The 72,089-nt window shown below is 39.3% G+C and overlaps 3 protein-coding genes across 3 annotated transcripts; all 3 read left to right on the plus strand.

The window, feature by feature from the left end:
* Nucleotides 1-3,407: 3,407 nt before the first annotated feature.
* On the plus strand, nt 3,408-18,796 carry tmem222b (transmembrane protein 222b). The gene is made up of 6 exons (XM_038302689.1): nt 3,408-3,580; nt 7,660-7,744; nt 9,048-9,079; nt 9,150-9,246; nt 9,333-9,463; nt 17,232-18,796. The coding sequence occupies exons 1-6, from the start codon at nt 3,462-3,464 to the stop codon at nt 17,317-17,319; spliced, it is 552 nt and encodes a 183-aa protein (XP_038158617.1). The 5' UTR covers nt 3,408-3,461; the 3' UTR covers nt 17,320-18,796.
* A 6,781-nt stretch (nt 18,797-25,577) lies between these two features.
* On the plus strand, nt 25,578-28,891 carry tpbga (trophoblast glycoprotein a). Its single transcript, XM_038302681.1, has 2 exons — nt 25,578-26,066; nt 27,748-28,891. Exons 1-2 carry the CDS (start codon nt 25,813-25,815, stop codon nt 28,595-28,597), a joined length of 1,104 nt encoding a protein of 367 aa, XP_038158609.1. The 5' UTR covers nt 25,578-25,812; the 3' UTR covers nt 28,598-28,891.
* A 37,147-nt stretch (nt 28,892-66,038) lies between these two features.
* On the plus strand, nt 66,039-67,184 carry LOC119794909. The gene is made up of 3 exons (XM_038302673.1): nt 66,039-66,086; nt 66,157-66,212; nt 66,288-67,184. Exons 1-3 carry the CDS (start codon nt 66,064-66,066, stop codon nt 67,151-67,153), a joined length of 945 nt encoding a protein of 314 aa, XP_038158601.1. The 5' UTR covers nt 66,039-66,063; the 3' UTR covers nt 67,154-67,184.
* The last annotated feature ends 4,905 nt before the right edge of the window (nt 67,185-72,089 follow it).

Raw genomic sequence — 72,089 nt, forward strand, 5'->3', positions numbered from 1 at the left:
CAGAATAGAATAACATAGAATAAAATAGAATAGATTAAAATAAATAGAATAGAATAAAATAAAATAGAATAGAGCAGCATATGATAGAATAGACTAACATAGAATGGAATGAAATAGAACAGAATAGAATAAAATAAAATAGAATTGAATAGAAAAAACATTGTCTGCCATACACAATGATGGCATGAATTAAAACTGAATTATAAAAGAGTTCATTGCAGACACAGCAGCAGAAGCAGATTCACTTCATCAAGGGAAAGGAAGCAGAACAGACTGAGTGACATTTACAGCTTGTTCAGCTCCTTCATGGCAGAGGGCACAAAAGGATTTCTGCACACATTTTTCTTGGCACAAGGAAGTCTGTGTCTCTGCTGTGATGGAAGGAGCTCAACGTGACGGGAAAACTTTGCAGCATACTAGATGCAAACACATTAGCTAACTAAAGACCAAAAAAATTTTTAAGTATCCACTATCTATAGATACTATCAATGGGTGACACATGACTGCGTCCCCAGGTTCAGAGACAAAGACGACCAGAACTACAGAGAGGAGGTGGAGCAGCTGGTGCAGAGACAACAGCCTGATCCTGAACGTGGAGAAGACCAAGGAGATCATCTTGGACTTCAGGAACAACCGGCACCACCTCACTGGTCAAAAGGGCACAGAAGTGCATGTACTTCCTGCAGAGGATGAGGAGAGCCCACCTGCCCTCACCCATCCTCGCCACCTTCTAGAGAAGCACCATAGAGTGCGTTCTGACCAGCTGTCTCACTGTGTGGTGTGGAGGCTGCAGCGCCTCAGACTGGAAGAAGGTGAGAAGAGTGGTGAGAACAGCAGAGAGGATCATGGGGGCTCCTCTTCAATCCATTAAAGACATTTCATTCCAGTGTTGCGTGTCCCAAGCCCGAAACATCATCAATGACCCCTCAACCCCCACCATGGACTGTTCTCCCTGCTGCCCTCTGGGAAGAGGCTTTGTAGCATCCGATGCAGGTCCAGCAGATTCTGTAACAGCTTCTTCCCCACTGCCATTAGACTGCTGAACTGTTGAGAAAACTCTAAATCATGTCACAAACTCTGAATCACACTGACAACACCAAAATTACAGCATATTTTCACCATATATATTAATGCTCTTATTAAATCATTTTTTTTGCACCATGTTTTTTTTCTCCCACTCTGTTTACATTTGATCACTGCTGCACTTTAAGAAATGGAAATGTTCATTTACTGTCTCAAAAGCTGCCCTAAACAAAATGTCCTTTTCTGTACTCTCTGTGTATACAATATGACAATAAAATTTGTCAAAGAATGTATTTTATTTCACTTTCACATCTAAGACCCTTTTAGACAGACAGATTAACCTGACAGTCAGGATTTTAGACCCTGAGGAAGATGGAGTACCCACCCAGTGATGCATCCAGAGAATGGGAGAGGGATGCAGCCTCCATACAGAGAGACTCCAACCAGGACCTTTTTGTTGCAGTAAAGCTACAAACTGCATAAATGTACAACAGATGCAGAAAAGAGAAGTTGTTTAAAAGCACAAAAAGAAAGATAACTGTAGAAACTTGTGTAGATGAATTACCAGGGCCTCCTTTGGGACCCAAGCGGTATTTGATTTTCTTCCAATCATCAGTCAGATGATAACATTCACACAACTACAATAAACTAACTGCAGCTCTTGCAATTTTTTTTTACTGTATCCCATAAGTATATACCATCCATCCAGTCTTTCCAAAATAGAATAAAATAAACTGTCATGCTTGCAATGACTCAACCTGCTGGTAAAAATTTTACAGCTGGAATTTTATGCAATCTGAATTATTAACCCCACTTACCGGCGACCCGGTGGGTTTTAAAAGGTTAAAAGCTAAAATTTAAAGTAGAATAATTTGCTCTTTGAAACCTGTTAAATTTCTAAATAAATATATACAAAAGTTCTATTTAAAATATATTAAGTAATGCAATAGTGTGTAGTCCTGTTTCTCTGACTGGCTGGATGTGCTCTCTTCATCCTCTGACATGGGAGCTGGCTCGGAGCTCGTCTGCCTGGCTGTGTGTTTCCTGGACGGGGCCGCCTTTTACAGTTGCTTTTTGTATCTCTGCTTCTGTCTCCTTGAACCCCAGTCAGCCTCATCAGATGGCTGCTCACACTGAGCCTGTTTCTGCTGGAGGTTTCGTCCTGTTTAAAGGGAGTTTTTCCTCTCCACTGTCGCTACAAGCATGCTTATTGTGAGGGATTGCATTTGAGTCAATGAGTCGATGCAATCAACTGGTTTTCCTTAGATAGAAAACTTTGAATCAATTTGACTGGATGATCTGGTGAACTGTAAAGTGCCTTAAGATGACATGCGTTGTGAATTGGCACTATATAAATAAACTCAGTTTATCACCAAATTGGGTGTTTTTAATTCTATAATCAAACAAATTGTCACATAAAATAAAATCATTGAATAAAAATGACAATTTGGTCCTGAGTCCGCCTACCTGCCTTCATCATAAGAAGCTATTCACTTTGTTTATGCCTTGGGCTGGCCCTGCTAATGACATCACAAAGGGCATGATGATCAAACTAGGCAGCGTTCTACATTACTTCTTCTTGTATAAATGTTGTATTGCTGCTAAATGTTACAGAAACCCATGCATTGTTTTCAGTATGATTCTGGTGCAGCTCTTCAGAATCAATTTATTTTTTATTTTTTGGTCTTTTGGTTGTGAGTTTGAATGATTTAAACAAAGAAATATTTTACTTGATGGATTAGCTGTGAAAAAAGAAAAAATATATACATTGCTCTATTAGCTGACAGTATGAAGCATTACAATAACTCCTATATCTCCTACACTGGCAGTTACATGGCAATTGCCCACCTTTGTTTACACAGGGTTTCTCTTATGGTAGTGAGAGGATGGTCCATTTCCATCTACTGTAGTTTCAAGCTGAGGAGATGAATATCTTAAAAATAATATCTAATCAATAACAAAAATCAACCATTATACATTTTTTAGTCATATCTTATTTCACTTTTATTTTTATTTTATTTTTATATTACCTACATTTAAATGTAATTATTTTAACGTTGTTATTTTTCTTTTATTAGACTAGATCATATAAGGAAATTTGCAATGTTTAAGTGTGATTGTATACTGGAGTATTATCTGCATCAATTTACGTTCAGTAAGAAAATACACATGATTAATCCTTTCAAAATAAAATATTTTGAATTTAAAATCCCATAATCTTTACACTGTAGCGATTTCTTAAAATTATATTTAGCTAAGCTATATTTAAAATGAAATAAACTAACAATAAAAAAGATGAACAAAATATGCATAAATGTTTTTAGTTTGCCAAATTAGTCTACTGTTAACATTTATTTTGAAATGTTTCCGGTGAGTGACCTAGACTCGAGGTAACTTGACGCTAAGAAGCTAATGAAGCTCGTGCTCCACAGCTGGCTATGGCGGATGCTGTTGAGAATGACAGCATGAAGAATTATCACATAGCGTCAGAGAAAATGAACCCGGATTCCAGCCGCTTTCCCTACTGCATAGTGTGGACACCCATCCCGGTTTTATCGTGAGTTCGTCGGCGTTAAAGAGCAGTTTAAGTGAAGGAAAGCAGAGGGACTAGCTTAGCCTGCTAGCAGCACCATCCTGTTGCTGTTTGCTTTATTAAATATTGTCTATTCTCAGCGGATATTTCTGCTTTTAAAGCCAATATTATGAAAATAAACCTGGAAAACCGAACGAACTGAAATTAATTTCACCGAATTAATGACGAAACAGTAAATTGGAAAAACAATAAACAGGAAGTGAGGAATTTGGTAACCTAAAAACAATCAGCAGGTTTCATGTTTGTTAATGCTCGGAAATTTGATTTTGGCGTTCCATGAAAAAATAAAAAGTTAAAAAGTTAGTGTATACATAATATATTATTATTAATATTATTATCATTATTATTATTATTATTGTCCTTCTGGCAAAAAACAGTTTTTACTCCTCTGATAGTTTTTTTCTTCACAGCGTCTAAAAGGTGTAGATCAGGGTTAAACAATTAAAAATCATAAATAATATATAATATAAATTATAATTATGTTGCTTTAAACAGAATTTAACATGATGAGATTTTTATGCCTCCATGGTATACATGAACTTTTTACATAAAACAATATATAAAAAAAAAAAGAAAATTTTTCCATTTTAAAATCTTAAGTGTTTTTTGAAGTAGAGAAGAACAATCGTTCAGTTGGGTAAATAGACAATTTCCTGATTCACATCCTTTAACAAAGATCAGAGGTGTCAAGTAACGAAGTACAAATACTTCATTACTGTACTTAAGTACACTTTTTAGGCGTCTATACTTTACTCCATTACTTATTTTTCTTCCTAATTCTGACTTCTACTGATTACATTTTCACACAAGTATCTGTACTTTCTATTCCTTACATTTTTAAAACAAACATTACTTGTTACTCTTGGCCTCCATTTAATGTTTATAAATATTTATTTCACATCATGTGCTCCATCCAATGAAGATCATTGGCTCCATCCACATCTAGTGAAAACTAGTGTCATTGGTTAGCTAAAGGAAATCATCAGAAGCAAGCAGGTGTTCTTCAAACTGTAAACATGAATTGTCTATGCCATGCTGCAATGTCGGATTCAGAAAAAGATGGCGGAATGTCTGAAAGGTCGGACACAAGCGAGAGCGTATCGGGAGACAGAGACCAACAAGACCTCCCTCATCCTTGGCCCTATCTCAAAGAATTTTTCAAAATAGTCGTAAAATTGCGCTTTCAATTCATATAGTGGCATCTGGCTGTTTTTTTTTTTTTGTTTTTTTTTTAAAGGTTACTTTATACTTTAATTAGCTTTTGAGCACACAATTTTTCACTTTTACTTGAGTAAAGAGGTCAAGTTGATACTTCTGTAGAAGTTGATACTTTTGACAACACTGACAAAAACACCTGAACTATTGTTATGTTTTCTGACTTAATGTTCGCAGTGGGCTTTATGCTGCCCTGCAAGGCTTTAAACCTGGGTTTGAGTTAGGGATGGGACGATTTATGAAAACCGTCAGAATCGTTCGGTTCGACTGTCTCGGTTCGGTTCGCGTGTGTTTCGTTCGGTTCAAGCGCTGCTCCTTTTCCTCATAGAGGAAGCGTTTACACTCCAGAGCAGAAGGTGGCGGTACTGCGACCAAAGCCAACCGCCAGTATTAAACAAGAAGAAGAAGCGAAGCACCTTAGCCGGGTGTAGCAGGGAAAAAAATCAGTTGTTGTGGAGAATTGTGTCGGACTGGCGAGTGGGAAAGAACAGGCGTTGGAAGACGCGCCAGCAGCACTTTATAGGTCTGCTGTATGGGAGCGCTTTGCATTTAGAGTGACCTACGATGACGGCGGAAAGAAAGTTGTGGATAAAAGTGCAACAGTGTGCAAGCATTGTGCAACACGTTTTGTTTATGCTAACAGCAACATGTCATGCTAACCCCGAAATCCCTCATACTCCGTCAGCAACCCCCGCTGCGCTCCAGACCGGCTGCTCAAAGCAAAGCCTACAGCCCCCACTGTGGCTTCGTCTGCTCCCCTCTGATTCCCTTGGAGATGGTAGAGAGCATGTAACCTGACAACAGCCAGATGCATGTCTCGCTCCCATGCATCTGGCTGTTGTCAGGTTAGAGAGCATGCGCCAGATGATTAAATTCAAAGCAGCAAAACATACGGAAATGATCCAGGGTTTCCGTGGATCATTTAAAATAATTACAATCCATTATTTTTGGGGGGATTTTTTCATTAATTTCATAATTTTTTATGGAATTTCGGTGTAACAATCAACATGTATCGAATCGAACCGAAAACCGTGACCAGAAACCGTGAATCGAACCGAACCGTGGATTTTGTGAACCGTTCCACCCCTAGTTTGAGTGGAGACTAAGTCATTCTAAAGCACGTATGAAGGTGCTCATTTTGAGCCTGGATCTATATTTATTTTTGATTCTATTCATGGTGAAGAATCCTGCTTCACAGCAGCAGGTTGAGCCAAACATACTCAAAATGTGCAGGGTCATCTTTGAGCACGCCATTTCACTTTTCTCTTACCAGTTCACCGCAGTGCTTCCAGCAGTCCACTCTTTCTCTGCTCTCTTTTTCTCATCATCTTCTCCTTCTTTCCCATCGCCCGGCTTGCCACAGGTTTGCCTGCTGTGTCTAAAAGTAGCAGCAGCAGCAACCCAGACTGACATCAGCTCATTGGATAATTTGGATCACGTGCAGCCTGGTGCTGGACTATCTTGAGAGCTTTACCATTTTAACAGGAGAAGCAGCACAAGTGAAATTAGACACCGTCATCGGGCAACATGCGGTAATTTAGAAATGTTATAAATCAGGTTGGGTCCGGATCCAACCGCGGTCCGCTAATCTGTGACCTCTGGTGTACAAGATGGGTGGATCAGTCCTCAGTTCATCATCAGTTCTTCCATCCACCCATTTTTTAGCCCTCTTTCTGATTCTTTATACAATCAAGATCTTTAGTTACATGTTAAAAGCCTGATCATAAGGAAATATTTCATTTAACAAGCCTTTAAAAGTTACCTGTGGCTGTTCTCTTAGAAAAGGCGTCACAACAATCAACAAAGAGTCGATTGTTCTAAAGTTTCCCAAAAGTTGATTTGGATTTAAGGTTTTCAGGTCTGGATTATTATTGGATAAGTTTTTTATATTTCTATCCTTTATTAACCTCCCATATTTAAGAAGGTCACTCAAATTAGCCAGTGTTTAGAGATTCAAGCTTTTTACGTTTTTCCCTCCAGATTATTTATTCCCTCTTACTTGCAGGCTGTGTTTTATTATGGACTTTTTTTCAACTCACCTATTCTAAAAGCCAGATAACAGTACAAATGTCATCTGTAAGTGTTTATGTGAATAAAAAACCTTCTGCAGGACCTTTATTATTAAATCTCTTACAATTTCCACCGTTGATGGAGCGTTTCCTCATTAGATGTTTTGAACATGCTTCTAGGAATCATAAACTAGCTCTGTGATTTATTTCCAGTCTAGTTTAGTTGTGTGGACTAACTATTGGTAACATGCATCCATCCATCCATGGTGTCTATAGACCTCAGATTTAGCTGGTTCTATGTTTAAAGCAACCGTTACCATTAACTAACTAGCTATTAGCTAAAAAGGAAAAACTCCAAACTTGATCTTTTAACTATTTACAGGGTCTAATACAGATCAGATGTTTAATTGCTTCTGCTTTGACTCTTAAATAAGGATGATAACGTAAATTTTCCTCTAGATTCTAAACATTAAGCTGTTTAAAAGAACCTGTTTCACATTATTTTCTTTCACGTGTTACAAATGTTGCATGGAGGAAAAAAATGCACCTAATCTAAAAAGCCTAATCTAAATCTGCCTTTAGAAGCAGGCAGCAGGCTGACTTGTGGCTTTTTTTTGCAGCGTTGCATGTGTTACTGTGTGTTCATGCAGCTGTTCTGATGGTCAAACTCATTCAGGCTGATTGCTACATGGAGTCGGGGTTTATCGGTTAAATCCTCGCAGGCTGGCCTTGAATCCTGCCTGTAAAATATTCCCTCAGAAATATGGATCTCTGCTGTGAAACTTCCTACAGATGTTTGTTTTTCCGTCTTCTATCCAGATGGCTGTTCCCCTTCATTGGTCACATGGGAATCTGCACCTCGACTGGAGTCATCAGGGACTTTGCTGGACCCTACTTTGTTTCGGTGAGGGATGGATCGGAAAAAGATAAACAATATGTTTATGATAAGATTTTAATTTTGGTGGCTTTAGATGAAAAGCATCCTTGCTTTTAGTGTAGCCACGATGGATACGCTGTGCTGGAGCATAAGTTAAACTACTTTTTAAATGCTCCAAAGGGGAATTAAGATATTAAAATAAACCATGTACCGTATATATTTAGAACTGCATACTACTTGGATGTAAACTAATCACCATCATGGCTTTGTCAAGCTGCTGCCTGCCTTTGTGAAGCAGGAAAAAGACTTATACAAAGTGATTCCAGTAGAACTTTTTATTGCCTTCCTAGAATGGGTGACAATAGTTGAATAAACTTTTGGCTCTCTAAATGGTATCAGTGCCCTATTTGTTGGTACACGCCGATACCGATACCACCATTTTAGAGCTGGACCGGGGTCCCGCCCGATACTGGTATTGGTATCGGTGCAACACTAATCACATGACCCCCCTACATCCATGTGCTCTAATTTTTTGGTCTCATTTATTAGGAAATGTTTCTTTTTGTTTAAGTTTTGAATTATTAAAGTCGTATTAAATCATATTTAAATGTCAAATCATTCTGGCTTAAACACGTATATAAATGTGCTCTTTATATTATTTGATGTTCTCCCAAAATTTAGAACATTTCTATTAAAAAAAAAAAAAGTTGTCTTAAAATCTGTGTTTATTTTTTCCCCCTTTATTTTATGCAGGCCAGTTAGTTATACGTCAGCCTGAACACCTAAATTCGGCCAATCATATATCAACAGTCATCAGTCAATAAAATTTTTTCGGTCGTATCATCTTTATTAATATGTCGCATCTAATGTACGCAGCAGTTGAAATAAGAATAATTTCCTTTCCCATTGAGTTCGGTCCCAGTGTTCACGGGGATGGACGTCTGTGTCTTCAGCAGGCGTAGAGCTAACAGAACTGGCAGCGTTGCGAGACGAGGGCTCAAACATGTACGGCTGGAAGCCTTCTACACCAAACCAAGCTAGACCACTCCCAGTGGAATTTAACCCCTTAATTTATACAAATCTTTCCTAGTTTTATGCTAACAGCTCTCTAGAAGCAGAGATTATAGTTTGTATGTACTCTCCTATCTACCAGACAGCTTCTGGATCAGCTTCTCTGATTGGTTCACCCTCAACATCCAGCTGCAAAAGCTCAGATTTCCTCAATCCTAAATGACTCTCACCCAAAAGGGATGTTTACATCCTTCCATGAGTCAGATTTTGACAGAATATTGAGGTTTAGTGACTGATGGAGTTAATTTCTGTTTTACAGGAAGACAACATGGCTTTTGGGAGACCAACAAAGTAAGCAGGTTTATCAGGAACGTTTAATGCTTTCATAGACAGGATGAAATCCAAACGGTCGTCTCTGCAGGTACTGGATGCTCGACGTTAGCAAAGTCTACGCCAGTGGCTCCAACGCTTGGGATACAGCTGTGCGCGATGCCTCGGAGGAGTACAAGAACAGGATGGTAGCTCACTTCTGCCTCTATGCTTCTCGTTTGCTCTACAGAATATTGGCAGAAATTGAAATTTTTTTCCCCCCCCTGTCTTTAAGCACAACCTTTGCTGTGACAACTGTCACTCCCATGTTGCCATGGCTCTGAACCTGATGCGGTATGAGAACAGCACCTCGTGGAACATGGTCAACCTCTGCCTCCTCTCCTTTATCCGGGGGAAATATGTCAGGTGAGACGAGGCTATCGGTGCAAAGACAGAGGAATACTTGGACGCACTTATATTTCAAGTGCACTGGAAAAACAAACTAGAAATATGAAAAGCATCTTAAATTAAGTGTATTTATCCTATTTTTACTCTTAAAATAAGATAATTGGATAATATTCACTTGAAATAAGACAATGCTATTGTTTTTTTGTTAAAGTTGTCTTGTTCCGTTGACAAAATGTCTGTTTTACCTCCTCAATCCAAGAACAAACACTTATTTTATGAAAAAATTAATTCTCAAGATTTCGATTTTTTTCCAGTGTGTAATGCAAGAAAATTCCTCATGTCAGCCATTTTTTTGGACAGCCTGAATAATGAAAAAAAGTCAAATATTAGGATTAATCATCCCTGCACGTTTTGTTTCTTTCTGCTTTAGCTCTGGATCAAATTGTAAAGGTTCAAACAATTTCTGACTAAATTTTCCAAATGTTCTGAGAAAAGGAAGCTTGTTTTATGCAGCTGAAGGTCCAGGTGATCATCACACAGCTTTCAGAGCATCTCTGCACAGTGAGCAGGATGCTAAGATTAAAGCTGCTCATGTCTGTGTGTCGCAGTAATCCTGTCAGATCAAAGGTACAGCGCCTACAAAGTGGGTTTTACCCACAAACCCGATCCCATTTGGTCACAACTGCAAACTTCCACAGATTATAAGTGACAGCTGCACGAAGTAGAGGCTGATAGTAAAGGAGAAAAAGAAGATGCTGGTTTGGAAATATTCTCACAATAATGTAAAAGTCTTTGCACATGTAAAGAGAAATTAGCTCCCTTCATTTGTGCAGAATACCTGTTTTTTTAAAACCATATATTAGAGACAGGTTTGATTTTCCTTTTATTTTTTTAGTTAAACTACAGACCAGGCTTAGGGGAGCATCAACCAGAGGGTAGAATAGAGAACCTGGAGGGAAACAGTTGAGCAGACATGAGAAACATTCTGGTACAAAGAAAACTGCATCATAGGAAGAAGGAAGGAAAATAATGAAACCATGCTTAAAAATACTGGTTAGCAGAGCAGAGGTTCTTCTCCCAGGAGGACACTTAGCAAAAGGTTTAGATTATTTACAAGTGGAATAAGGAAACATATCTTTATCTTATTTCAGGTGCATCTTATTTTATACTGCTTCCTTTGGCGGATCATTTTATCAGCTGCTCAAATTAAGATCCGATTTTTGATCAGTGCATCCAGTCAGATGGAGCTGGAGCTATTTGGCCAAACAGAGTGATGGTTAAAATGTTGATGGTCAAATCTGTTAGACCTTCTTTAAACGTAGAAGATTTAAGCCTTGCCTAGTTCTGCATGTCAGCCTTTTTAGTTGGGCTTACAAAAAATATTTAAATATCAGTTTGCATGTAGTGTCTTACTACCAGTACCAGAGCAATACCTAGGACTATGGTCTCCCAGGTATTGCTTTTTTTTTCTTCTTTTTTTTTACAGATTATATATTTTTAATCCTTTTTTTTTCTTTTCATTATTTTTAGATTGAGTTTAATTAATTGCAACGTTGCCGACTTCTTTGCAGCAGAAACGTTGACGTGGTGACCTGGAAAACACAATTTGAAAAGAAGGCAATTTTTAAAACTTCATTAGAAAAATAAAAAAATAAACTGTAGAAAAAATAAATAGATAAATAAAAATTGAAGGAACAAAAATGTAAAATCAGGTGTTTGGCAGGGGTGGCAGCCAAACACTGCCACCCCTGCCAAACACAGCGGCTTGGAGCGTTCCTACCGACTGTCTCACCTTGAACACTGGGTCCATCTGTCCCTTTTTATGACAATGATAGTCTGACTCTGCTGCCACTAGAGTGCTTCATCAGATCTCGCATTTACTGCCGCATTTTGGGGGATGCTACAGGTTTTTTTTAGCTAATAGTTTATTTATATTCCCCCTTTTGTAGATTATATGTTTTGAATGATGTTATTGTTTACTAAACTGTATAGAATATTTAATAAAGTAACAAAGACTTGATGGAAAGAAGTTCACTGCTTCAGTGGCATCTGCCACTAAGTGTCACTGGCCACTTTTCACTAAAATATAGTTTTGAAACAATGACGTTATTGCTTATTAACATGTGTATAACATTTAATGAAGTGGCTGTATTTACTGTAGAAGCAATGGCCTAAATAGCGTATTCTGTGTGTATAAAAAATACTGTACATTGGCATTCTGAAAGCACCTGGTCATGTCAGATAACACTGGGGTGGACTAGGAAAACTTTTTTGTCATCAAGCCTATTAAAACTAATAACAAACCTATGTTATTAGTAATTGCTGTGTCTTATTCAGTTTTAGGGACTGAAGCTCACCTCAGGCAGAATGGCCTCTGTGATCATACAGGATGTTTTTAAACCACATGATGTGAACCTCTGTCTGTAACAACAAGGGAGGCAGTCATGATAAGTTGTTGTTAATTGAAATTGACGAGACGTTTAAATTTCAGCCATTTGTTAGATGCTTCTTGATGTTTTTCTGTAAGTAGAATGACAGCCTTCAGCATTTGAAATATATACACAAAAATATGCAACAAATAATTCAGAAAGAAAGAGAAAGCTATTCAATTTCAAACAGGACAGACTGAGTAGCATGATTCCCTGCAGCATACTTTGAGAATACAGCACTAATACCAGCTCCATTGTATAGCTCATCCAATTTTGTATTTCCACATTGTACTGAATTAAGTTAAATACTGAAAAGCAATGACAACGTACCATCATGTCATTAAAAGTGGTGACAAAGCTTATACATAACTCTGTTTTTAAAACATTTCCCTCAACTTCACAGGCACGGCCTCCTTGGTATTGCTCTGCCACAGGTTTTTTTGTGGCCAATCATCATTATTCAGAGTTTGTTTCCTTAAAGAAAGCGTGGGACCCTTTTTAGTTTTAATCTACAATGATTGACGGATCGCTTTTCATCATAAATCCTTTCATGTTACACTTAAATCTCTGACACTTTGAGTTTGATCCAGATTTTCCAACACAGATGATCCGTCACATAAAGATGCTGCAGATTCTACAACAAAATATATTAAAAAGTGCTAATTAGCAGATTGCTGCAGACCTGCGGTCTGTTTTTCAGTAGAAGAGTTCAGTGTTAAAACTGCTCAGTATAGTTTCAGTGCCTTTAAACATCTGAACCTTTTCTAAGAGGCCTATGGAGCTCTAACCCCATGATGTCCAGCTGCTACTTTAAAGGCAGCACAAGAAAACGGGGCCTTTGAACGAGGTTCTATGAGGGATCCAGAGGATGTGAGGAAAGGTCTGATTCTGAGGAAACATCAGGAGTTTATTTAAGGGGCTCGTCTGCGGGGCTTTTGATATTTCTACGTAACTATTACCAAGATTAATAAGGCCTCCTTTAACAGTAAATGTGGAAAAAAAAATTAGCAGCAAAGTTGTTTGTATGGAGTGAATTTTGTTCCATTATTGTTCCAAGTAACAAGCAATTTGTAAGTGTAGATAAAAATGAAAAATGCAATCCAGAAGTGAAACTTTTTTTAATCTTAAAAAGTTTTTTTTAAGACAATTTCCGTGGGTCATTAAAAATCATTAAAAGTCATTAAATAAATTTTTTTTTTTTAATTAAGGCCTAAATTGGCATTAAAATTCATTAAATGCGATGATTTTGGTATTTAAAATGCTTTATTCAGAAAAAAAAGTTAATAAAAACAATTTATTAAACGATATATTGCGATATATTCCGGTTCCAGTTGATCGTAAAGCCGTACGTTCGGAAAAGAAGCTCGCTGCGGAGAAAAGGCTAGAGAATGGGGAAAATGCTCATTTCAGTAAAAGTGGAAATTGAAGAATTGCAGCCTGCCAACAGAAAAGATGAAGGAATTTGCTGTGTATACATGAGACTCACGGGTATTTGTTGGTGGCATTAAAATTCTTTCTAAGAGCATTAAAAGATCATTAAAAATCATTAAATTAGAGTTAATCATTCCTGTATAAACCCTGATTTTGCTTTTTCTTAGATTTTAATTTTTTTTTTCATACTACATACATTTTATCCCTTTATATTTTCAATGGCTTTTTTTTTTTCAAAATTTCTCCTTTTCAGATGGAGTTCAATTGATTTCATTTAGGTTAATAGCGCCAATTCACAACACATGTCATCTCAAGGCACTTTACAGTTCACCAGATCATAAAGTCAAATTGATTCAAAGTTTTCTATCTAAGGAAAACAGGTATTTTTTGTTAAAACATTCTTTTTATTCAAATATTCTTTCCTGGATTGCACTTATTTAAGTTTCCATTTCTAAAACAGCTTCTTTGCAACATTAATGGAACAAAATTGCCTCCATATGTGTATTGAATCTAGATGGAAGTCTATATTAGTGTATCTGAGAAATCAGGTTGTGAATATATCTACGATTTTAAATCCATGATTCACACAAACCATAATCTAGAATTGAACCCATTTCACTATTGAAATTGAAGCTTTGCTTCTTTTAACCACAAAGTTTCATTCACACCGAGGCAAAGATGTTGGTCACACGGCCATCCGCATCTCTCTCCTCTATTTCACCCAGAGGCTGCGGTGAACCTCAGACCAGCTCGCTCTGCCTCATCATCAAATAGGAGAGTGTCGATCCGCTAACTGTTTCCTGTTTTACTGACCTCGGCCACCCTTGATTTTACTAAGAGTTATGAAAGCCGAACAACGGCGTCTGCACTGGGATCCCTGGCTCCCCAGTTCAACCAGTATATCACAGTCTGCTGTGGGGCTGGAGCTGGATGAAGCTCACTCTTTTCATCCTTCTGTCTGACCAGGACCCAGCATGTGAGTGATAGACCCTAGATCCAGCCCCTGATTGGTTAACAAAACATAAATTTGCAAAAAAGTAAACATCTTGAAATCCAGCAAAATTTCCTGATGCTATGTCACTTCACTCTGATCATCCATTAAGGACTTGAAAGCGCCTTAACATGAGGATAAGACTCGATCCAGTTCCAGTGTTCTGTCAGTTCAGCATACGCCGTCAGAGTGGCATACAAATAGTATAAATGTATGTGCAGAAGGAGCCGTCAGTTCACGGTAAGGTCAGCTGCTACGTCAGGGTGTGTAGTAGTGAAAGCAGTTTAGCTTTAAATTCTGTTTACCTCTGACTACAATTTTTTGTTTATTACATCACGCAATAATAAAGTAGCCTAGAGGTCTTGCTGTATGTTATTCTCTTAAATTTGTGCTAAGTGTTTGTTACCCTGATGGCGTATGCTGAACTGACACCGGCCAGAGGAAGGAACTAGAAGAAAGCTTCCAGATAAAAAATGTCTAAATCTCAAGTTACTGTGAGTTTGGTTAGGTTGGGAGTCGGTGAACCTGACAGCTGAAAGGAAACGCAAACTGCTGTGAAACCTTAGCAAAGCGCTGTGTGAACACACCGGTTTAAACGTTTGATCTTCTGTCAAAGTTTTAAATCGAGATCGACGATCAAGTTTTCTTTAAGGCCGATGTTGATTATTTTGACATCAGCCCAACCAATATTTCTGGGCCGATTCTTACAGCCAATATCACTTTTTCTTCCTCTATTTTAGGCCTGAAACAATTTATCGGATTAATCGTGGTTTATCAATTATTTAAATTACCATCAACTAAATAAGTAATCAATTAATCTTCAAAGTCGTAGGGAAGTCATTTAAATGTCAAATCATTCTGGCTTAAACGTGTGTATAAACGTACTCTTTATCAGACCATATTGTCCCAAAATTTGAAAAATCTTAAAATCTGTGGGGGGTTTTCGTTATCTTCTGCCGGCCAGTTAGTTCTACGTCAGCCTGAACACCTAAATTCGGCCAATCATATATCAAAGGTCATCTGTTAATCAAATTTTTTCGGTCATAGCATCTTGATTCATATGTCGCAGCTAATATACGCAACGGTTGAAATAAGAATAATTTCCTTTCCCATTGAGTTCCGTCCCAGTGTTCACGGGGATGGACGTCTGTGTCTTCAGCAGGCGTAGAGCTAACAGAACTGGCAGCGCTGTGAGGCAAGGGCTCAAACATGTACGGCTGGAAGCCTTCTACACCAAACCAATCTTCTGCTGCCCTGGCGTCCTCTTCCACTACATCTTCGTCCCCGCTTTCCTCCTCTAAATAAAAAAATGTATAATGGAGGAGACTCATCCACGACCTCCGACACTAAACTCTCCTCCTCCTCCTGCATGTTTCCGCTGTCCATAGCGTTCCTTGACAGCGTCGTTTCTAAGTCACCAATTTAGTGCTACTTGGTCCCAATTGAATTTCCCATTGGGAACCTACTAGCACTAAGTTGCTAACTGGTTAGCAAGATGCTTCTGACAAACTGGCCACAATGAAACTTGCTTGCGAACCTTCCGCCACAACAATCCCGCCCTCTTGATAATCGACCAATCACATTCACTTTATTCACTCGTGTAAAGTCGGGCTCCACTCGGGAGAATTCAGAAATGCAACGGTTGGAACATCCGATTCCCTACGACTAACTATATAATTAACGAGTATAGAGACGGCAAAATATGCTTTTAGCTGACAGAGCAACCCAACTGGAGCAGTAATTATGTCAAAATTGTAAACAAAATATATAAACATTTTGAATTTAAGATAAAAAAAAAAGTTTTCATCTGTCAATATGCTCTATCCAGAACTCCTCAAGTGGAAAAGTTTTAGCTTTAACTTGTTTAATTTTGTATAAAATCTTCTTTTAGGAACCTTTGGCTATCAGATTATTAATAGATTAATCAAAAAATAATCAAAAGATTAATCGATTTGTGAAATAATCGTTAGTTGCAGCCCTAATCTATTTACTTTATAAAATGACATAATGATAACAAATGTTACACAAATTGTTTTTTTTTTGTTGAACTGCAGACTTTATTTTCAAATACAAAAGAAAACATGAACAGTTTATAGCAAATGGAGGAAGCATCAATGTATCAACAGATACAATACAGCAGGGCTCTTCAATGTTTTCCAGGCCAAGGACCCCCAAACTGATGGCAAGATTGAGCAGGGACCTCCTAATTATATATATTGTATGAAATTGTGTTGCATCAAACTGGTCCTATAGTCACTCTATTACAGATGGAGTCATGCAACGAAAGTAATTTATCCCTGAGATTATTAAAGTATTTCTGATTCCTGGTTGATGGGACAGGTGTTGTGAATGAAACGGTGCCCAGCTTGAAAGAGCTCATGTGTGTCGCTGAATGTGTGCATTGATGACTGAAAGACGTCTTCTGCCTCCATTTATCTGTTTGCTACAGTGTGTTGAATTTATGTTAGGGCGTGCAGGTGGAGCAGCGTTTAGTGCGGAAGATCCCTATACGAAGGCCTTTGTCTCATACCCCCTTTCCTGTCAGCTTACTGTCAAAAAAACGAGCCACTAGTGCCACAAAAAAAAAAAAATCATGTTATTGTGTATTTAATGACAAAAACGTGGCTGGGGGAATATAAAAAAATAAAAAGTCCAATCAACTAAAATGTTCGTGACCCCATGCAGTACCTCTGTGGACCCCCTAGGGGTTGCGGACCCTCTGTTGGAACACCTCTGCAATACAGGAGAAATGCGAATATCAGCTAAAAACATCAGCCAGCGTTGTGGCCTTTGCTTCTTCAGGAGCCACATTACTCCTCCAGCTGTAACTAGAATATTTCTGCACTTCTGGGTCTTTTCATGCATTAAACCACAGACCTAATATAAAGATGCTATAATGATGCGTTCCTCACCTCATTCTCTGTTCTCCATCCAGTTGTGTGGGCTTCCTGAAGACCTGGCTGCCTTTCTTGATGCTCGTGGGCGTCGTCCTGACAGTGGCTCTCGCCATCAACCTCCGATGACCGGGCCAGGAGAACAACACCTCGTAGCATCCATCCCCCGCTCCTTCCTGTGACGCCACAGGATGTGAGCCACCTGGGGAATGTAGAGACTGCTGACCTGTGTGAGATGAATTTCCACACAGGAATGTTTTTTTAATCACTGGAAATGACTTCAGTGCAGAAACTGTATTACCTCAATGATTGATCCTCATTGGTAAACATCAGCTGGAATATAACTGCTCCACATTAATAGGGGGTTCTCCACTCATGCCTTGCTTTTAGATGGAAGGATATGTCATCAGCTGCCTTATAATGAGTTTCTAGCCTTTCATATTGATCTAATGTAGCCCTTCCTCAGCATCAGGAGTGATTTCTTTATTTTTCTATCTCTACTCGGTTTCCTCTCTGGGTTTACTGAACATTCTGCATCTTCTGACCTCCTTTCTAACCTCATGGTGCCGTTAGCTCATCGCTGAAATGATTGAAGTATCGTCAGTGAAGGTGGCGGTGGTGGATCCTTCCAACAGGCTGATCCAAACCAGATCGGATTTTTTCATTTTTTGTTCATTAGTGATTTACTCAAACTTTTATCGGTGCCTCTGATCACGGCCTCTCTGTCCGCTTGCAGTGATGCCTTTTTGAAAACGTTGAGTCCTTCTGATGGTTTGCACTCCAAACCCGTTGCCATGGCTGTGTGTGTGTTGGGGGGGGATGCTGAGCTCCTGTCAGTGTTTGCCAACGGAGACAAAAGGAGCATCAAGCCTCCTCTTTGTGCACGGTGCTTCCAGGAGCAGCAGGTAGCCAGGATCCTCAGGGTTTTTTTTAAATCGGTTCTGCACAGCGGCGGCGCTCCTGCTGCTGCGTTCCACCACTGTAGCTTAGATTTTAAAATCTATGTAACATTTCCTTTCTTTTTATTAAGTTTAAGTTGAATCCAACTGTGCTGAGATGGTTAACTCTAAGCGAAACATTCTTTTTGCTTTGGTAGATGTTGACCATCCATTTGAGGAGGCATCAGGTTCTCTTTGTATTTACACTAAAATTGTATTTTTTATTCCACGTTTGCATTTAATATCTGCTGAGTTTTGCCTAAAGCTGATCGTTGCTATTTGCAGAGAGCTTGTACTCGCATGGCTTCGTGTGTGTTGCATGCATGCATGCAGGAAAAGGATGGAAATGGAGAGTTCTTTATCTTTTGCTTTTGGCTTCGGATTGATCTCTATGCGGTGCCTTGTTTCCAAAAAAAAAAAAAAAATGTTCATACCTCTAGACCTCTTCACCTTCCAACTGAGAACTTAAGCTTTTCTTATCGGGTTTCAACGCGAGAGAAAACAAGTCTTTGCTTTCATGTAAAATCCTGCCACGGTGAGACACGGTGGTGGCAGCATTGGGCTGTGGGGAGGCGTCTCCCTACTTTGCTGCATTATATGACATCTTATTATATAATACTCTTGATATTTTTGATTGTAAAGTGAAAAAATTTAAAAAGTTAAAGGTTTACATGTTTTTTTTTTTTTTTGGCTCTTTTCTGGAACTTTTTATTTAGGGATGCACGATATAATCGGCCCCCTATCGGTATCGGCCTGTATCGGCCTTAAAACTGAATATCGGACATCGGCCACCCCACCGATATTCAACCCGATATTTGATCAGCTTCTGAGTTTCGAAAGTCTTAAAAAAAAAAATAATACTACTTCTTCTTCCTCAAAAACTTCTTTTTTGCAGACTTAAAAACTTCTAAAGACGAGGGAAAAAATATTGATACATTAAAATATCCGAATATCTTCATATGCTGATATATTGCCATTTAAAAACACCATAACAATCTCTTTTACCAATGAAATATTGCTATATGTCATCGTTATGCTACGAAATCCCCCGAAAATTCACAAAATTTTGCCATATTTTTATATGTTGATATATTGACAAGGTATCAATCTATTTTACTAACAAAATCTCACAAGAATTAGCAAAATATCACGAGAGTTTGTACCAGAACAATGAAATTTCATGAGATTTTGAAAGTAAAATAGATCGATACCGCGTTTTTTAAAATCAATTTGATATCAGCATATGAAAATATATTTGAGTATATTATTTTTCAAAGTGTCGGAAATGGATAACAAAACTGCTAATTTCAAGGACTACTTATTTTTGTCCAGCTTTAACATCAGTATCGGTATCGGTTATTGGCTACATGAGTTTTAAAATATCGGATATCGGCCAAAATCCCAATATCGTGCATCCCTACCTTTTATTTTTCCTTGCGTGTACCTAAACACTACTTTAATCAGAGTTAATGCTACGGTGAGACGGTGGTGGTGTTTTACCATCTGCAGATAGTCTCTGCAAAGCAGCAAAACGTCCGAGCTGAAAGCCAAACTGCTACCCTTTATGTTGGTTAGAAGATTGTAAGCAAAGCCAGTTTAAAAAAGTCGGGATACCTCGCTTTCATGCTCAGGGTCGGGATTATAATATCGGATTATTTTATTTCCATTTCAGTCAAAGTGTGCTTCCTTATAAACGATGCTATCAGAGGGAATAAACATCCATGGCCTTCTGATCACTGCCTGTCGTGCATCGAACAGAACAGAAGCAGGTTGTTTGTGAGAAGTTTCCTGCACAGGAATGCGATGCATGATGGAGATCATTGAAAGCGGTGTTAGGTGTTTCCTGCTGGGGTGCCTTTTTGTATCCAGGAGCCAAGTCCAGGAATGTGGAAACCTGCGGCCCCGCCGATTCAGTCTGCTGACAAAAGACAGTCAGGCTGGCGTTATTAGTGCCACTATCCACACACATGCTTCACATGAGTCTTTTATCCAGCTGCTTCTCCAGTTATCTTTCATGCTGCAGATCACGTGGCTGCTGGGAATTCTTCAAAATGTTGAAAGCGACTGTATGAACTCATGACTTACAACTAAAACACGGATAAAGATCTCTATTATTGTAGCCATGTGTGGGCCTTCTTTTTTTCTCCCCCTCTCCATCATTGAATTATGAGGACTGTGTTTCATCAGAGCTGTCCCCCTGGAGGATGACGACTCCTCTTCCTCCTCTTCAAGTTTCTATTTATACACTCGGGAGTGATTCCTGTCAAAATCATGGGGAAGTCTTCCCAGCTTTGACACGACACCGTTAAGTGGCTTAAAGTCCCACTCAGAAGAGATTATCCTACAGAGCATCATGGTTTTCAGGAGGGAACAAATCAAAGGTTTGGGCTCCCCCCTCCCACAGCTGTGTCATATACCACCTGGGGAGGTGCAAATGCAGGGGACGTCGCTAAATTCATCCATTTCACAGAGTTCCTCCTAAAAGTGCTGGAGATTTACAGTCAGGGACCGAGACGCCCACCCCACCCCTTTTATCTAACCCGGTTTAGGAAACATCTTTAAGCTACAAGCAGGAACGTTAAACACATTTTAGATTTCATTTGTTTAAACAGTCCTGTTTTCCTCCTGATATGTTTCCCTTTTTGGTTGTAAATGACTATTTTAGTCAAATTTCTCCTTCAAATGAGTTTTCTGTACAACTAAAATATTTCTGGAATATAACAACGGGTTTCACTGCAAGAAGAAACAACCTTTGTGAATGAAAGTTGAAAACAGGTGAATACATTGATCTGTTAATGGAACTAGGATTTTTTGGTTCTTAAGTTATTAAGCAGGATTTTTTATTTCTTTTAAAATGTAAATCATATTTCATTCATAAGTTTTCCGAACTACCTCCTTGAATAAAGGGGAAAAACATATAGGAGTTTTCTGATGGTTGGTTTAGATTTGTTTAACTAAAGGATTAGTTAAACAGGTTTTTATATATAGAATATGTCCTGGATGATGCTAATTATTTAACCCAGCTTGAGATTTATGATCTTTATGTTGGGGTTAGAATTACAAAATCAGCACTTTTGGCATTCTTTTATCAGATTATCCATTTAAAAAAGTGTAAAAAAGAAAATCCAGATTGATTGGATGTAGATTAATATAATGATAATAATAAGATGATGGAATTTTATTGACCTCTCATTGGTGAAATGAACTCTCTGCATTTAACCGACACTCTTGGGGAGCAGCGCGCTGCCATTTTTGCGGCGCCCGGGGAGCAGTGTTGGGTTAAGGGTCTTGCTCAGAGACCCAGAGGGGGAGTCTGTGGGAGTGGGGCTCAAACTCAGAACCTAAGGATTCTTAGCTCAGTGCGCTAACAACTAGGCCGCCACTCCCCCTAATCAATATAGTGTTTTACTGGTGCAGATAAAGAGAGAACTCGGGCAGATGGTTTTCCAGAGGAACAATGGCTAAAGCATTTTAGTGACTCAAAGACCAACACAAAACCCTGATCTTAATTTCACCCATTTTTTTTTTCATGTCTGAGCTGAAAGGTTTGTGCAAAGGGCGGCCTTCAAACGTGCCTCAGTTATACCAGTTATGTCTGGAGGAATGGACCAAAATTCCTGCATTTTTCTGGAAGGATATCAAACATTTGGACTAAAGTCTTAAGGAAGAAACTTTTAGCCAATAAACCATGATGCTTCCGATCAGATCAACCTTTGGGCCTTATGTGTTTGACCCAAATGAGACTTTAATTCAGTTCATCCCCTCCTCAGTTTTTTTTTTTTTTATCAAAACATCATTGTAAAACGACATGCTAACTAGAAAACATATGTTGAAGCACAACAGATATAGGAAACAAATTCAAAAAGAAGCTAAATAAAACATGACTAAAATAAACACTCAGATATAATGATAAATAGCTTAAAGTAGATTATTTTTGGTTCCTTTCCTGTTCTTTTTCTGTTTTTTAAAATGGTATTCTATTTTAAAATATGTTATTTTGAAGTTTTTTTGCCAAATTATTTTATGTAGATATTGCTTTGCTAAAATTGGAATCAAATATATGTATTTTAATTTGTTGTTAAATTTGAATTAATGACTTCTTCAAACTTGGAAACAAAATGCAGTGGATGGATTTTTATTTATTAATTTTTCATAACTGTTTTGGAATTAGTGACATTAAAAACTTGAAAATTTTCACACAAGTATATCTTTTTTTAAATATTTTTTATTTATTTTTTGGGTGGTATAGCTGTAAGTGGAGCCAGACAGTGGCGGTTCTAGACCAAATGTACCAGGGGGCCAGGAGGGGGCCAGCGTGTTTTCATGGGGCACAGAAAAGCAGGAAATTAAAACAGGGCAAGGGATTCAAATATATTAGGAGAGCTGCATGAAGTGGAATTTCTATTCAATTAGGTTAAATAAAAATTCTATGCCTTATTAGGTCAATAAGCATTCATAATTTAGGAAAATATTTTTGACATAATTTAAGTTAAAATTACCGTTTTCTATAAAATCTGAATTAGAACTGATAAATTCAGCAGTAAGGATTAGAGCAATTTATTTTGAAAAAAAAACAAAAATTTAGCAGATGAAAACTGGGATCCTGTCTCAATAGCACTGAAGCTAAAACCCTAGCCCTTATTGCTTTTAATTAAATAGAAAAAAAAAAAATAATTTTTAAAGAAAAAAATTAAATAGATCCAAAGCACCAATCAGTAACCATGTCTGTTCCAGCGCATATCATCATTAGAATTTCTTTGAGTATTATGTCTTCAGTACAGGGGCCATACCAGGATCTAACTGGCCCCCGTTGGCACCTGTCTAATAATAATAATAATAATACATTTTATTTAAAAAGGCGCCTTTCTGGACACTCAAGGTCACCGTACAAAACAAAAAGTGTCAGAAAAAATAAAAATTATAATTATAAAAACATTTAAAAATACAGAGGCTGTGACAGTGAAATTGATATTTTTAAAGAGAATAAGCAATCTTGAACAGATGGGTTTTGAGTTGTATTTTAAAATGGAGAATTGAGAATTGAGTCTAGAACTGCCCAAGAGCCAGAAAGGCGTGGCGTGGACACGATCATCATAAAAAGCTCCATGTTTCACCTTCAGATCCTCAAAAATTTACAATTGTTTCCAGTTTGCTATTTTTTTTAAGGTGTGTCTGACCTGCTGTAGATTCGGTGGAGTATTACTGCTAGAGATTTTTATTTCTTCTGTGTCGACAATAAAGTCGTAACATTACGAGAATAGAGTTGTAATATTATGAGAATGAAATCATCATTCAACAACCCATTTCAGAAAGAATGCTTTGAGCTCCGCCCAGCAGATGACGGCTGACCAGCTAGACCAATCAGCTTCAGCTGCTTGTAGGAATTGTCATAAAATACTTCTTTCTCGTCATTTTAGGACTTTATTCTATTATTATTATGACTTTATGCATGTAAGTTTATGACTATTCTCGTCGTGACTATATTCTTTAAATGTTACGACTTTATTCTTGTAAATTTGACTATTCTCGTTACGATTTTATAGGGCTCGGGATCCACGTTGCATTGTGGGACGTGGCGGTCATATTGACGGCTACGCAAACGTAAACATAGCTCTGATACGTTGTTGTGGAAAGAAGCGACGTAGAAGTAGAGAGAAAAAAGATGTTAAAATCCCGAAAAAGATCTGGAATTTACCAGGACACATTAAATAGAGAAACCACGGACCGGTATGTTGACAAAATCAGCATTATTAATAATTTGGATCCATATGAAGTTCCAAACAATGAGTGGAGCACCGATGAGTGAGCGCCTATACTTCAAAACAGTTCCGAAGCTACAAGTCCTTGGAGTCTCATGTGCAGTTCACGAATGGATGGGTTCAGGAGCTGCAGATTATAAAGCCAGCAAACAGTGGGAACACAGTAATCCGTACGAAGGTAAGCTGTGATCAGACGGGCTCTGGAACCTGCTAGTTTAGTAACTGCTAACCGCTAATGCTAACAACCACTCGCGCATGTAATGTACTTTTAACTAGCTGCTATGTGTTTCAAAGGTGTAGTTAGTAACGTTAACTGCCAACCCTCCGGGTTTCTCACGTATTTGAGCCTTTTCCCGCTGCCGTTTTTATTATTTTCCCGTAAAAGATCCCAACTTTGAAGGAAAGAAACAAAGTAGGCTATAAAATAAAACCTTGCATCTTTAACTTACCAGAACGAAAATGCAGGGAACACACTCTCAATGACTTTGGAATACTGTGGAAAGTTATGTTCGGTCGTCTTACAGCTGCGATCCAAGCTAGCCGACGACTCTTTATCTCTGACGTTTGGTCTGCATGGTTACGCCTCCAGGCAGGAAAGCGTTGGAAAGTTAACCCATTTTCTATGTTTTTCCCATGGCGATCATGTGTTGAGCTGTTACTGCCCACAATACAGCAACGGTTTACCATGGTTGAAATCAAGTTAAGGTGAAATTAATCAAAATAAAACACGGCTGAGAAGGAGTACAGTCTGCGGTAGTCATGGGCAGTAGTCTGAGCCGCGGTAAAAGAGGCCGTCAAGATGGTGGCGACGCAAAGTGCTTACTTCATGACGACCAAGCCCTATTCTCGTAACGTTAGGACTTCATCTTGTAAAGTTACGAGTTTATTATCGTAACGTTCCGAGTTTATTCTCATGATGTCATGACTTCATTCTCGTAATTTTGACTATTCTCTTTGCGACTTTTTTCTTGTTACGAGGTTATTCTCGTAATGTTACGAGTTTATTCTTATAATGTCATGACTTTATTCTTGTAATTTTATTACTATTCCCGTCGCGAATTTTTTCTCGTAATGTTACGACTATTCTTGCAATGTTACGACTTTATTCTCGTAACGTTAGGACTTTATTCTTGTACTGTCATGACTTTATTCTCGTAATTTTATGACTATTCTCATTGAGACATTTTTTCTTGTAATTTGCGACTTTATTCTAGCGATTTTATGACTATTCTCGTTGCGACTTTTTTCTTGTAGCTTTATGACTTTATTCTCATAATGTCATGACTTTATTCTCGTAATTTTATGACTATTCTAATTGCGACATTTTTTCTTGTAATTTTACGACTTTGTTCTTGTAATTTTATGACTTTATTCATGAAATATTACTTTATTCTCGAAATAAAAGGAAAAATTAAATCTCTATCCTGGTCCTTTTACGCCGTCATAGTGGATCCTCCTAATCCATCATGCACTTTTTTATTTTTAGTGCAAATGTCTTAAATTGAGAGAAACAAACCCCACATCAATATAATCCTAAATAGACCCCCCCCCCCCCATGCTGTGGATCCGGTCAGGCGGGAGAGAGAAGCCCCTCCCCGCAGATCATCATCGCACCAGTCGATGGTCCTTTTAACTGCATTGTTGGGGGAAGCAGCGACGCCCCGCTTTGAGGATCAAACAGCCCCCACCCCTGTGACCCCCACTTCTGTTCTCATGGAAATCAGAGCCAGCCTCCTGACCGCACTTTTCTGCACACAGCACAAGTTGAAGGCGCATTCCCAGCCGGGACAAGTCGCGATGTGGGCGTCAGAGGAAAAACTGATTGTTTCAATCTAACTCAAATCTTTTCCTTTCTTTTTTTCCCCCCCGTCTGATCTTTTATTTTTGTCTTTTTCGCTCCCTGCTTCGGTTTGATCCATAACAACATGCTGCATCTGATGAGCCGCCTGCTTCTCTGCGCGCTCCTCGGCTCCCTTTGCGCGTCCTGCCCTCTCAGCTGCCAGTGCTCGGAAGCGGCTCACACCGTGAAGTGCGTCTCCAAAGACCTGAGGAGGATCCCGGTGGGGATCCCCGGATACACCAGGAATCTGTTCATAACGGGGAACCACATCAGCCGAATCGGTCCGGAGTCTTTCCGAGCTCTAGATAATGTCACCAACCTCTCTTTAAGCAACAACAGGTAAGAATGTTTGACCCAACGCGAAGGGTTCCTTCTTTTCAAAGGAAAACTTCCAATTAGACTGATTTAGGATCAGGAACATTTCCTTCTAATCTAAAATAATGTAATATAATCAATGATTTGACTGTACAGTAAAATCCACAGTGTTTAATATGTTGTGTCAAAGTAAATTGACTTTCAGAGTCATTACAACTGGAGTAAGATGGGGGGGGGGGGGGGGGGGGGGGGGGTGAATTTACCATTGGGCAATACCAGGAAGTTGCCTAGGGTCCCAAGTTCTTTGGGGCCCCATAAAACTTACATGTATGGTTAATACAATTATTCCTTATTTGTTCACATTAATAATGTTTTTCATTAAAATGCCACCAGAACGTCTATAATAAGTTTTTCTCTGCCCCATCCCCCCCCTCCCCCCTTTAGTTTACGCCACACTGGATCAGTCCATTTGCTGCAAATGTTCAGAAAGGTCCAAACAGACAGCAGCAAAACATTTGAAAACAAACGGTGCGAAGAGCAGTGTTGCCAGCTAGCGCTTTGTCGTTATATTTAGCAACTTTTCACACCCCTCTAGAGCTTTTATTTAAAAAAGAGCCTAGTGCCAAATGTAGGGACTTTTTTTCTGCTACTGGAGACTTTGGCGACAACATATTAAAGCAGCGAACTCTGCTCTCCAGAGCGAGTAGATTGGTAACCCCGCCTCCTACTCACCTCTATCTTGTCTGCTGTCATGATTCATGCAGCTATTATTTCATCCAAATGAAAACTGGAGAACAGATCAGCAGATCATGGTTTGTCTGCAGTGAAAAGAAGGACTGGGTTATTTACTTTTGCCGTCGCCTTTTTGGAAAAACAGGAAGGAGCAATCAGCTAAGTGAGCTTAGTGCTTGGGAAAAAAAGAGGAAAACAGGAAAAGGGACAGGAAGAGAAGGACAAAACTTAGAATTAATAATGTATGTCTATTCTATTAACATTTCTTTATCTGTATAATGGATCTTTTTTTTTATGTTGTCTTCTTAATCCAGAGGGCCCCAAATTTCCTAAATCCGTCCCTGGATATACACTATGTAGAGAGTCAATTTAACACTAATTCAGAGTGGGACCAAATTGGTTTTATATTTAACTTTTAAAGTGTTATTTTAACACAGCAAAATTCATGAAGTTTGGTTTACATATTTCTGAATAACAAAAAAATCTGTTTTCTTGTGCTTCAAGATGACATTTGGCGGGAATTTTATTGTTAAAGAAAACATTTACTCACACTAAACAAAGTTTATATTTATTAATTAAAACACTTAAATCATGATAAAACCCCACAGCGAAGAAAAAAAACATACTTTAACACATACAGAGTTGAAAATAGCCCTGTTATTTGGTCCCATTCCATGAGTGTTAAATTGCAGATTTTCAGAGTTAATTTTACTCTGTGTTATTAGTGTCAAAATCCTGAAGAACTTTCAGAGACTGGGTGTTAATCAACATTATAAAGAAAAAAAGTTACACTGCATGTCTGTCAGATTTTACACTGATAATAACTCCAACACTTGAGCAGATTTCCGTATAGTAGTAAATACTCAGTTTAGAGTTAAATAGATTTATTCTGAATTTTTACCACCCGATTTTTCTTTCTTATTTTTGGTGCAGTATTTTCATTTTTGACCTACATGTCCTGTTTTTCTTCCAGAATTTCAGAGGTGGAGTCCCGCGCCTTTTCCGGACTCTTCCGCCTTCGCTCTCTGGATCTGAGCAACAACCAGCTGGCTGTCATTCACCCCGAAGCGTTCGGTACCCTCAGCCAGTCGCTGCGGGAGCTGAACCTCAGCAAAGCTCTCTACAACTTCTCATCGGTGATGGACCTATCCAGCTGCCTTCAGAGGAGCTCCATGAGGAACCTGCGGACCCTGGACCTGTCTGACAACAGCCTGGTCTACCTTCCCTCAGGTATCTTCTCCAACCTGAGCAGCCTGCAGCGACTCCAGCTCTCCAACAACTCCCTGGTGGCCATCCGCAACCTCACCCTCTCTGGTTTGGAGAGCCTGGAGGAGCTTGATCTCACACTTAATGCCTTCAAGACCTTTCCTAATGAGAGCTTGCAAGAGTTGGACTCGCTTCGCCAAGCCTCCCTGTTTCTGGGGCAGAACCCCTTCAAATGCACTTGCGGCATTGAACCCTTCTCACTGTGGCTCAACAGGTCCCAGGACCGTATCGTGGATGCCGACAGCCTCGTCTGCATGTTCCCTCCCAGCATGAGGAACACATCCATCCTTACGGCGGCCACACTGACTCTGGAATGCTACCAAAGGGACGCCGGGGCAGACCTTGCTTTACAAACCTCTTACGTCTTCTTGGGTATCGTCCTGGGTTTCATAGGCCTCATTTTCCTCCTTGTTCTTTACCTCAACCGCAAGGGAATCAAGAAGCGTGTGTATGACATGCGGGACGCCTGCAGGGAGGTCTGGGAGGGCTACCACTATCGTTTTGAGATAGACTCCGACCCAAGGTTATCGCAGGTCTCCGCCAGCGCTGACCCGTGAACAGACCTTTACTGCGTCACTTCCTTTAGGAACTCTTTGTCCTGTTTCATTTATCAGCAACATAATGTAAAGAAAAATGTACAGTTGTATCTTTAAATACATATAAAGGTTTAAAAAAAAGAAACTGATCAAAGCATGCACTCCTGTCAAATGGAGGTGTTTGACATTTCCAGAAAGCAAAAGTGAAGTGCCTGAAATAAGCGCAGTATTGTTTCTCAGTATGTGAATAAAACAAATCTGATAGAAAAGAAGAACCCCAGCACTGCAATAAAATTCTGACACTATGAAAACAAACCTTTGGGAATTTAAAGCACAATCACTCATTCATCTTTGATCCCTTTCAAGCCCTTTGGTCCCTCCGGCCTCCTGCCCCAGGGTGCCAGAGAGGAATAAAGCCACGAAAGCTTTTTCTCTCCCCCTAAAGCTCCTCTTAAAATCACTATTCTACCCCTCTTTGGCTGTTGGATTAGAAGGAGAGAAGACAATTCAGCACAGGCCAGCGGAAATCTCCCTACCTCTTCGGGGTTTTTTTCTTCTGCCTTTCTCTTTTTCGTGAAACTTTGCTTTGTTTCAACTCCTTCAGTTTTATTGTCAAAATGATGAGAACCAGCCCCAAGCTCAGGCTGCTGAAAGCAGCCCCCTCCTCCCTCGCTCCTTAAAAACAACAGCCCTCACTTTGGAGGCTCTTTGAAGAAAAAAAAAAGGGTTTGGCTCTCCACGTTTTTCTGTTTAGGGGGCTTTTCCTCCCTGCTATGATAAGATACAGATGATTCTGAAACACCAGCCACATTGTTCCATTCACAAGGTCTTCTCAAGCAGTTGGTGAAGAAAGAACGATATGTGCTTAAGGGTTAGTTTAGATAATCTGAAAGTGAGGTACTGTTGCTGTAACAGCTTTCCTGCTTTAGAAAGATGGCATATCTCAGTTTGTAGAGGAAATCTTTAGATTGTTGGAAAGTTATCAGTTATTCAGATGGTTGAACAGAATTATTGCTTCGTGCATCAATTTGGCTTCACAGCATATCCCGGTTTAGTTTGTTCTTTAGAGCTGAGGTTTAAGTAAGGAGCATGTTAGCAGCAGGTAACAGCACTCAGTGGTGACCTCATGGTTAAAGCAGGATACTGTTTTTTTGGGAAAAGCTGATAGTTCTCTGGTTTAAATCTAACGCTGCCCCGGGCAAACCCTGAGGCTAAGGTGCTGGTTATAGTCCCGCAGCAGTGTGCCGTGGTGAGGTTGTTGCAGGTATGATGCAGATATTTTTGATTGATGCGTGGCCTGTTGATCCACGGCAAAATACAAGAGGGAAAATCACGAACTAGCTAGAATTTTGGGTGTCCGTGTGTCGGTTTGACGAGCATGTTCACCGTGTACAACCCCTCATCCAACGCCGGACAACCAACAGTTCACCCGTGAGTGTTCCCCAAAGACTGGCCGTGGCGCTGTGTGTTTTGTCTTCTGGTGCAAACCAACAGACCGTCGCTCAAAGCTACAAACTAGCGCCCTGCACGGTGTCTGGGATAGTGTCTGAGGTGTGGAAGGCGTTATGGACGGCGCTACAGTCAGTTTCTGCCATTAGTTACCAAACAGGAAATACGCATAGGGTAGAGCGGATGTAGAAGCGACCAATAGGACGCCTCCTTTCTTAGCTTCCTTCCTTAGTCGCTATCTGATTACCTGGTTTCTGAGCATAAACCAGACCTGATAAATCTTCCCTGGTAATGCATTTAGTGCTTCCTAAGGAGATGGGTTAAATATGGACAAATTTCAAGGTAATGTACAAAGTTAGAATCACAAAAACAGGATATTTTAATGTTAAATTGGATTTTTATTAAGACAATCAAGGACAATTATAATAGGAAAGTGAAGCAAACTGTTAATGTTAAATAAAGCCATTAGAGAAACAAGAATTATTTATATCCTTTGCACAGTTAAAAGGATTAAACCCTAACCCTCATGTTATGATGTAAAGCTTTAGATTCCTCCAAAGATGAGCAGTTTCAAAATGGTAGTCTGGCTGGGCTGCTTAAAAAAAGCAATTTATTGCTTCAACACATAAGTAACATCTTGGTAAAGTTAAAAGACCTGTTTAAAAGTAAGTGCTGGGGGTGTTAACTTGCAAAAGTATAGAAACCAAAGCTCTAAGATGTGAGCAGTCCATTGGCTTAGCCAGTTATCTTACTGGCACACTGAAGCTAAATGCATATTGGTTTAAATATACTTGTGTCAAAGGTGCACATGTGTAAAAATACACACTCATGCGGTTTTATTTAAAACACATGTAAACTACTGTTCATTGGCATGTTGAAAATTCTATGCATTCAGATTCAACACATGAGGCTCCTAATATACCACATGCATGAGTGCTTCCTCTGAGCTCGTGGCTGCAGTACTGTTTTCTTTCTGATTGTGTTAATAACATTAGCAGACCATCTTCAGGCTAGTAGTTGTTCTCTTAAAGGTATAGAGAACAATCTTTTATTTCTGGGTGGATCATCTAAATAAGTGGTCCTCCTAACTGTCAATCATTATGGTGATATGTTTACCTTAAGTCCTACGTGCTTGTCCCCATTTAGCCATCTTTTTCTGCACATGCTAACTTTCAGGCGTACATGTGTGGTGAGCTACGGCTGTTGCATATAAAGTCAGAGAACAGCTATTAGCCTGAAGATGCTTTGCGAACATAACTCGCCATAACTAGGAAGAAAACAGTCTTGTCTCAAGAAGGGAGATTTCCTGAAATGTCGCCAATGACAGGCAGTTTAGTTTCTCAGCTTGGTTCCTTACTCAAAGTGACAAAAGGTGACTTGAGCCTACATAAAAAAAATACATAGAGAGGATTTATATGAGTGTAAAATGCAAGAGAGCACATGGAGGAGCACAAACTCATGGTTGTGATAGATATTAGGGACCTCATGGTATTAAATCTTAAAGCATTGAACATTTAAAATGGATGTAGAGTCGTTTATGTGCACGTGTTTTAAATTAAACTGCCCTTACCAGTATTTACGACTGTATACTTTTGGCAGAATTCTGACTTCATATAATAGCCTGCCAAAATCTGCATCCGAGTGGCTGTTTTTTTATTGCAGTACGGTGATTATGATTATGTAAATTAACATTATCATGTGGTTTTAATACTGACTGTGATTCTAAAGTTCTTTGGCCAAAATGTAGAAGCTTAAGATCAGCTAATCTAGCTTTGTCTACAGATACCTGACTAGCTGGTGTTAGCCTGGATCAATTAACATTTATACACACTTTCAATTTGACATCAGTTTACTACAGGTAACCACAGGAAACAAGGTAAAAAAAAAAGCATTTAAACAAAATCTAAAGCCCTCCCTGAAGTTCTCACTGCAACAATTTCCTTTTGCAACTTGAGTAATGTTAAGGGCTGGATGTGTGTAGCCAATTTTTCATAGAAGTCAGAAGTTTTTTTTTCTATTTCGAGAATAAAGTCGCAAAAATTCCGAGAATAAAGCTATAAAATTCCAAAAATAGTCGTAACGTTACGAGAATAAAGTTGTAACATTATGAGAAAAAAGTCACAACGAGGATAGTCAAAATGACGAGAATAAAGTTGTAATATTAAGAGATAAATGTCCTAAAATTACGAGAAACAAGTTGTATTTTATGACAACTACAAGAAGCATTTTCTTCCCTAAAATGAGGAATGTTGAGCATTATGTGAGGTTAAACTTTGGCTCTGGTTTAACGAATAAGGAAATCATTTAACACACCAGCATCAAACTGGGCAGCATGTGAAAGTGGACTCAGGTTTAGTTATTGGTGGCGCTGGTCGGCCGTCATATGCTAGTTGGTGCTCGAAGCTTTCTTTCTGAAACAGGTTGTGGTATGATGACTTCATTCTCGTAATATTACAACTTTATTCTCGTAATATTACAACTTTATTCCCGTAATGTTACAACTTTATTCTCGTAATATTACAACTTTATTCTCGTGATGGTACGACTTTTTCTCGTAATGTTACGACTTTATTCTCGTAATATAACAACTTTATTCTTGTAATGTTACAACTTTATTCTCGTAATGTTACAACTTTATTCTCGTAATGTTACAACTTTATTCTCGTAATGTTACAACTTTTTCTCAATGTTACGACTTTATTCTCGTAATGTTACAACTTTTCTCGTAATGTTACAACTTTTTCTTGTAATGTTACGACTTTTTCTCGTAATGTTACGACTTTATTTTCGTAATGTTACAACTTTATTCTCGCAATGTTACAACTTTATTCTCGTAATATTACAACTTTATTCTCGTAATGTTACGACTTTATTCTTAAAATAGAAGAAAAAAAATCTCTAGCCTGGCCCTCATTCTCCGCCGTTGCTATGGCTGCCAATCAAAAATGAAAGTAAAAATACTAGGAATAAACTTTTTGCATTTCTACAAGTGCCATACCTGTCTTCCTTAAAATGGACATGAAGTGGACTACATGGAAACCGAGTCCTATCATATCTTATTGCTACTTTAGATGCTCCCCTGGTTTGACTAGTATGTTTTTTCCAGGTTCAAAGGCGCAGATCTATATTGTCCAGTTGTAGAAGGGTGAGATACTTGGTCATTTTGTCAGATCTACTTAAATTTCTGAGCATCTAGTGTCCTAAAAAGAGGGAATCTTCATCAGTGCAGACAGAGCATTCGCATATAGTTTCAAGGGACCAAAGTATGTAAGTATTGGGTCTTATCTGCAACATGTAAATAGCATTTGTGTTACTGCTGGAGCAGTGGTGCATATGTGGGTGTGAGTAATGCAGGACTCATGGTAAGGATTTTCAAGTCCAAAAATTCAGCCAGATTAGCTGACGATTAAATGTAAACATTCAATCTTATAACATAGGAATGTGATGCGGAACTTTACTTAACAGAGGCAAGATATTTTCCCTTTCCTTCAGAATAAAAGAAAACATGGCGATGCATTCTGTACCTGGGTGTGACATTATATAAAGATCTGAGCTCCGCCTTCTGAGACAAATCAGACACAGAATAGGCAACCTGTGTGATTTAGGAGTTGTTTTCATCAACGCTGAAATCTAAAGTCCCAAATATGATGCACATGTTCAAACTGAAGCGGTGAATGAATTCCAGATGGTGTCATGCGTGTCATCCTTGTTTTTCCAAATGACAAAAACAATCCTCTGTGGCCTTTTGATGCTCCCAACTCAGACCAAAAGAAGAAATGGCAAGCTGCCATTCCTCAATGTGTTTATTGCCCAAATTGCTAGCTATCAAGGTATTTAGAATAGGCAGAGAGAGGAGGCCTGGAATTAAGTAAAACAGCCTCCTCTTGTTCAAAGCCAGAGCAGCATCTTCGTCCTGTCAATATATCCAAACCTCTCCGGCGGTGATCCCAAAATATTTATGCCACAGAGTCTTTTTAGTGCATGTGGAATGACATAAAGAAACATGAGGAACTCTTGATGTCTGTACTCTCATTTAGCCCAGATGTAATCTTGTTTGTTTTGAAGGCAACACAAATGAATGTAATCTCAATGTTTGGGTGGAGGTCGGGGTATCATTTCCCGAGCCGCAGCGCCACATTAAGCCGGACATTTAGTCGCTGAAGGAGAAAACAATTGAGCCTCGCAGGCTGACACAAAGGGGCACGCCTGATGGCAAGGCGCTTCAAATACGCTTTGTTTTGCAGCACAAACGAGAAAAAAAAGATGCCTTATGGTGGTCATTGTCTCCAAATCCACAGATGGCCATTGTGCCGGCGTGTAATGGGATTCATTCATGATGACAAAGTTAAGCGCTCTGATCCAGCTATTGTGAAACTCACATCATTCTTAATAATTGCATTCGGAAGGAAAATCCCAGGAGAAGCTTTCATTGGCCTGTTTCACCACAAGTCTCAGCCACAGCATTAAGCTGACCGTGGATCATTGGTGTCAGCTTGAGCTCCAGACAGAAGAGAAATGTTCCCTGCATGCCATTACTTCCCCTTTTTACTCATTAAAAGTGTGCATTTAAACCATGTCTTTTTGTTGTCTTTTTATGAGTGGGGCTGTTAGGAAATATATCCACGGCTTGTTTGCTGAAGGCTGTGCATGGCTGGCTCAGTCAGGACACAATGAAACACATGCAGACATTCTATTACTCCCTCTGCAAAAGATCTTGTTAAAACCCAAGAAATCCCTTAAATAATTCCAGCCGGGCTGCATGTTGCTCATATTCAATAAAAAGTTTGCGTCTTTATCTCAGTTTTCCTTTCCAAGATTTTGCTTCAAGCCATTTGTTTAGCTGAGGTTTATTCCCAGGAAGCAGTTTTAAAAACTCCTAACAGCTTGATGTCTCTGTATTGTGTTCAACATGTGGTTTCTGCAAAATACACACTGAAAAGCATCTTTTTTTCCCCCAGCTCGGCTCTGAAGCACAGCGGGCTTTTTATTTTACGTGCCCTGCCGTCTCTGGGAACATCTTGGCGCCATTACATGGGTTTAATGGCTAAGATAGGAAATATGACTTAAAAGTCAGCACCACATCTGCGAGGAATTGAACATGTTAAAAAGAAACCGCAACAGTCGGCGCGGCATGACGACAGAGACAAAGTGGCATCTAGGCCCCCTCCGCTGACATTCTATGACAAATACAGCTGTCTCTGCCTCCAGCTATGGACTCATCATCAGTCACATCTGCTATTGCTTCACGTAGCTCTTTCTCTAATTTAGTGATTGAAACCAAACTTTTTGCTTTTAACTTTCCTTATTTACAAAGTAATCCTATAGGCAGAGATGGACAATCCAGGTCCAGGAAGTAAAATGATGGTACTAAGATTAGTGCCAATCATTTTCATCTCTAGATGCACAACATAGAGACTAATCACCTTGATAAGTTAAAGGAAAAGTCCGGTCAGCAAGGAATAACCAACGGGTCATTATTTATACCTAAAACTAATATGTTTGCGGTGATTTAATGAATTTAGCATTAATCATTAAAAAAATGAAAAAAATAATCTTTGTTGTGATCACTGAGTCTGGGAGCGGCCATTTTGCCCAAATATAGTAACCCCTCCCTCCTGCCATCTTCCAGCAGTGACGTCACGGTGCGGTAAGCCTAGCGCCATTCTCCTCGCTTTACAAGCAAAATCAATGGGAACTACTAGACACATCTGCAATCAACAACAATTATTGAAGATTTCCAGAGGACTTCACCATTGAAATTCACCAGAGCTATAGTGAAACTGACAATACCTACGTGCATGGCAGCTGGATGTTGGAATATATCGGGTAAAGGTGGAAAAAAAGCGTTATTTCACCTTTCCAATTCAATACTTGCAGAGGGAGGATTTGCCATCAAACTTCTGGCCAGAGAAAAAAAACACGTAATATGTAGCCAAAATTTGGAAGAAGAATGTTTTCAAGATGACTTGGATAATAGCGCATTGTGACAAACACCAGATACAGCACTGGGACTTGATTAACAGCCGATACAGCACCGTGACGTCACAAACCAGTAGGTGGCAGTAGTGTTCTTTGACAAACATGGATGCCTCCAGGAAAGCAAATTCAAATGAAGATTACTCTTAATTAAAAACACGTATCATTAATTGAAAAGTATGTAATAATTTCATGATTAAAGTACTTTCAGAAGCTTGAATTCTGAATATGACCGGAATTCTCCTTTACCTTTTTGCACTGTGATTTCCACCTTTTCCTAGAGCTTCCAGAGCCTTAAAGAATCTATATGTCACTTTTACACATTTTCTTATTCAACCTCAACGTTACTTATCAAGATTTTATTCAATACACTAACACAGAGGTAGTGTACAACCAGTAGTATAAAGATAACAATAGATTTTATACACAAGTTTGAAAAATACATATTCACTTCCTTGAGTCAGTATTATGCAGGTTGACCTTTTGCTGCAATAACCAACCTAGTTCTTCTTAGAGAGGGATCTCTACCACTTTATGCATCTAAAGAAAACCATTCTTTGGCCTAGAAACTAGACATTTCTTCTGTTTTTACAAAGAAATCTGTCTGGTTTCCAGTTGTTTGCTTTTGAAAATCTCTTTTCTTTGTAATTCCAGCTGTGCCTATTTTAGCAGACTGTATTCTTTCATTGAAAGCCCTTCCATTTTTTTTATAAATGTTTCAGGCATTGTTGAGTACTCCAAAATTAATTTCCTGTAGAGCCTATATACAACACGTGATCTCAAGGCACTTTAAAGTAACAATTCAATCAGATCAACAGTCAGATTTGTTCAGTTTTGAGGAAATCCAGCTGGTTGCATTCAGTTATTGACTTTGCAGGATTTGCTTCTCCTGGATGAGCATGTAGAGAAGTCTGCTTATATAAGCCCCATTTAGGCTATGTTCACACAGCAGCCTGAAGTGACCCAAATTAATGTGGCCCAACTTTTTCCAATGCGACCCAGGCCACCTGGCTCTGTGGTCCTGAATCTGATACAAATCTGATCTTTTCAAATGTGACCTGTCTGAACGGCCAGCATTCATCCGACCTGAATACCCAACAAAGGTCACTATTCTGCGGCTTGCTACAAACAAGCGGCAAGAAAAACAACAACCGTGGCGGACAATAATGCGGAGAGCAGTATATATGTTTAACCATTTTGAAAAGGTTGAGTGTTTAAGGTTGGGAAAGATTGCTAGATGCGCTCCAGCAGTACCATGTTTTGCATCTGTAAACATACAGTAGAGCACGCTTGCTTGTGACATCATTGCGTCCTCTACTGAACATGCGTGACACTTACGTTGTATGAATGCAGTTCACACAGGAGATCAGATACAAGTTGCATATATTTGGAAATGTTAACAGCAACGCAAAAAAAAATAATCAGATTTCGCAAAAAAATATGAAAATCGTAAGCCTTACACTACTCTTTTGAAACCGTGCCAAGAGTGGAGTGTGTATGACGTCATCCGCGCTTGCCGGCTACCATTCATTCATCCTGTCCGCTGAACTGCTGCTAGTTTTACTCACATGCCTGGAAGATGTCTAGTGCTGCTACCACAGATGATCTCGCTCTCTAAATGGAATTGAACGATTCAGATTAGCTAGCCGAATGAATAGAAGGCGTAGCCGCCTGTGGCCCTAGCTGCCCGTCACAACTCCAGTCCGGCGCGTAGATGACGTCATACACACTCCGCTTTGTTTTAAAAAAATATTAATATTAAAAAATATAACCACAGATGTCTAGGGGACAGTGATTGGCCTACATGTTATGAATGCTGGCGTACCATAAAGAATAAATGATGAACAGTTTAGTTTGTGCCTTCAACTCGTTGCCCATAGGAAGACGTTACTTGGATATAACCTAACGGAATATCTTCAGAACAGCTCCAAATATGGTTGAGTAGAACATGATGTAGTAACATAAAATCAAGGGCCCAATTTAAAACAAAACTGTGTTCCCCATTAAACATCAAATTGTTGATATGGTAGGGTGACCAGACGTCCTCTTTTTCCCAGACATGTCCTTCTTTTCATTGCTAAAAAAAATGTCCCGAGGGAATTTCAAAATTGTCCGGGATTTTAGTCGACTACAGTGCAGCAGTTCAGGAACCCCGGTGGATGGGGGCAGGAGCTACGGGCGGACGGAGCAACCAAACCCATCCTCGTGAAAGTAGCCTTGGCACCGGCGGCCCCGTGCTTTCCTCCACCTGCCCGGTATGGAAGGCGGGGGGAGGCATACCGTCACCGGGTCGGGAGATAGTATGAAAGTGTCCTCCTTTTCAGAAACCCAAATCTGGTCACCATAGATATGTGGCACAGACACTAAATGAATATTTTGTTGATTCTGTTGAGACCATAGTCAAACGTTTTCCTGTGAAATATAACAACATACCTGCCATTAGTTCAAAATTGTTAATTGAGCCCCCACTATATCCACCATCTGTATCCATATCCGATGGGGAAAAGGCAATTAAACAGCTTAAGTATTCAAGAGCAAAAGACGTGTATGGGATGGACACACATGTTAAAACGAATAGGTCAGTCAATTATGGGTCCACTAACACATATCATTAATATGTCACTAGACCAAGGGAAATTTCCTGAGCCATGGAAATTTGCTAGCGTCATTCCCACATTTGAAGGTGGTAACTCTCTTCTGACATCTAATTATCAACCTATTAGCATTTTGCCAACAGTATCTAAAGTTTTTGAAAAACTGGTTGCTAAACAAATCATTATTCATCCTAATTGCAGCTCCTTTCCTTTACACTCAATGCAGTTTGGATTTAGGGTTAATCATTCTACAGAGACGGCAACAAGTTATTTTCTGGAAAAGGTTAAATCCAATATGGACAAAGGAAGGATAGTGGGAGCAATCTTTTTAGACCTTCGTAAAGCTATTGATACAGTTAATCATTCCGTTTTACTGTACAAACTCAGTACATTTAATTTTTCCCCCAAATTCATTAGCCTCATTAGTTCATACCTTTCATCTCGTTCTCAAAGTGTAAGAATTGACCACCCCCTTACTATTATCAACTGGTTTTCCACAGGGATCAATTGTGGGTCCAATTCTTTTCAGTCTATACATTAATGATTTACCATCTGTGTGTAAGAACTGTGACACTTTGATGTATGCAGACGACACAGCTATCTTGGCTTATGGAAAATCCACAGAGGAAGTTGCCGCAAAACTAACTGAGGCCATGTCACTGATCTCAACCTGGCTTGAGCAATCCTGTCTGCAACTGGACATATCTAAAACAGTTACCATGTTTTTTTTCAAAAAACAACCTCATAAATATAGAACCGGAAATTTTTATATCTGGAGAAAGATAACAGGTCGTCACTGAATATAAATATTTAGGTTTACATATAGATTCGCATCTCAATTTCAAAACTCATATCCAAAAGGTTCGTAATAGGATTAAGTTTAGTTTAGCAAACTTCAGATTCATTAGAGATTTTCTTTCAACTGAAGCTGCTAAATCATATTATTTTTCCATGATTTTATCCCATATAGCATATTGTATAATAAGTTGGTCCAATACTCACTCTACTACAATAAAACCATTAGAAACATTATATAAACAAGCATTAAAAATACTGAATAAAAAACCATACCACTACCACCATTGTAGTATTCTGAGGAAATATCAGTTACTTACCTGGAACAATCTTATCAAATTCAAAAACATCTGTTTAATTTATAAAATCAGACATGGTTTAGCACCACCTCCACTATGTGACTTTGTACAGTTCAGATCCAGTGAGGTCAGGGTAACCAGAGGGGCAGTGAGGGAAGACTGCATCATCCCCCGGAGAAAAACAGCCTTTGGTCAGGCTGTTTTCTCCGTAAGAGCATCTCAGCAATGGAACACAGTGCAAGAAACCATCAGAGACTCTTTGTCATTCTCTTCATTCAAAAAGAATGCAAAAAAAATGGCTTGTAGAGAGCCAAATTTGTGGGCACTAAGGTTTTTAGTGTGTATTTAAATAATTTTACAATAAATTTTTTACAATTTTACATACATTTTACTTCTTAACCATAATGTTTTTATGTAATTGGTATTGTAATTTAATCTTGTGATTTTATACTTGTGTTTATTTTTAAGGTTGCCTTTTTAATATCTGGCTGGGGGACTACCGATGAAAATTAGCACTCCTTAGCTAACTCCGGTATATTTACATTGTTTTAATGTTTATTAATGTACACTGTCCCCTTTCAAATAAACAATAAATGAAAAAAACAAATGAAATAGATATGCTAGCATTGCTATCAAGAGCTGAGCAACAGAATCATCCTTGCAGCTTGTGAACAGCCACTTTTTCAGTAAAAGAAATTTAGCAAATCCTGCTTTGAACTGTCCAAGATTTTGTCTTCAGTAAAATGGTTAGAGCAAATGAACAGCTGAGCATCAAACTTACAGGGATCTTCTGATAGACTAAAATAATCTATGCCTGTCGAGTCTTAGGACCCTTGGGAAGACTATGAAAAATGTCCCCTTTTTTTAAAGAAGAAGTTAGCCCAACTGTAGGCTAAACAGCTAAACTGGTGACATACATCTACCTCTATTTGTGTTCTTGAGCCGTGAACCAGTGGCCTGGTCTGTATGTCAATTTCGGGGCGTGAAAAAAGTCCAGGCCAGAACCAAATAAGGCAACATCCCCGAATTGACGTCAACTCAGGGCTTCGTTTGGATTCGCCCGTTTTATGGTGGAAGTTTAGAATTATGAGGTTTTTAGAGAAAGGTGGGTACAGTGTGATCATCAGTTTTCAAAGTGAGTTCATTCCCGGCTTTGAGCCATTAAAACATGAATATTCTTTAATGTAAACCAGAGTTGTCCAAATCATTTTTCTATTGTGCCTCTTCAACATGATCAGGTCATTAAAATGGCCGGCTGCATAATGTTTGATTTCATATTTACAGAAAGCACACTGCTCTGGTGTCATAACTTCATTCACATTTATTTAAAGGTTTTTGTCACTTTGTAAACTTTAAAGGAATAAAGGCTAAGATTAACTTTGAAATGATAGTTCTATTAATTTAGATGGAAAGGCCTACTTTTTGAAAAAATATGCCTTTTGGCTCTTAAAGGGCTGTGAGGGGCCGGATTCTGATATTTAACTTAGATCTGAGCAACTCCATTATAGCTCAGCGTATAGTTTTTCGTTGCTGCTCCATTCAGAAGATCTCCAAAGACAATTGGTTGCATTAAAGGGGTCAGAGTAAAGGGGAATCAATATATCGATTCCATTTTATGCACGTTAAGCTTTATTAGCTTTTCATTTTGAGGGATTTTAAAAACAATTTGTCATCATTCTTGCACTCTTTAATTAGGGAAACAAACTCTTAAAATCCTTAGTTTGGTTTTGTTGTATTGATAAAAGAAAAAGGTATATGGTATGACTAGTTTCACGTGGCAGAGTGGTTCAATAGCTCCTCTTTCCTTGTCTCTTATCAATCATCTCTAACAAGTCTGGCCTGTGAAGGGGGAGGTTTAACAACAGAAGTGTCCCCAGTGGGGTAGTAGCCATTGTTCTGCTGCTCACTTGATCAATGTGGCCAATTGTGTTTGCTACTGGATGCAAGTGAGGAGGAGTTGGTCCAGCTGGTCCAGCCGCCCATTAAAGCCAGCAGGCCTCTCATTTATCACTTCCAGAACGATGGGAGCCAAACTGAACACCTAAACACACATCCAGCCTGCAGCACATGGACTCACACAGTGATCATTAGCACTATGCTATGCAGTACAGGTGTTCTTTCTCTGTTCTGATAAATAAAAACATACAGAGGGTTTTATTCTATTTTCAAAGAAACTAGGAGAAATGAGGAGAGTCAAGAATATTCCGTTCAGAAAATGTTTAATAAATTGTTGGCTTCTCTTCCTGACTTCACCTGAACACATGATGCAGAGACACAAAGCGAACAGGTAACACATCATTGAGCACAAAGAGGCTCCTGAGGAGAAGGCAGATAACACAGCCTCATTGCTGAATATGGAGACAAAAACAGGGAGCACAAAATAAAGATGCAATATGGAGGGGTGTGGGTAAGAATCTGCAAACCTCTAAGCAGGATTCAGGAATAAATATATAAAAAAAACTACAATATTGATTGAACTACTAATTATTAAATACTTTCAATTTCATATTTAGAGCTTTCTGCAAGTGGGGTGATGGGGGACACAAATTAATAGTGAATAATTTTGAATTTTCCAGGAAAGGTACTGTTGTTCATATGTGAGGAAAACTAGCTCATTGCATTTGACTTTGCAGTATCTGCTCCTCCTGTGTGAGCATGCAAGAACAAAAGACCTTCGCCCGCGCTCTACAACAATCCCTCACACCAAGCATGCAGCAACAGTGAAGGAAAAAAAAATCCTTTTTTTCTTTTTTGAGTTACTAGTGGCTCGTATTTTTCGACAGTAGGCTGACAGGAAAGGGGGTATGAGAGAGGGGGGAGACGTGTGGCAAAGGGCCACAGGTCAGATTCAAACCCAGGTCAGCCGCATCAAGGACTAAGGCCTCCGTATGACTGGGGTTCAAGGAGACAGAAGCAGACATAAAAGAGGAACATACAAGCACTGATCCATAAATAATTTTGATGTTAGAAAAACAGCTTCACAGGTGGCTCCGTCTAAGACAGAAACAGGTAAGCAGATGAGCTCTGAACTAGTTTTAATGTCAAAGGGGTGAAAGAGAGCTTGTGGATTTAGTTACCAGAACCATTGATCCCACAGCTATGCCTAGGGGAGAAACGTGAACAAACACTGAAAAACATAATAAGTTAACTTTATTGATGTCACATTGGAGAAATTTACCTCTGCATTTAAACCATCCCCTTTGGAAGCAACGGGCTGCCATTGTGGGACACCTGGGGAGCAATCAGGGGTTAAGGGTCTTGCTTAGAGACCCAGGGGCTCGAACTCAGAACCTCAGGATTCCAAGCTCTATGCCTTAACAAGTTCTGGTCTAGTGGTTAGATTAGTTGTTAACCAAGTGGTTAGGGGTTAACACCTAATCAGAGGTGTTGATACTGTAGCTGGGGTCCAGCTGATATTTCCATTTAGGATGGTGTCACAGCCAAAAAGAATCAGCTAGTATGATGAGAAAAAGCAGAGCAGAGAGAGCATAAGTAAGGGATTGAACTAACAAATACTGCAGAGTATAAATAGAATGAGGCAGAATGAGGAAAATGGGTTCCTATGTCCTCCAGCAGTTTAATCCTATAGCAGCATAAGTATAGGTATAGTTTTATATAACTTGAGGTCAATCTAAAAGTCTCTTTCCACTTAAATTAGCGGTCTAATGTGTTTTCAAACACTTGACCGGCTTCCATAGGCATTTGGCTCCCTTCCTATTTGGCTGAGGCTGTGACACTGCATGTCCTCTATCTCTACTTGCTACATGTCTGGTGACGCCATCATGCTGGGTTAGCATTGATGGTGTACCTAGTGTGAAAGAAATCAGGAAAGTAAACAATAGAGAGCAACATGGAAGGGAGGCAGGACATAGTCAGTGTACTTTATAGTTTGCTGCACCATGTTAATCAATGCAAGTAGAGTTGTGACCTATGCTCATTCCCTCAAGGTCGGGTCGGCTTGGGTTTGCTGTTCTTATTGCATGCTGCATTGCAAGCCAAGCCGTTTCAAGGCTTTTTTAACCTATATCACTTGCCAAGTCATTTGACGCGGATCAGTGAGCCATTTTTTTTGGCCACTGGGAAACAGTGGCGGAGCCAGAGGGTTAGTTGGGGTGGCAATTGACACCACAGAAGAAATGATTGCCACACTTGTTGCCACACCGTTTTACTCAACACTGAGTATGCCCATTACCTGGGCAATCTCAGTGTTGAGTAAAGGAGGGAAAATTCCCTAAATATGGAAGACATTGTTAAACATTTTCCTTCATCTCACCAGAACTGCAGAATTTTGCTGTTCTGATTTTTTTTGTGAACTCGGTATTGTCATATCACCAGGCAGTGGTCGACTATAGTCAGTTTTAAAGGTTTGTATGTTTTTTTTTGTTTTCTTGTTCTATTCTTCTTCTTCTTGTGGTAGATATTTAAATGTCCACCGCTGCTTGTCCCGCCTTGTTTTGACAGGTCCAAATTTACCTCAAGTTTCTGTTTACTATTGGACTTGATAAGTCCATGGAGCACATTGAGTACTTGTTTGTTTCTATTTTGGCTGTATACTTCATTTATAATACATTATACAGTACATAATTGTAAACATTTTGGAAACAGTTTTAATGTAAGTAATATACATTTTGCGCAAAATGAGTATCATGTGTAGTGTAATTGAACCCTTTATATATCGACCCCCCTCAAATAATACCTTGCCACCCCTGTTTTAAAAGTTTTGCTCCGTCACTTCTCGAAAATGAGTATAACTATGAGCTTTATAAATAAGGAACATTTTTAGTCTAGACTTAAAAATGGACATGGTGTCTGTCTAAGGGAATACAATTTTTAGTTAGGTTCCAGGAGAAGAGGAGCCTTTTTACTAAAAGACCTGCCTCCCATTCTACTTTTAGAAGTTGTAGAAACCACTATTAAACCTGCATAGTGAGAGCAGAGTGCTTGGTTATTTAGAATATAAAACTGTTGTTAATAGATAGCCATACATGTCTAGCTTGTATCTTTCTACAAGCCATGTGGGAGACAGCTATTGAACCGATGAACATGCTTATTAGATAGATGTTAAATGTTCTATGTTGTGGTGAATAATTGAAATTTCACAGCAAATGAAACACACCATAGTGGTGATAGAATCATGCTGTGGGCTTGCATTTATTCAGCAGGAACAGTGAATCCTCTCAAGGTTGCATGAGAATGATGGAACTATTACAAGGTTATCTTACGTGAAAACTTGTTAGCAAACGACTTGAGACTGAGATGGTTTATGAAATATGTTAAAGTCTGTGACTGCATTATAACAAGATGGAAAAGTTTAAAGGGTGTGAATACTATGGAAAGGCATCGTGGAGTCTAAATGTTAGTTTATCATTTACAACAATCACCACAGAATTGTATCTGATTTTCATTTTTGTATAATCCAGACTAAGTGTTCCAAACACTCTCCCACCAAGGAATGTCCCTAACATGTTGGCCAATCAGTCTAAATGTCTTTATGAGATTTTTTTTTAAGGTTTAAAATTTACGCAAAACCCTTTTGGTGACTCAACCGCAGCGAGTCAACAGATTTGTGGAAAAACGAGAAACAAATGCCTTTAAACAAAGCTTCATCTTCTATGACAAAAAGGCTTTTGTGAAACAAAACGCCACAACAACACAAATTGGCCCTGGAGTCTTCATGGCCGTTTCATTGTGGATCTCTGAACTGATGCCAACTTGGAACGCAGTAACAGCGGGGCAATGCCAGGCCTTACACCCACTGCTCCGTCCCTCATACTCCCTCCTTCACCCCGCTAAGCTGAGAGGCAGGGAATCCTACAAGCCTTGTTGTGGGATCCGTTGTCTTCCAGCTGGCAACAAATCCGTCTCTCCATCCTTGTGGGCGTTTAGAAGTTTTGTTTTGTTGTTGCTGTGGTTGTTGTAGGAGGATGAGGTCAGGGGCTTTTCAATTAAATAGATGTATTTCCCTCTGTGTCTCATCCAGCCTCGTTATCCCAAAGTCTGAATGATCTTCTGCAGCTGAGGCTTATTTCATGAGCCCAAGTTTGAAGAAAAACCCCAGAGTGCTCTCTAGTGTAGAAAGATCCTCCAGGATCCTCAACAAACAACATAGTATGAAGATGAATTGTCTCGTTGGAGCCCATTTTCAATCAATTCATTCAATTGATTAGCCATAGCGTCACTATGATTCATGAAAGCTCTGTTCTTCTGTGAGAAACCAAATTGAGCCTGTGTTACTGCTTGATTATAAATGGCCTTGACCCATTTCATGGAAAGGACGAGATACTCACCACTCCGGTGCTACTTCATCATTTATTTCACGCACTAGTGAACTCGATGAGAGCTTGGACTGTGCAGAGAGCGGGGTGGATTGAAGCTAAAGACGGTGGAAGATACAGAAAATCTCCCAGCATGTTGCTTGCAAATGGTTAAACCACATTTTTATATATGCTGCAAAGAAAGGCAATCTTTTTCTACACCTTCTGATTGTAGAACAAACGGTTCCCATTTTAAGTCACTTGATATTTCAAAATGATTCCTTTCCTAAATACCAGAAACAGTATTTATGGCAAAAATTTGCTTCATTCTTCAAATCCAATAGTTTGCACATATTAAGATTACAAAGCCTTAATGGTGTAGCTCTTAAAGGTATGGTGGAGGATTTTCTCGAATAAAAAAAAAATAAATTGTACGTGCAAGAGCATGCACGAGTCCATTTCTCCTCGTGCACACCCTATTTAAAAGTTGCTGTTCTCATAGCTCTTGCAAGCTTACTCTGTCCGAACGTCCGCCCTAACCGCTAAAACCCTCATCATTTAATAGAGCGGGGACTTAATAGTGAACTCAGTCAACTTACCGTTCAGACAGATGATCACTTCTCTGTTGGTCCACCGAGCAGTGCCTGCGCCATCTTGTTATTAGTCGCCACTTTTGTATAGCAGCAGCCTATGGCAACACCGGACCACTGTGACAGCCAATTCAATAACGCTTTGTGAGGAGAGCTCTCTGCGCAAAGCATTCTGGGATATATCTGCCCCTTCTGAGGCATTTCTTTTCTTCTCATACCCTTTGTAGACACTTTTTGTCCTACGACCCTCGTCCATTTTAAAAGAACCACGGTAAGAAAGGTGAGCTTTAATGACTGTCTGAAACCGTAGCTCACCAAAGCTGGAACCATGCTCACCTGAAAGTGCGCATGTGCAGAAAAAGATGCCTAACAGTGCGAGCACGGAGGACGGCCTTATGTAAACATATCACCAGAATGATTGACAATTTCAGAGAACCAGTTATTGAGATGATCCACCCGGAAATATATAAGATCGTCCTCTTTACCTTTAATAGGTTCATTCACAGCCTGAGCTAAATAAAAGCACAGCTCTAGTGTCACGATAGCGGTTCCTAATATCATTATGGAAACATCAAACATTTTGAAAGTTTCTGTAAAAGGATAATGTTTTGAAAGTTTCCACATGTACCTGATCAGCATGGCAGTAGTTTCAGTACAGGAACCAACAGAGATTTATTCATTATTAGCTAAACATATAAAGCTAGGTGCCTGTGTACAGTAAATACCGAATGATTTAGGTCACTAGTGTTTTCACTCTGTTTGCCACCTGGCTTGATGCACAAGCTAACGCTACCTAATATAAGTTAACATATTGAGGTCATTAAGAAAATGTTAAGTTATCAGTTTTTCCTGGACAAGAATTTTCACATTACAGCAAACTTTTCTGCATTTCTAATGTTGACCTTTCTACTGTCTTTCTGCATATAACACATTTAGCCATGTGGTTTTAAAATCGCACACATTTTTTTTTACAACGACTGTTGTTAGTTAAGGAAAAACAAAATTTTTTGTTGTTTATAGAAGGTGGAGTTAAAGCAAAGACTTTAATAATGGGTATTAAATAAGGAAAATTAATTGCATCACAACCCTGATTGTTTAATAACTTTGAGTTTTTTATTAATATGGATCTTTCAGATTAAGAAAGACTTAGACAGTTTCTGTAAACACAGATTATATACAAAACAAAATTTCATTTTGTACAGCTTTCAGAGCATTTCCATTCCTTAAAGTGGAAGGGATGATCAAATGTGAACATTATAGGAGAAATAACATGGTGCAAAAAATGCATTGATATGGAAGTTCAGAGCATTACATATATATGTTGCAAATATGCAGGTCACACAAAGTGATGCAGAGTCTGTGACATGATGAAGAGTTTTTTCAACAGTTCAGCAGTCTGATGGCGGTTGGGAAGAAGCTGTTGTGAAATCTGCCAGACCTCCAACGAATGCTTCGAAGCCTCTTCCCAGAAGGCAGTACAAAGAACTACTGATCATGCCAAAGTAAAAAAAAAAAAAGACTATCATCGCAACCGCAACCCCCTTTACAGGAGAGCAGAAGACCTCACCTATTCAGCCAGGCCAACAATTCCCTTTAACAACACCCTTTTCAGAGACACAGACAGGTAACAGCCATTGCAGACTAACAAAAGACAAAAGAAGCCAAATGACCCCCATTCCAAAAGGGGTGGACTCGTTCGTTTCAATTTGCATGTTTTACAAACAAAAATATATGTATATATAAAATATATACCGTATTTTCACGACCATAAGGCACACCGTACTAAAAGGCGCAGTCTCAGTTATGTGTGCCATTTCTGTATTTAACACACACATAAGGCGCACCGGACTATAGGGCGCAGGTTTTATATACAGGTACATGTCCTCTACTACCTTTAAATACCTCTACTGCGTATTTAAAAATAGAGCGGGAGCAAAACTGAGTATGATTGTGCTTTATTCATGTATTTATTACAAAGTATTAATCAAACCCATCAAAGTCATCATCCTCTGTTTCTGAATTAAACAGCTGCACTAAATCAGACATGCCAATTTCTGCTTCTTCACTGTCAGAGTCACTTTCTGTGCTGTGCGGCTCCTCGGAAATGATGCCGGGTTTTGCGAAAGCTGGAACAACAGTGCCAGCAGACACGTTAGTCCAAGCATCTACAATCCATCCGCTAACGGTGGCGTAACTTGCCCGGCGCTGCCTTCCACTTTTAGTGAAACTGTGGTCTCCGTCGGTCATCCATCGCTCCCATGCCGCTCGCAGCCTTACTTTGAACGGCCGCTTCACACCGATGTCGAGCGGTTGAAGTTCCTTTGTCAGACCTCCCGGGATAACGGCGAGCACAGCGTTCATTTGTTTCACCATGTTTTTCACATCGGCTGTGAGATGGGCACGCATGAAGTCACAGATTAACAGCAAGGGTTATGTGTGGAAAAAACCCACCTGGTCTCCTTACATACGCCCTTTTCATTTGCCTTAATAACGACTCCAGCTGGAAAAGTCTCTTTAGGCAAAGTCTTTCTCTTAAAAATAACCATAGGCGGCAGTTTCTGTCCATTTGCATGGCAGCCAAGCACAACAGTAAACGACGCCTTTTCATACCCCGTTGTGTGTATCGCTACCGTGCTGGTCCCCTTCTTCTCCACAGTGTGATTCACCGGGATGTCGAAAGTGAGCGGCACCTCGTCCATGTTGGTGATGTGGCTTGGCTGGATGCGTTTGTCGGCGATGTGTTTGCTGCAGAAGGAGTGGAAGCTCGCCAGCTTTTCATTATAATCCACCGGACGTTGCTGAGCTACTGTAGTCCTGGTCCGGATGGAAAAATGTCACCGTTTCATAAAACAAAAGCACCACGACGGACCTCCTTGAAAATGTTCAATTTTCATTTCTTCCACTAGCTTTACTGCTTTTAGTCGAACAGTGACCGTCGAAATGCTCACCCCACTCGTTCTTTGCTCGATGATCCACCCCTCGAGTCTTTCCTTCAACTCGGGCCACCTCGCCTTATGTCCGCGGAAACTCAGTGTCTTCTTCAACTGTCGGAGTTCGTTTTCCATCTTCCTCCACTTGCGAACCATCGATTCATTAGTGTTGAATTCTCTCGCGGCTGCTCGATTTCCATGTTCCTCTGCGTAGCTGATAGCCTTCAGTTTAAACTGTGCTTCATAGGCGTGTCTCTTTGCCATTTTTAGGGTATGTTCTGCATAAAGCTCATACCTGTTCTTTTATACACAATCCACGCCCACACTTCCCCCTTTAACGTTCTCATGTTCTCATGGTGGTCTCAACAACGTCCGCAGTAACACATAGGGCGCGCCGCACATTTTGAGGGAAAAAAAAGATGTTTATATCCGCCTTATAGTCACGAAAATACGGTATGTATAAAACCTTGAACTCAACGCTATTCCTGACATTTGGAATTGAAAAAGCTTTCTGGATGGGAAGCAAAATGTCCTCAAACTTGGAAACAAAGTCCAGTGGATTGTTTTTTTTTATTTTTTACTTTTTGCAATGAATATGACCTGGATGACTGAGAATCTTCGGCAGCACTTTTGATCATAACTTATGGTGACATGAAGTGTGGGCCGTTGCTCCTGGTCTTGGCTTTGGTAGACTTGACTATACCACTGCAGGCACAGCTGTCTGGGGGTGTAGCGACAGACAGAGGGAGAATTACCTCACAACCAGTGCAACAGACCCTCTGATCACCAGGACCAGGGAAAGTAGGAGAGCAGTCTCGCTCAAGGACACACAAGTAAGACAGAACTGGCAATGTACAGATTACAAGAGAAACGTCCTCCTCCTGAGCCCCCGTTGCCCCAGGATAGAAGGGAATAGAGATAATAACAGCATTTAGATCCAGACAAGACTGTAAAGTATGAAAAATAATACTGATCAAAAATAGCCTGTGCTGCAAAAGAAAAAAAACACATCCCAGAAAAAAAACAAAAAAATACTCAGGGAGTTATTAAAAATGGCATATTCAGCTTAAATGAGCAACAGTAGAGATTTACAGATAAACTGCAGAACATCTACAGAGAATATTAACCAAAACTGCTTGAAGAGCAGCAAAGGTGTAGAAAAAGTATGTGTGGAAGGTACAAATAGTGTAAATAGTAAATAAAACAGTATAAATGAGCTCTTTAGCTCGGTAGCAGCATGTCATGCATGAGTTGGGAGACATTGTTATACATTGATGTCATTGTGGTTAAAATCCCTCCATCTCACACCATCTGCATTGTGTACAGGGAGCGGATGCTCCAACAAACTACATCATTAAAATGGCTGATGGCACCAGTCCAGTAGTAACTTTTCTTTCATGTAGAACAGTGTCAGAGAAGCATTGTAATTAATTTCCAAGGAGCCAAAAAAATTGGGAAACATTTAGACAAAACAAAGCAAAAGAAAAACCTTGAAAGGAAAGCTTATGACCAACAGACTCGGTTCAGTGTTTTTACTGTGTAATAATCCTTCTGCAAAACATCTGCAGACCATCGCACCAACGCAGAGGCCTCCACTCCTGCTGTGCCCGTGCTTCTCATCCTTGGGGTTAAGATTTCCTTCCGGTTCAGCTCAAAAACAACAGTTTTTTTTTTTGTTTTTTTTTTTAAGGAGATTAATCAAAATGTCCACACATAATATAGAGGCATAATCATCATAATTTTACTAAATAAACCCACAGCAGCAGAATTTTTTTTTGTGTGCTTTTAGGTCTTAAAAAGATGTCAAGAAAAAAATGTTGTTTGCGAATGTTAATCCCACTTTTTACCTTGGAGGGTTTCCTACATAAAACCTATAACTTCTTTAGACTTGCAGCCTTTTAAATTATACCACAAAAACCTACTTAATAAATATATTGAACTGTTGTGGTCAGAAAACACTGTATATAAATTGCTTCCTTAACCTTCCTTGAGTTTCAGTATTGGTAATGATATTTTTCCTTGATTAATTTCGGGGTTTCTGTGCTACTATGCTTGTTGGATTAGTCCAAACTTCAGGGTTTGTGCATCATCTGAATCCACAGAACCATAAACAGGAGAACACTTTCTGTATTTCTCCACGCTGCTGGAGGAATGTGTTGGGTGTAAACGCTCAGCAGGCCCTTTGACCTCTCACCCTCCCTAAAGGAGGGAAGACTTAAGCTCATTATTATTACCTTCAGTTTTTTTCTCATTTCGGAGCAGATGCTGGAGCTGGGGGGGGGGGCATAACGAACTCGATGGGGATGAGAGCCGTGCGATTGGTTGGTGAGAGAGGGAGAGTTCAGAGGCCAAAGGGAAGATTCTTCCTGAGATCAGAGGAGATGCCATCTGCTGTTTCTTTGTGTCTGATTACAACATTTTAACATTGTTAAGGACTTTAAGGAGGCTAATTTCAATTGTGATATTTGAACCCCTCAAACACAAATTATGAATTTATCATAGCCAACAAAAAGAAAAGAAAACAAAGACAGGAAGTTCGTATTCAACATAATTCAGTGGCTTTCATTTTTTAACAGACGTTTGGCTTCAAATCTCTGTTTACTGAGGAAGTTTGGTTTACTGGACCGGCCGCCTGTAGAGCTGGTTGACAAGTTCCTTTGTATCTCTGCTTCTTTCTGTATCTCTATCAAGTATCTACCTTCAAGTCAATGAGTCGATGCAATCAACCGGTTTTCCTTAGATAGAAAACTTGACTTTATAATCTGGTTGAATTGTCTCTGTAAAGTGCCTTGAGATAAAATGTGTTGTGAATAAACTGAATTGAATTTAATTACTTTTTTTTTCCTCTATTCAGATCTGTAGCAGTGTTCCAGTTCCAACTATAACTAGCACATTGCAACACCTTCATTCCTCTCTTTTTCTAGGTTGTTATGACTTTCTGACGTCCTGCTATGTGATCTAATGGGTTTTTGATGGTTTGCTGATCTGACCTTTCTAATAAAAATGAGCCACTTAACAGATTATTTCAGTTACAGTTTTATCTCAAGCAAATTTTTGACAGAGTCTAATCCTTTTTCAAACAATATTTTTTTGAGGTCTTTATATCAGTGGTCATCAGTATATAATAGCGTTTAGGTGATCTGTGTATAATCGTGCAACTTCTAGACGCTATTGTTTGACTTAAACATTCCAGATGTGCACCTAATTTACTGGTCAGAACAGCCTCTCAGCACAGGAAGCAGTTCTGTTCTCACAACTTAATTGTTTATTTCTATTGCGCCAATTCACAACACAAGTCATCTCAAGGCACTTTACAGTTCACCAGATCATACAGTCAAATTGATTCAAGGTTTTCTATCTAAGGAAAACCAGTGGATTGCATCGACTCATTGACAGGAAGGAAATCCCTCACACTAAGCATGCTTGTAGCAACAGTGGAGAGGAAATACTCCCTTTTAACAGGAAGAAACCTCCAGCAGAACCAGGCTCAGTGTGAGCTGCCATCTGCTGAGGCTGACTGGGGTTCAAGGAGACAGAAGCAGAGATACAAAAAGCAGCTGTAAAAGGCGGCCCCATGCAGGGAACACACAGCCAGGCAGACGAGCTCCGAGCCAGCTCCCATGTCAGGGGATGAAGAGAGCACATCCAGCCAGTCACAGTCAGAGAAACAGGTCTACACTGAAAAACAGGCAGATCTCCAACATCTATAAACAAAGGTGTTGATGGCAGCAGTACAGCTGATATTTCTCTCCAGGATGGAGTCACAGCCAAACAGGAACAGACCAGATGAAGCTACTATGAGAAAAAGCAGAGAGAGCAGAACGTTAGAGATTGAACTAACAGATTCTGCAAAGTGGGAGAATAGGATTTGAGTTTATTTTTTCAAAGTAACCATAAAAGGAAAATAAACATAAAAATCCAGACCTGTTTAGGTAAACATCAGCAGGGTTCAGTTACTGGATTAAGATTTTATCCCCAAATATTGTTAAAATGTTTGTTTCCCGTCTCTGTCTGCATTTGTCGTTGAGTCATTGGGCAAGACACTTCCCCTGTCCTGCCTGCCGTTAGTGGTCAGAGAGCCTGGTGGTGCTGACTGCAGGCCCGCTTTACTTCTGTAAGCATGCCCCAGAGCTGCTGTGGCAACGGTGAGGCTTGCTACCACCAGCGTGTGGAAGACTGAGCTTTAGCATCCTCTAACTTAAAAAGAAGGTTTTATTAAAGTAGAAGCTATTTGCCAAGATGTTGATTGCAAACAATAACACAGACCTCAGTTGCAAAAAGTGATTATTTAGGTCAAACTGATCCATTTATATTTAGAAAAAGTAATTTCCTGGAAAGTAACCAGGTGTCTCCATGAAAGTAAACGGTAAGCATCATGAAAGTTGGAGATAAGCTGTGTGGCTTCATCTAAGTTCAATGAAGGATCTTGCTAGTTCTGAAAAATGCCTTCTTATTCAATCTGTTAAATTATTAAAAAAGTAAACAACAAGCTCCATTAAGTTACAGGGAATGCACATTAGACTGCATAAAATGTAAAAACACATTAGAATTTCTGAATTTAAATCAATAATAAATACAGGGTTTTATTTTTTGCCTTCTCAATCTGGTAATTTAATTCTTTGTGGACCTTTAAAAGGGTCTCTTGGCCTTTGGAAATCTTTCAGCCACAGGAAAAGGAAAAAAAGAAGCAAGTCAGTTGTGCAATAAACAATAAAACATCGATCTGTACAGCTCATTTCAAGGTTTTTACTTAAAGCTTTACTTGTTGTTATCCCTTAATTGTTTGCTTTGATTTCTTTCTAATTAAATATTTAACCTCTTACTCAGTTATAGTTTTATCAATGTTATATCTTTAACAAACCACCTTTTAATGTGTTTCAATACAAGTGATGGAGGTGTCTGTACACTAAACATACCTGGAATTAACCCTCTCTCAGCAGGTCAAAGGTTGGGTCTCTAAATACAGGCTTACAAACTAACGCTGAGGGATTGCTGTAAAGTCAGTGACACAGTGAATCCAGGGTCAATGAGTCGGTGCACTCTTCTGGGTTTCTTTATAGAAATACTGTATACCCGTATATATATTTTTTTTACCAGCTTGAAAACTAAACTAAACTTAACTGCTTTTTTTGAAAAACCAGATCACGTAGGATCACATGTAAATGATGCAAAATCTATCGGTATATTTCATTTGAATTGAATTTATTATGTGAAATTAAAGTCGTATGGAAATCATATTTAAATATCGGGCTTAATATAAATGTACTCTTTATCAGATGATATCATCCCAAAATTTAGGAAGTTTCTAAAAAAAAAAAAAAAAATCCTGTCTTAAAATCTGTGTTTTTTTTCATTTTCTCATGCAGGCCAGTTAGTTGTCAGCTTAAACACCTAAATTCGGCCAATCATATATCAACTGTCATCTGTCAATCTAATTTTTTCATAGATAGATTTCATAGTCATAGCATCTTGATTCATATGTCACAGCTAATTTGCGCAAAGGTTGAAATAAGAATCATTTCCTTTCCCATTGAGTTCCATCCCAGTGTTCACGGGGATGGACGTCTGTGTCTTCAGCAGGCGTAGATCTAACAGAACTGGCAGCGTTGCGAGGCAAGGGCTCAAACATGTACGGCTGGAAGCCTTCTACACCAAACCAAGCTTCTGCCGCCCTGGCGTCCTCTTCCACAACATCTTGGTCCCCGCTTTCCTCCTCTAAATAAAACATGGATGACGGAGGAGACTCATCCACGACCTCCGACACAAAACTCTCGTCCTCTTGCATGTTTCCTCTGTCCATAGCGTTCCTTGACAGTGTCGTTTCTAAGTCACCAATTTAGTGCTACTTAGTCCCAATGGAATTTCCCATTGGGAACCTACTAGCTCTAAGATGCTAAACTGGTTAGCAAGATGCTTCTGAGACACCAGTCACAACCAAACTGCCATAACAATCCCGCCCCCTTAATCAACGACCAATCACATTCACTTTATTCACTCTTGTAAAGTCGTGCACCACTCGGGAGAATTTGGAAATGCAGCGGTTAGAACGGCCGATTCCCTACGACTTTAAACAATGTGTTTAAAAATGGCTATTACAATTTTACAATTGTTTTTATAAACAATGATTGGAAGAAATGGAAATAATTCAAAGAGGTGGGTAAATGCTGTAAGGGGGAACGTCACCTGTTTACATAACACAAAATAAATAAAACTTTGATTGATCTCGCAATGGAGAAATTCACTCTCTGCATTTAACCCAAACCCTATGGGGAGCAGTGGAGCGCCCAGGGAGCAATCAGGGGTCAAGGGTCTTCCTCAGAGACCCAGAGTGGCAGTCTGTGGGAATGGGTTTCAAACTCACAACCTCAGGATTTCAAGCTCTATGCCCTAACAAGTAGCTGGCCACTCCCCCAAACCAGTCTTTTAGTATTTCCTTTGACGTGAAATAGTGCTTTTTTGCGTTAAACCCCTAAATCCACCTGTTTTTTTGTGCGAGAGTTGGCACTCTTTCCTTTTTAAAAGAGAGAATATCTTCTGTTATCACTTAAAGAAAAGCTTCTGAGAAAGATATCATCTGGGATAAGAATAAACCTGAGTTAAAGAAGCACGCAGTGGCGATACATACTTGGTGAAGGAGAACAAAGCGACACATTGATTTGGTCGTCACATGTCGGGCATCGTGCCTCCTCCGGCAGCATGACTTTCATTAGAGAACACGGCTGACCAAGCACAGTCAGCCACCAGGATTCACACCTGTCAGACAACCAGGGAGTGTGTTCTCTTAGCGCAGGTGTGCTCCTCACACTGGGAGTGGACAAGTTAATTTGCCTGTGGAGAGTCCCACATGGCCACTGATCAGATAAGCCAGCACAGGAAGCTGATGTCACGCTCACAAGCTGCACTGGAATCACGTCAGGTTTATGTCGTTACCAACATTTGTCAGGACATCCAAACTATTATGTATAACAGCTTTGTTTGATGCAGAGAGAATAACAGCTTTGTTTCCATTTTTCTGTCTGGCATGATCAAGCAGATTTTCCTGCTTCAGATACCAAATCAGTGCTGCAGACATGCAGAGCAGCTAATGTCGGGGGAGTTAGGACCCATTTTGCTTTTTCCAGGTTAAGGAATCAGAGAAATGACCTGTGGGCTTGGTTTGGGGGTGAGGCTCAAGTGGCATTGTTTGTGTTCAGGTATTTTTGTCTCATTCATTTTTTTCCTTTAGAAAAATCAGGAGCTTTTTTTTATTTCTAGGATAGAGAAAGTAAGAATCAAACATCTGAATGTCGACTTTACCCAGATGGAAATGTTAATAATGTTATAGTTTTCTTATTTTTTAGCACTGGACCCCAAAACAGGAGCACAGATGCTGGCTTCACTCTACTAAAAATAAAACTTAACGCAAATCTTCAGGACCAGACATGGCTTCATTTCTCCATGTTTAGTCCAGAGCAGCTCATTCAGAACCAACCCTACACTGATTGATGGGTTTCATCACAGACTCTCTGGTCTCTGCACATAATCTCTTTCACAGCTCAGAGTTCAAGGCGACTATTGCAGGGCAGCTTGTTCACAAACCCCAACAGGCAGAGAACTTTGGACAGGATTAATACCCAGTCGGTGTCAAAGCAGCCATCTGGTTGCTCTGGTGCCATTAGAGTCGCTTCTGACAGTCAGAAATGTTTTAATGACTGGAAAGGAACTTCGTTAACTCAGCAGGATACATGGAGTCCTGAGGAAAAGTCCTTCAAACCAGTTTCTCATCAGGCTGCAAATATACAGCCTTCTAACAAAGGACACACGACTCCAACTACATCCTTGTTTGGACCAATTGCTCTCTGGCTAAACGGAACTTCACTGCGGATGCAAACCCACACCCTGCAAGAAGAATACCCCTAAGTCATGCCTCCAGTTTGGGTCAGGAGTTCCTCACCTCAGACTGAAGCTGGGCAGGTACTTCTTAGCCCTTAGACTCCACTATAAGACAGAAGAAGCCTGAAAAGGCCATGGCTGATCTCCACGTCACAGCCAGGGGGCAGCGGTCTTTAACCTAAGCTGCTCAAGCCCTCATCCAGGGCCCAACTGCAGGAGGGTCAAGTTCTCTTACAGATGTTTGGGAGTTTCTGTTAAATCTGTTTCACTAAAAACTTTAAAGGAATAGTACACCCAAAACATGATTAGCCTTCATTTTCTACTCACCCCCATGCTGAACAACACTCTGGAGTACTTTTTTGATATCTCAATTGCATCTGGAGATCTGGGAGGCTTCTTACTGTCTGCTGACATTCAAATAATGGAGGTCTATTGTGCCCGAGACAGAAAGGTCCATAAAAGTCTACAAAAACGTGTCAATATTCCTCCATACTGCTTGTCCAATGTATTCCAAGTGTCCTGAGTGGGTAGCATCCAGAATTTACTCGAAACGAAGTCATTTAGAATGTTTTTAGAGCATAAACAGTAGTGTATAGGATTTCCTGAAAGCGCGCACATGCGCGTTCACGAAGCTACGGAAGCCGGCAGACCAAACCAGCGCATTCAGCTCGGCAAAGAACTCATGCTCTTCCTCAACACTGAAGTCCTCAGACATTTTTCTTTCGTTGTTTCTTTCTTTGCACAGGTAAACAGCACATTTCTTCTTCTACGCTTGCATTATCGGCAGAGCAGACGCTGAATGCGCACTTTCATCTGGTTTGGTGTGCCGGCTTCCGTAGCGTGGTGAACACGCATGTGCGCGCTTTCAGGAAATCCTATACACTACTGTTTATGCTCTAAAAACATTCTAAATGACTTCGTTTCGAGTAAATTCTGGATGCTACCCACTCAGGACACTTGGAATACATTGGACGAGCAGTATGAGGAATATTGACACGTTTTTTGTGGACTTTTATGGACCTTTCTGCCTCGGGCACCATAGACCTCCATTATTTGAATGTCAGCAGACAGCAAGAAGCCTCCCAGATCTCCAGATGCATTTGAGATATCAAAAAAGTACTCCAGAGTGTTGTTCAGCATGGGGGTGCGTAGAAAATGAAGGCTAATCATGTTTTGGGTGTACTATTCCTTTAAGTGTAAGCTGTGCTGCAGCCATCAACACCTTTGTTTATAGATGTTGGAGATCAGCATGTTTTTCAGTGTGGTCCTGTTTCTCTGACTGTGACTGGCTGGATGTGCTCTCTTCATCCTCTGACATGGTAGCTGGCTCAGAACTCATCTGCCTGCCTGTGTTTCCTGGACGGGGCCGTCTTTTCCTGTTCCTTTTTGAATCTCTGCTTCTGTCTCCTTGAACCCCAGTCGGCCTCGGCAGATGGCCGCTCATACTGAGCCTGTAGGAGGTTTCTTCCTACAAGCATGCTTAAACTTTGAACCAATTTGACTGTATGAGCTGGTGAACTGTAAAGTGCCTTGAGATGACGTCATGTGAATTGGCACCATATAAATAAACTGAATTGAATTGTTGTTTTTGGATTTCTACTGTAATTTGTTTTCATTGATGGCATTTTATTAAATATAAAATCTTATGCATTTTTTGGTAATGGAATAAAAACCTTTTTGTATATCCTTATGATTTAACCTATACCAGGGGTAACCAATAAAAAATCAGCAGGGTCCGAATAAAGAAAATTATCAACCAGTAAAGATCCTGAGACATTTTTCATTATAATCTTTACTTTAAACAGAATTTACAACTGAAATAAAATGCAGGTGTTTATGCATCCATGTTATACGTTGACTTTTTAAATAAAGAATAGAATGTATTTCCATTTTAAAATCTATGGCTTAATGAGAGCAGTGGGCTTTAGGCTGCTCTGCAAGGCTTTAAACCTGGTTTGAATGGAGACTAAGCCATTCTAAAGCACATATCAAGGTGCTCACTCTGAGCCTGGATCCATATTTATTTTTGATTCTGTTCATGGTGGAGAATCCTGCTTCACAGCAGCAGGTTGAGCCAAACATACTAAAAATGTTCAGGCTCCGCTCCGGTCCGGCCAGGTCAAGATCCACTATTGCAGTCGCACCAAACAGATAAAGAACGGCGAGAAGATCTGGGTTGTCAAAGTGAAATATAGTAACAACAGATCAATATCTACAAATTAGAGCATCATTTTTATATATTTTTTAAAAATCTTTATTTAAAAGATTAGATGCAAACTATTGCTACTTGAATAGACCAGGAAGTAGATTTCAGGAACCGCACATATGCTGGATGCTGATGGACATTTTTTAATATGTCATATTAAATTAAATGTTTATTTCTGAATGTTTTGCTCCTACGAATTTAATGATAATATCGCGCATGCTCTCCTCAAAAGCCGAAGATAAGTCGGAGCGCAGCGATACAGGAGGAACAGCGGAGGCTGTAGGCTTTGCTTTGCAGGAGGTCTGTAGCGGTGCAGGGCGGAGCGGTAACGGAGGATGTGGGATTTCAGGGTAACAGGAGAAGCGACGCATGTGAAGTTAGACACTGTCATCAACAGTGACAACATGTGGTAATTTATAAATTTTTTAAATCAGGTTGGATCCAGATTAGCCAGCAGGTGGGTCCGTGACCTCTGCATTAAACCGAAACCAAGAGCAACGAGTAACGCTTGTTTTAAAAATGTAAGGAATAGAAAGTACAGATACTTCTGTGAAAATGTAATGAGTAGAAGTAGAAGTAGAAGTAGAAGGAAAAATAAGTAATGGAGTAAAGTATAGATACCTAAAAAGTGTACTTAAGTACAGTAACGAAGTGTTTGTACTTCGTTATTTGACACCTATGCTGCGCATTGATGGCTGGTTTAATCCTTTCACCAGTTGTTCTTTACCGTTCATCTTGTCCACCTGGTTCCTGCTGCTATTTCTGCTGCCTGTTTCCCTGCTATCAGTGCCTGATCATTCAAATTGTTGGTGAGATAACTCTCTGATCTTGACCTGTTTCTGCTTTTGGGACTTAGAGTTTTTAGAGTTTTTGCTTTGCACCTGTAGTCTGATCTGCTCTGGACTGATTCCTGGATTGGCTTACCGAACTTGGCCTGTCTTTTTGTTTGTGTGTTTGTTTTTTTAAACAGCACTAGTGGCTTGTTTTTTGATAGTAGGCAGACAGGAAAGGGGGTATGAGAGAGGGGGAGAGACATGCTGGAAAGGACCACAAGCCAGATTTGAACCTGGGTCGGCCGCATCAAGGACTAAGGCCTCTGTACATGGATCGTGGCACTAACCACTGCGCCACCTCTTCTGACCTCGGATTCTCCCCTGGTACCTCATCGGCTCTCTAATCTTCTGTTCTGATAACCTGTTTCTGCTACGTCTCCAGGTTTGGATTTCCCCTCACAGATACTGCTGCTCTTAATGTGACCCAGGCCACTTGGCTCTGTGCTCCTGGATCAGATACGAATCTGATGTTTTCAAATGCCACCTGTGTCTGAACGGCCAGGTTGCATTCATCCGACCTGAACGTCCTTAATACCCGACAAAGGTAACTATTCTGCTTCTTGCTACGCAGAAGCGGCTTGAAAAACAACAACCATGGCAGACGATAATGCGGAGACAATAATGGCTATTTTATTGTACCATCTTGAAAAGATTGAGGTTTTATGGTTTGGAAAGATTGCTAGATGCACTCCAGCACTACATCCATGTTTACTTCCGTAAACATAGAGCACGCTGGCTTGTAACGTCAATGCATCCTCTACTGCGCATGCGCGACACTTAAGCTGTATGAATGCAGTTTACACAGGAGATCACATACATGTTGCATATATTTGGAAATGTGAACATCAACACAAAAAAAAAAGGATTTAACAAAAAAATCGTAATTAAGCATCAAGGCCTGCTGTGTGATCGCAGCCTTGGATTCTAAGTCACTAACCTCAGTTTCTATCTCTACAGAGTATCCTGCATGTTCGCCCCAGCTGATGAGCCGCCTCACGTTTATAACTGAAAAAACGCTTGTTTGAAAGTTCCCTAACCTTTCTGCTTGAATATTGGGTTCTAATTTTTGAGCTTCTGACAGTTTCTCTGTTTACAATGACCCAAACCAGCTACAATTAGTGGACATAGCATGAACTTCTTTAGGGAAAAATTGCTGCACCCTAAATGCAAAAAAGCGCTCTATCACAGATCCTTCTTCCCTGCTGCTTTAAGACTTAATGGCAGTCAACTGCACAGACCTAATCACTGCTGTCAGTACAGTTCTTTACATTTTCCTTGATACTTTTATAGAAATAAATGCACATGCACTTATTTCCTTTGCACTCTTGTTTGTGAGGCCTGTTTATCTTTGGCCTGTACTGAAGCCTTTTATCCTGAGGATGTTAAGATTGTTCATGTCCATTGAAATTCTTTGATTCTGAATACAAGTTTTGGGTTTTCTGTGTCATTCCAATGATTTCTCTTGTAAGTGTGCATTCACAACCACACAATAATCCATCTTGTAACAGTCCTGCTTCAACCGTTTGAGACAGACTAAACCGTTTACTGATCATGTTGCGGTATTATGTTTGAGGGTGGGGAAAATAACTTTGGTAGACGGGCACTAAACCCAATCAAGTCGAAAGGTTCTACTCAATGTCCTTTTTTTTAAGAATGTGTAGAACTAAACCTGAGTGCTGCTCATTACTAAACTAGTTTGCCAATTTAATTATTGTAATATGTCAGAAACAGTATTTACTATAGTACTAATCAGTATTTAGCATTTTAAATAATTTGCATCAGTTTAAAATTTGATAATTTCCTGCTGCCCTTTCTGTGACCTCTTCCTTTCAAATAAATCATTTCCCCCAAATGTATCCATAATCTATGATGTCAGATGGTTTTTGAAAGCTTTAACACAACTGTTCATGTTTCTCCATAAAGAGCACTTTGAAAGGTATAAATATTTAAATCAAACCTTTTTTTATGCATTTATTGTACTCCTTTTTTTCCCCATTTCTAACACTACTATGCTCCTTTTATGGTATGTTTGTGCCACTCCTAGTTTCCCCCTCTTTTCACTGTAATATCAGCAGGAAAACATGAAAAGGTCTTTAACCAAGAACATATGTTGGATCCTTATTGTTTTTCTCAGTTTTTTTTTTTTTTTTGAGGAGAGATTTTTGCCAAAACAAATATATTATTACATTTGCTCAAACTAACTAAAATAATTTAAATTGTATCCTTATAAACTGGGGTAAATGAATATAAATAGATTTAAGATTACACTGTATGGAAATTTGAGACTGTTACACCTTCTACAGTGTGATGCATCTTTTTCCAAAGCGGCTTACAGATCATCAAACATGGCATCTGTTTATGCTCAGCTAGAAATCTGCACATTACCTTCTGTTTTTGTTCTTCTGCGGTCACACTTGACTGATTTTATTTAGACTTGTGATGACAGGAAAGGGCAGGTGGGTTTAACATTAGACGGTTGGCATACTCTCCTATGGAGGAACTCCTGGTGAAACACAAATTCTACCAACATTAACGGGTGAAACAATAATATGCGATGAGGGAGCATTTATCTCAAATGTAAGGGTATTTATTATTTGGGTAACAGTCCTGAAAGGATGTATAACCGTGGAAAAATGATGGTGAAACGGTGTTAAAAAGTGCCAGGAAAATTTTGTGAAGTGTTACACAGTCTGGAATTTTAAACAACAGGGGAAAAAAATACCTGAAGACGATTCGAGCTGACAGCTAAAGGAGGGCAGGGTCCACTTAGACATGAGGATGCAGCCGGACGGGTGGGTTGGTGGGAGAGCTTTCCGTGTATTCAGCCTCATTATTCTTTTACCACTATAGAAAAACACTGCAAACAATTACGGTAATAAAAAAAATAATTGGTAGATGGCATTAACCGTTGTGTTATAAACAATATAGGCTCAGATGATACAACTCAGTGTATCATCTGAAAACAGACAGAAGAAGCCAACAGACCCACCAAGACATGACCATCCACTAGTGTTGTAGTCAAGACCACACCATCCGAGACCAACGAGTAGTGAGACCAAGACAAGGCCAAGACCTTTACACTGGCAAAACCATGTAGAAATAATAAAAAATTTCTTAAATTAAGTGTATTTACCCTTGATTAGAATATGTAAATGAAATGATTTGCCAATGGAATTCGTATTTTTACTCTTAAAATAAGATATTTATATAAAATGCACTTAAATTAAGACAATACAGTTGTGTTTTCTGATTTTAAATAAAAAATTGTCTTGTTCCATTGGCAAAATGTATCTTTTACCTTCTCAATTCAAGAAAAAATGCACTTATTTTAAGAAAAAGAGAAAAAAAGCTTAGCTAGATTTTGATTTTTTTCCAGTGGAGACCGAGACCAAGACTTTTTGAGTAACTTTTTGAAATAATAAAATAGAGTTTACAAGAACATCAATTTTCTCTTTACTTGTGTATCATGAAGTATTGCTACTGTTATTTAAGTAAAATGTTTCAGTACTCTATCCACTTTACTTAATAAAGAACAAGCATACTTTACCTAAATGCACCAGATACAGACGGACAGGTAAAGTCTCACTAAAATGAGGATTGCCTTTTGTTCTTTACATAGTATTTTCATCTGCTAGGACTTTTATGCCATGGAGATTAAATTACTTTACGGTAAACAAGCATCTAGCAGTGACGGTACTATCCCACCAACATGATACTTAATACCAATTTGTCACTGCAGGTACTATCATTCATACAGTATATATATATATATATATATCTATATAGATATAGATATAGATATATATATATATAGATAGATATACACACATATATATGCATGAAAATAGAAGTGTTTCTTCTGCCCAAGTTTATTTTGTATAAGTTACATTCTTTTCTTCATTCTTTTCACCTTTTAAACAGTAAAATGGTTATTCAGTGTTTGAGTTGCCTTTTAACTAAATACTTTTTTACTCTTGAAAAATTTATTTTTTTTCCCCCTCCTGCAGAAATGTGTTGAGCAGAACTTTTTGGCATTCTACCCACCTCTGTTGTGATCAAGTGAGACCCAAATGCTGCATTCCTTACGTGCAAAACAAAAGTTCACTTCTGGTGGAAAAACTGACAAAAAAACCTGAACACTCCAACATGACTGAGAGTCTGTGGCAAAATGTGAAAAATTATGCTACTTTGCATTGAAGAATTTGTTAAAAATTTGGTATAGTAAAATACAGCCAGAGACATCACACCCCCAACCCATAAAAACACTTTCAGCTATAAAAGTGTTTTTATTAGCTGCTCAGGAAAGCTAATGTTTCAAATTATTGGTTAGAAATATGGAAAACAACAATCAATCACTATTGAATCCCAATAAAACCAATGAAAGTTTTTGTTTGCAACATGAAAAACGGTGAAAAAGTTCAACGCCTAAATACTTTTACATGCACACCCAGGTATATCTGACCTCCATGGCCTTGGTTGCTTTGCAGCTTATTGATTCAAGTGTTGGTCAGGTCCTTTCTGGAATGCTCTGATTGTAAATTGAAAGATTTTCTTTTTTTTTGCTAAAGAAGAGGGAAAACAGAAAACCTGTCTGATGCAAAACCATTCCACCATCTAGGAAGAACCAGTTGCTCTAACTCTGACTGAACCGCAGCCTTTACAGTCTAAAGAGGACAAACCAATATTTATTTAGCACCAAACCTGAGAGTCTAAACACATTTCAACCAGCTGACAGCTTTCAGTTATTGCAGAGCCAAATATAGAGAAGCCAAAGGTGAGATAAGAATGTCTGCATTGCCCCCTGGTGGTTGATGTGATTAATATGAGTTTCTTATTTTTGGTATCATACGGTAACAGAGCTCTCTGTGTTATTCCTCATGCATGCAGAACATAAAATAACACAAAGCCAAGTGATAAATAAAATAAGTACATTTAAATACAGGCTGAAAAATAAAGCTTTAGCTTAAAAGGAAACTAGGTTTCACTAATATAGATTAATACCTGATCAACATCCCTACATATATAGAAGTGGAGCTGAATTTATGACACTATAGCTGTCATTGCATATCAGAGTTGGTTTTTTTATCACCTGAAAAGTAAAACCTGGTTGCAATATTGAGCAGAATGTCAGATTTTCCTTGTAACCCAAAGAACAAAGCAGGAAACTGAAACGTTTGACGGGTTAGAGGGTCTGTAACGGCCCCCGATGCCTACTGAAGGTGTGTATTTAACTGGCTGAGATATGAGAGCACACAGACATTGTAATAATTTCAATCAAACTGTCATGAAAATGTAGGTAAATTAATATAATAATCTCCTAAATATGGTGCAGCCTCTGCAAAATGAAGCTTTTTGAGATTCAATGTCAAAGCACTGAAATTGTATCAACTGTATTCATAAAGGACTGAGAGGAGTACATGAACACAATATCCTGCTGGGTGATAACTGAAGTGCTCTAACTCTCCAGGTGACTCTACAGCTTCTCTATGTTTGCATCTGCAGAGTGATATTTTGGGTCAGAAAAAAACAAAGGAGCATGAATCAAATCGATGAGATGAGCTGCTTGGCTCCATCAAAGCAGCACCTGCAGACAATCAGTGCATCAAGCAGTGATTGAACAGGCTGTAATAAATACCAACTCCCTGCAGGGGAGCTTGTTTGCCTTTGACCACACTGAAGAAACAGAGAAATGACTTGTGGACTTGGTTTGGGGTGAGTGTTTACAGCTGGATTTATTGGTGTGTTCAGCCTTTTTCTGATGGTTTGTTTTTGTGCTCTTTAGGATCTTTCTGATTTGCTTAGTTCAAGCAGAGCTTGGTGGTGGTTCCCGGCTTAAAGGTAGGAGCTGCGGAACTAATCCCTAGACTTATTAAAATGAAGTTTAAGGTGGACTGACTGAATTTTGTCTTCTAGTACTGGGACCCAAAAACGGCAACACACAAGCTGGCTTTCATCATCCAGAGAAACTAAGAAACTTTGGCAGTTACCACCAGAACCAACTCAGACAAAGCTCAGTTTCTCCACCTTCAGTTCAGAAGAGCAGGAACTTCAACACCAATCCTGCAGTTAGCAATGTTCCCGGGCAGAAACTCTTCACCAGCGGCTTCATGCAAGCACTCTCTAAACCAATTAAGAGTTCAGGGAGGCTGGTAAAGGGGACCAAACCAAGCAGCCAGAGTACTGGCTCTTCTGCCACCTTATTTCGTCCCGTTGGTTCTGGGCCACCTAGTTCTGTTAGGATGCAGACTTATGCTAGGGCTCCTGCCAAAAGGGTTGGCCTTTCAGGTACCAGGGGTTTCTCTCCTCCAACTGGAGAGCGGAAGTCTTATCTTAGACTGCAGAATGCTTTAAACGTTGGCGGTTTTAAGCCGAGGAGTCGACTGCAGCTCAGTCACAGGACCAGAGTCGATTCCACTCCTGGGTTTGCTCCAGTGATGATCCATGAGATCCCTGAACCCTTCGGTGGTTTTGCTATCAGACGACTGAGACCACCTACTGAGCAGAAGGTTCCTGTCCAGAAGATGCAGCAGATGGCTAAATCTGCGCTCCTGTCCTACAACCCTGATCTGATGAGCTTTGGGCCTGGATCTGACAGGACCAGGATGAAGCAGACCCAAGGGTTGGTCCAGACTCCACAGCAGAGCTCCACCCCTTCTCCGGCCTACAGTCCTGACCTTAACGGTGCTCATCCAGCACCCAGATGGACCAAGGTCAAAGTGCCTCACAGGCTCCAACATGGATCTTTTCACCAAAATATTAATTATGTGATTTTAAAATGATGATGCAATAAAGTTGACCTTTAATCTGCCTCCTGAACTGGTTTGAGTTTAGTGGGTCCCAAACAGTCAACCTTAAAACTTTGTACCTTCCCAAAAAAATTAACTCTAAATATAATTTATTGACTTGTGGTTGTAGTAACAAACTTTACTGTAGTGTGACGGTAGATTTCCTAAGTTCAAAAACGGATGAAAAATGGCAGCAAGAATCTTGTGACCCTGAAAATTGGACAATTTCAATAAACTTTTAGGCCATAAAATCCAGATAATTGGAGCATGAAGATGAAACCTGTGTAGAAAAAATATATGCAAAGCAAATATTCAGGTGCAATCTATAGGTGGGCTGGTATATTGGTCAGCAGAGGGGTGTACAGGTGCTGGTCATAAAATTAGAATATCATGAAAAAGTAGATTGATTTCAGTAATTCCATTTAAAAAGTGAAACTTGTATATTATATTCATACATTACATACAAACTCATATATTTCAGATGTTTATTTTGTTTAATTTTGATGATTACAAATGACAACAAATGAAAATCTCAAATTCATCATATCAGAAAATTAGAATATTACTGAAGACCAATAAAAACAAAGGATTTATAGAAATGTTGGCCAACTGAAAAGTATGAGCATGTACAGCACTCAGTATTTAGTTGGGCCTCCTTTGGCCTGTATTACTGCAGCAATGCGGCGTGGCATGGAGTCGATCAGTCTGTGGCACTGCTCAGGTGTTATGATAGCCCAGGTTGCTCTAATAGTGGCTTTTAGCTCTTCTGAATTGTTGGGTCTGGTGTATTGCATCTTCTTCTTCACAATACCCCATAGATTTTCTATGGGGTTAAGGTCAGGAGAGTTTGCTGGCCAATTAAGAACAGGGATACCATGGTCCTTCAACCAGGTACTGGTAGCTTTGGCACTGTGTGCAGGTGCCAAGTCCTGTTGGAAAATGAAATCTGCATCTCCAAAAAGTTGGTCAGCTGCAGGAAGCATGAAGTGCTCTAAAACTTCCTGGTATGTGGCTGCGTTGACCCTGGACCTCAGAAAACACAATGGACCAACACCAGCAGATGACATGGCACCCCAAACCATCACTGACTGTGGAAACTTTACACTGGACTTCAAGCAACGTGGATGAAGTGCCTCTCTTCTTTTCCTCCAGACTCTGGGACCTTGATTTCCAAAGGAAATGCAAAATTTACTTTCATCAGAGAACATGACTTTGGACCACTCACCAGCAGTCCAGTCCTGTTTCTCTTTAGCCCAGGCAAGACGCTTCTGACGCTGTCTGTGGTTCAAGAGTGGCTTGACACAAGGAATGCGACAGCAGAAACCCATGTCTTTCATACGTCTGTGTGTGGTGGTTCTTGAAGCACTCACTCCAGCTGCAGTCCACTCTTTGTGAATCTCCCCCACATTTTTGAATGGGTTTTGTTTCACAATCCTCTCCAGGGTGCGGTTATCTCTCTTGCCTGTACACTTTTTTCGACCACATCTTTTCCTTCCCTTCGCCTCTCTATTAATGTGCTTGGACACTGAGCTCTGTGAACAGCCAGCCTCTTTAGCGATGACCTTTTGTGTCTTGCCCTCCTTGTGCAAGGTGTCGATGGTCGTCTTTTGGACAACTGTCAAGTCAGCAGTCTTCCCCATGATTGTGTAGCCTATAGAACTAGACTGAAAGACCATTTAAAGGCTTTTGCAGGTGGTTTGAGTTAATTAGCTGATTAGAGTGTGGCACCAGGGGCCATCAATTTTGAACCTTTTCACAATATTCTAATTTTCTGATATGATGAATTTGAGATTTTCATTTGTTGTCATTTGTAATCATCAAAATTAAACAAAATAAACATCTGAAATATATGAGTTTGTATGTAATGTATGAATATAATATACAAGTTTCACTTTTTAAATGGAATTACTGAAATCAATCTACTTTTTCATGATATTCTAATTTTATGACCAGCACCTGTATATACACAGATCTGCTTCATAAACATGCGTAGAATTGAGAACATTAAAGCATTTCTGTAGTTTATCTTTACAGCCACAGATGCGGAATAAGTTTTGAGAATATAATGCTGCCACCTTGTGGGTAAACAATTTCCTGTATTTCAAAGAGGAAATTTGAAGATCTTGCAGACCAATTGAATCACATTTGGTCTTTGAATCACTGATCTATGGTAAATGTGCATAAATCCTATCAATTTAAGTATTGGCCTCACATGGCGGATCTGCATAAAATATTCCTCTAAAATAACTATGATTGGAATCATTGCTTAACTCTGCAATGAAGGAATTTATTTCTCGAATGACAATTCTGGTGCAACAAAGTATATTTTATTTATATATATACTGAAAAAATTTAAATGAATCTGGGATTGAGCAGTGAGGATGTCCTTTAAAACATGTATGTTCCAGGGCTTAGCAGATTTTGTGATGTACCCTGGGCTAATCTTAAAGCAAGATTGGAGATTTTGCAACCGTGTGTTAATTTTTACTTCCACTTTGGACTGTGGAAGCAGGTGTGCTTGAATCTGATGGAATTTGTGAATGTTCACCTACTTGCTTGGGGAGATCGTCCTCAAATTATCTGGTTTCTCTTCTGGCTCTGCTCTCAACTGTTTTAAGGCATTTCTATATTCATTTTGCAACAATAGAAGCTTACAAAATAAACAGATCCATTGGTAAAAACAGACATGTTGACCCCCATTACTGGGGTCAGTTATACACAAATCAGATTTACATTCTGATTCTAGGTTATAAACAGTACAGTCAATTAAGTATATGCAAGTCCTTATGAGATTTTATATTTTAGGAAACCCAGCCAATTGCATGTCACTTTTTTTTCCAGTACCTTCTGCAGAAAAAGCACAGTGTAGAGTGTATTGCATCTATTTATTTTGCAGGAATCCATTATAGGCCTACTAAGCATGCATTGGGTGAAAGTTGAAAAGCAAAACTCCCTTTCAACTGGAGTTAGACGTCCAGCAAAACTGGGATCAGTGTAAGATGTCGTCAGCAGCACCTGACCAGGGTTGGTGAAAGTAGATCAGAAGTAAAAACTGAAAAGAACCGGAACAAATCCAGGAATAAACATGTTTTAACCCTTGATGTCAAAAATTTTAGTTTTTACTTTGCATTTTGCACAAAAAGGAATAAAAAAATATTTTGGTATTTTGCAAAACCATGACAGCAGTCTCCATTAGGGACTAGATGTATCAGAAGTTCTTGCCAATGGTTCCAACTGAATGTGAAATAGATGACGTAAGGGAAATCCACGTGCTATTATCAACGTTTGGCTAATACAGTTTGCTGCATATTTTTAATAGTTAATAATAAAAAAAAAAAAAGCTATTGATTGTATTGATTTTTTTGTTGGCTTCATATAATACAGAGACAGATAAACTCTAAGCCAGTTTTAAAGTCAATGGGATGGAAAACGGAACACTTAGTTAGTTTCAGCAATTTCTTCTTCAGTAGCTTTGTATAGGTGAGAGATGGGGTTTAACCCAGACAAGGCCACCTGTATCATTTGGCAGCTAAACGCTAACCAGGAGGGTGTCACAACTGAGCAGAGTGGCCATCTAGTTTTTAATCAAGATTTAAAAAAAAAAAACCCCATAAAGATATTGCGGAAAGAAGGAAAATGTGATTGTTGGGTCTTCCTGCAGCCTAAGCTTCTAGCAGCGTAAATACAAACATAGCTTTATAAAACCAAAACCACTATCTAAAGCCTCTCAGCAAAGAACAGGGTTAAGTCTGGTCCTAAAACTAGATAGAAGGCCTGCTTCATGGTTTCACAGGAAAGGGGGCCTATATAGAAATAAACTAAAATATCAAACGTCTCCCTCTGTTTCTCAGCAGAACTCTTGCTGTAACATTTTGGAATATACTGAAGGCTTTTTAAAAAAAATTTTGTGTAGCAAAAACTATAAGACGATTAAATATTAGAAGCCCTTTCCCAGTCGAAAATTTCAAACCCAGAAATCAGAATAACAGTGGGATTTACATAAGGTATTTTAATCAAAAGTAAAGCAATGTTATTTATCTTTTTTACTACTTTTCAGCACTTGTACATCTGATCTAAACCTATCTTTTAAAAACGTCATGGATGAGTTGGATTCTGGTCTCTATAGCAGGTCCACAAAGGGAAAATAGAGCAAAGCTTTTATGGAAAATTGGAGTGTGAATGAAATAAGTGAAACTGACCAGGCTTCATAAATTGAACTGGGTTCTGAGAGCTGATGCTGTGCGTCTCTTCCAGTCACTGGCTCTGCTCACATTTCCAAAGTCAGCAGAAATGTCACCATCGTGATATGATCAGGCACTGATTACAGGAGGAGATGTGTTCATGGGACATTATCACACCAAGGCCAAAAAAACAATCTATTATTCTTTTTAGTTTACATTTCAGAGGAGACAGTATTCTATAACAAAGATAAAACTAATCTTTGTGCATGACGGAAGAAGTCTAACTGAAGGTTAAATGCATACCTTAAATGAATCTTCATATTTTTAACAGATATCAAACTAGCTGAATAGCATCGCTCTAAAGAGAATTATTCAAAAATTAATAACTTGCATCTAAATAAACAACTTATATTCATAAGCTCTTTAAATGGACATGGTTTTAAAACCTACAGATTAGGATCCACAGGTTTCAGGAACATTGTTTGTTAAACGAAAGATTACTTCATCTTAGTCGAATGTCATGTTGAAGGCCTTTGAAACAGCTCCCAGTCACAGGGTGATGTGTTTGTAAAACATCAGCTTTCACTGCGTTTATCCCGTTACAGCAAAGGTGATCTGTGACAGACTGATTCTGCTGCAGTGACTCTGGAAGTTCAGCTCCTTCCATCCTGCAGGGATCTGAGTTGTGTCCGATCAAATGGGCAGACATATTGGAATACCGCATAAATATTTAAATAATGGGTACAGTT

Source organism: Cyprinodon tularosa, unplaced genomic scaffold (assembly GCF_016077235.1).
Source record: "Cyprinodon tularosa strain WSP-4 unplaced genomic scaffold, ASM1607723v1 ctg498, whole genome shotgun sequence".
NCBI classification, from domain to species: domain Eukaryota; kingdom Metazoa; phylum Chordata; class Actinopteri; order Cyprinodontiformes; family Cyprinodontidae; genus Cyprinodon; species Cyprinodon tularosa.

What these genes read in the sequence shown, in the direction of transcription:
- tmem222b (XM_038302689.1), top strand. Translation starts at nt 3,462, where the DNA reads ATGGCGGATGCTGTTGAGAATGACAGCATGAAGAATTATCACATAGCG. An exon ending in ACACCCATCCCGGTTTTATC is followed by an intron (nt 3,581 to 7,659) that starts GTGAGTTCGTCG and finishes TCTTCTATCCAG; the next exon opens with ATGGCTGTTCCCCTTCATTG. An exon ending in AGGAGTACAAGAACAGGATG is followed by an intron (nt 9,247 to 9,332) that starts GTAGCTCACTTC and finishes CCTGTCTTTAAG; the next exon opens with CACAACCTTTGCTGTGACAA.
- tpbga (XM_038302681.1), top strand. Translation starts at nt 25,813, where the DNA reads ATGCTGCATCTGATGAGCCGCCTGCTTCTCTGCGCGCTCCTCGGCTCC. An exon ending in CTCTCTTTAAGCAACAACAG is followed by an intron (nt 26,067 to 27,747) that starts GTAAGAATGTTT and finishes TTTTTCTTCCAG; the next exon opens with AATTTCAGAGGTGGAGTCCC.
- LOC119794909 (XM_038302673.1), top strand. Translation starts at nt 66,064, where the DNA reads ATGACTTGTGGACTTGGTTTGGG. An exon ending in ACTTGTGGACTTGGTTTGGG is followed by an intron (nt 66,087 to 66,156) that starts GTGAGTGTTTAC and finishes TGTGCTCTTTAG; the next exon opens with GATCTTTCTGATTTGCTTAG. An exon ending in TGGTGGTTCCCGGCTTAAAG is followed by an intron (nt 66,213 to 66,287) that starts GTAGGAGCTGCG and finishes TTTGTCTTCTAG; the next exon opens with TACTGGGACCCAAAAACGGC.